The sequence below is a fragment of the Sebastes fasciatus genome, chromosome 16, assembly GCF_043250625.1.
Source record: "Sebastes fasciatus isolate fSebFas1 chromosome 16, fSebFas1.pri, whole genome shotgun sequence".
Taxonomy (NCBI): Eukaryota; Metazoa; Chordata; class Actinopteri; order Perciformes; family Sebastidae; genus Sebastes; species Sebastes fasciatus.
The window spans coordinates 9,940,642-10,011,689 of record NC_133810.1 but is presented as its reverse complement, the minus strand read 5'-3'; the positions used below and the strand labels follow the sequence as shown (position 1 = coordinate 10,011,689).

General features: G+C 39.6%; 10 protein-coding genes across 11 annotated transcripts; 8 read left to right on the top strand and 2 right to left on the bottom strand.

The window, feature by feature from the left end:
- Positions 1-3,493: 3,493 nt before the first annotated feature.
- Positions 3,494-5,161, top strand: LOC141752577 (tripartite motif-containing protein 16-like). Its single transcript, XM_074610609.1, has one exon. The coding sequence runs from the start codon at positions 3,494-3,496 to the stop codon at positions 5,159-5,161; it is 1,668 nt and encodes a 555-aa protein (XP_074466710.1).
- A 3,945-nt stretch (positions 5,162-9,106) lies between these two features.
- Positions 9,107-10,847, top strand: LOC141752959 (tripartite motif-containing protein 16-like). Its single transcript, XM_074611246.1, has one exon. It carries the CDS (start codon positions 9,107-9,109, stop codon positions 10,769-10,771), a length of 1,665 nt encoding a protein of 554 aa, XP_074467347.1. The 3' UTR covers positions 10,772-10,847.
- Positions 10,848-14,686: 3,839 nt separating this feature from the next.
- LOC141752952 (tripartite motif-containing protein 16-like) lies at positions 14,687-42,262 on the top strand. Its single transcript, XM_074611238.1, has 2 exons — positions 14,687-16,023; positions 41,462-42,262. The coding sequence occupies exons 1-2, from the start codon at positions 14,710-14,712 to the stop codon at positions 41,810-41,812; spliced, it is 1,665 nt and encodes a 554-aa protein (XP_074467339.1). The 5' UTR covers positions 14,687-14,709; the 3' UTR covers positions 41,813-42,262.
- Positions 20,335-22,472, top strand: LOC141752958 (E3 ubiquitin/ISG15 ligase TRIM25-like). The gene has a single exon (XM_074611245.1). It carries the CDS (start codon positions 20,357-20,359, stop codon positions 22,019-22,021), a length of 1,665 nt encoding a protein of 554 aa, XP_074467346.1. The 5' UTR covers positions 20,335-20,356; the 3' UTR covers positions 22,022-22,472.
- Positions 24,911-28,177, bottom strand: LOC141752504 (uncharacterized). Its single transcript, XM_074610502.1, has 2 exons — positions 27,243-28,177; positions 24,911-27,125 (listed from the first exon to the last, which is right to left on the bottom strand). The coding sequence occupies exons 1-2, from the start codon at positions 28,175-28,177 to the stop codon at positions 24,911-24,913; spliced, it is 3,150 nt and encodes a 1,049-aa protein (XP_074466603.1).
- LOC141752955 (tripartite motif-containing protein 16-like) lies at positions 30,785-42,262 on the top strand. 2 transcript variants are annotated; one of them, XM_074611241.1, is made up of 2 exons: positions 30,785-32,149; positions 41,493-42,262. In XM_074611241.1, the coding sequence occupies exons 1-2, from the start codon at positions 30,806-30,808 to the stop codon at positions 41,526-41,528; spliced, it is 1,380 nt and encodes a 459-aa protein (XP_074467342.1). In that variant the 5' UTR covers positions 30,785-30,805; the 3' UTR covers positions 41,529-42,262. The 2 variants fall into 2 exon arrangements, with proteins under 2 accessions (XP_074467342.1, XP_074467341.1); XM_074611240.1 differs by lacking the exon at positions 41,493-42,262 and having other exon boundaries at positions 30,806-32,538.
- A 2,438-nt stretch (positions 42,263-44,700) lies between these two features.
- LOC141752575 (uncharacterized) lies at positions 44,701-47,967 on the bottom strand. The gene is made up of 2 exons (XM_074610607.1): positions 47,033-47,967; positions 44,701-46,915 (listed from the first exon to the last, which is right to left on the bottom strand). Exons 1-2 carry the CDS (start codon positions 47,965-47,967, stop codon positions 44,701-44,703), a joined length of 3,150 nt encoding a protein of 1,049 aa, XP_074466708.1.
- A 2,628-nt stretch (positions 47,968-50,595) lies between these two features.
- LOC141752957 (tripartite motif-containing protein 16-like) lies at positions 50,596-52,260 on the top strand. The gene has a single exon (XM_074611244.1). The coding sequence runs from the start codon at positions 50,596-50,598 to the stop codon at positions 52,258-52,260; it is 1,665 nt and encodes a 554-aa protein (XP_074467345.1).
- Positions 52,261-56,209: 3,949 nt separating this feature from the next.
- Positions 56,210-57,874, top strand: LOC141752960 (tripartite motif-containing protein 16-like). Its single transcript, XM_074611247.1, has one exon. The coding sequence runs from the start codon at positions 56,210-56,212 to the stop codon at positions 57,872-57,874; it is 1,665 nt and encodes a 554-aa protein (XP_074467348.1).
- A 7,505-nt stretch (positions 57,875-65,379) lies between these two features.
- LOC141752956 (tripartite motif-containing protein 16-like) lies at positions 65,380-67,047 on the top strand. The gene has a single exon (XM_074611242.1). It carries the CDS (start codon positions 65,380-65,382, stop codon positions 67,045-67,047), a length of 1,668 nt encoding a protein of 555 aa, XP_074467343.1.
- The last annotated feature ends 4,001 nt before the right edge of the window (positions 67,048-71,048 follow it).

The window sequence follows — 71,048 nt, the reverse complement described above, 5'->3', positions numbered from 1 at the left end:
GGTAAAAAGAAATATTAAAAATTAAAAAGACAGCACTGGCATTCATTACAAACATTACATAAAGGAAATGCAGACAGGCACACATATCTAAAATTAAATTTCGACTAGTCAAAATGACGTTGTAGATATCTCTACCTGGAGTTACAGATAGTCAGAATCAGTGGCGGCCGGCCAATAGAGGGCCACGGGGCCTGGCCCCACCCACCTTGAGCCACCAAAAAAAAAAAAAAAAAATTATAAAATTATTAATTATAAAAATTCTAAAAATTCTAAAAATTGTCAATATGTGTGTTTTTGACCTATGGAATATACCCGTAATATTTGTAAAATAGGATAACTGCGCCAAATATCTGCTTTCCTCCTTGAACTCTCTGCTAGTGCACCTCTCAGCTGCTCTGCTGCACGTGCACTTTCTGGGGCCAAATGGATTTGGCCCAAGGAAGGCGGGTCTAATAAGCAGTACAGCCAATCACTGATTAAAGATATATGATTACAAGCATGAATGACATACAATTCATCCAATCAGCGCCGTAAAAAAGACTTCCGGGAGGGCCAAACTGATTTGGCCCATGGTGTGCGCGCGCACGTTCACGTGTGTCTCTCTCTGTTCTCGTCAGGGCTCATGTCAGTTCTCGCGGGATCAAGACCTTCCTGAGAAACACCATGACACAGGATCGCCTTAATGCTCTGGCTATGCTCTCCATGGAGAAGAAACTTGTCAGGAACATGCCTGACTTCAATAAGAAGGTCATTGAGAGGTTTGCCACTCAGAAGGACAGAAGAGCAAAGTTCCTTTATAAATGATCTGTCGTATGTTATATTAACATACTGAATTGTATGAATAAGATGTCCTTATGTCAGTGTTGGAATAAATGATAAAAATGTAACTGCAAAGTAGTAATGCGTTTTTGATACCTTTTTTTGCATTGAATCGTACTAGGATGTTTGTTGAAATTGATTGGCCCTACCCAAAAAAAAATCCACCAGCCGCCACTGATTAGCTATCTTCTTTGATGTGGAAAAAGCATATGATATGCTCTGGAAAGAAGGGTTAGTCATTAAATTTAATTCATTGGGAATTGGTGGTAGAGCATATAATTGGGTGAAGGACTTTTTATTTGACAGGAAAATACAGGTAAGAGTAGATGCAGAATATTCAAATGTATATACAGTAGATAATGGAACTCCACAAGGTAGTGTATGTAGTCCGTTATTATTCAATATAATGATCAATGATATATTTTCTCAGGTTGAGCAAAATATAGGAAAGTCTATGTACGCGGATGACGGAGCTCTTTGGATAAGAGGCCGCAATGTATCATTTGTTAATAAGAAAATGCAAGCTGCAATAGCTGAGGTGGAGAAATGGGCAAACAAATGGGGATTCAAGTTATCAGTAGCAAAAACACAAGTTATTTGTTTCTTAAAACGGCGTAAAATCGCACCCATTTCCCTAAAACTGTATGATCAACCTCTGGAGCAAGTCAAAGCTGTTTGATTTCTGGGGATTTGGTTTGATGAAAAGCTCACATGGAACATTCATTTAGATAAAATCAGGAGCAAATGTAAAAAAGTCATCAATATACTGCGTTGTTTGACAGGACAGGAGTGGGGAGCAAGTAGAGCATCTTTACAACATATATACTGGGCTCTCATGAGATCTGTCCTTGACTATGGGTGTGTAGCTTACATGTCAGCAGCAGAATCAAACCTCAAGAAATTAGATGTACTGCAAGCTCAGGCTTTGAGAATCATTAGTGGATCATTCAGAACATCTCCGGTATCAGCAATGCAAGTGGAAGTGGGAGAAATGCCCCTACGGATTAGAAGAATAAAATTAATGCTGGCATACTGGGTTAATCTTCAGGGGCATTATGAAACTCACCCTACCAAAAGTGTTTTGATAGACTGCTGGGAACATAATGAAACAAACTTCATAAGCTTTGGGTGGGTAGGTGATGCAAAGGCAGAAAACATAGGGTTATGTCAATTCCAATATTGCTCTACAGTTTCAGTTTCCTCCATTCCTCCCTGGTTATTCCCATTACCAAATGTTGACCTCAATATACAGCAGGAATTGAAGGAGAAGTCAAAGAAAATTCCAGCATGGCGCATAGTCCAGAATTATTTGGATCAGCACTTCTCAGACTCCGTGTTCTTATTTACAGACGGTTCCAAAGATCCTGAGACAGGGTGTGCAGGTGCAGCAGTTTATATCCCGGTGAGTGAGACATACATCAAGAAACGAGTATCAAATTACGTGTCAGTATATACTACAGAAATATTGGCAATATTATTGGCCCTGCAGTGGATAGAGGAGAGGGAAATAAAAAACACCGTTATTGCATCTGACAGTTTTTCAGCACTCACAAGCATAGGATCTGGTAGATCATCAGTCAGAACGGATTTAATTAATGAAATATTTCTCATTATGTATAGGATGGAAATAAAAGGCACAGGTACACGATTCATATGGGTTCCTGCTCATGTTGGTGTGGAAGGAAATGAGCAGGTAGACATTCTGGCCAAACAAACACTAAGAATTAAGAATATAGAATTACAAATTCCATGAAGTAAAGCTGAGGCTAAACCATTCATCAAGAACTATGCACAAAAAGTATGGCAGGAGTATTGGGATGATCAGGAAACTGGAAGGCATATGTACAATATACAGAAACATGTTGGAGCAGGGAGAAAGGTGGGCTGGAAAAGAAGGGAAGAAAATATCATCACTCGACTAAGAATCGGACATACAGGTCTTAATCAAACATTATATATCGAATAGGCAAACACCCAACTGGGAAATGTACACACTGTAACCAGCCAGAAACTGTTGAACACGTACTGATACACTGCAGTAATTACACTATCCAGAGGAATCACCTTTTTCAGACATTAAGGAATGCAAAACATCACGACTTTTCAGTGTCAGGTCTATTGGGGAATAAAGCAGATAATATATACAGTGAAATTATTCAGTTTTTGAGAAAAACTGATTTAGTTAAAAGAATCTAGAGTTTTCATTATCATTTTTTTATTTATTTAATTTTTTGTTTTTAGTTCTATTTTGTTTCTGCACAATCTTCTGTTCCACACTCCAGTCCAGATGGTGACGGTAATGCACCTCTAAGATGGTTTGCCAACCGCCAATAAACACCAAAGAAGAAGAAGAAGAAGAAGAAGAAGAACAGCAACTCTCAAACCGCTCCACTTCCTGAAATGAAGCACAACTTTTACAAACCCCACCTAGACTTTATTTACTGGCAAGGCGAGGCTCCTCCCGCTCAAAGTCTATTCAGCTCAGACTTGTCGTTCCCTCCCCTTTCACATATCTGCCCGTTTACAGATGGGTGCAAACACCATGTGATCAAATGTAAGAGCTGGAACGCTCATACACTGCAGATCAGTGGACAAACATTGAGGAAATGAGCACAGCATTTATCTGGAAACAGAGAGTGAAACTTACAGACATTCACTGTCGTCTAGAGGAGAAATGGCGCAGCAAGTGATTCTGGATCGAGACAAACTGAGCTGTTCAATCTGTCTGGATCTTCTAAAGGATCCGGTGACTATTCCCTGTGGGCACAGCTACTGCATGAGCTGTATTAAAGACTACTGGGGTGAGGAGCATGAGACGAAGACACACAGCTGCCCTCAGTGCAGGCAGAGCTTCACACCGAGGCCTGTCCTGGTGAAAAATACCATATTAGCAGAGTTAGTGGAGGAACTGAAGAAAGCAGGACTTCAAGCTGCTTCACCTGATCATTCCTCTGCTGGACCTGGAGACGTGGCCTGTGATTACTGCTCTGGGATGAAGGTAAAAGCCCTCAAGTCCTGTCTGGTGTGTATAGCCTCTTACTGTGAGCAGCACCTCCAGCCTCACTACAATGTAGCTCCATTAAAGAAACACAAGCTGGTTGAGGCCACTTTAAAGCTCCAGGAGAACATCTGCTCTCAGCATGACGAGGTGATGAAGATTTTCTGCCGCACTGATCAGAAGTGCATCTGCTATCTCTGCTCCATGGATGATCATAAAGGTCATGACACAGTCTCCGCTGCAGCAGAGAGGGTTGAGAAGCAGAAGGAAGTCGGGGCGAGTCGGCAAGAAATCCAACAGAGAGTCCAGGACAGAGAGAAAGACGTGAAGGTGCTTCAGCAGAGGGTGGAGGCTATCAATCTTTCTGCAGATGAAACTGTGAGAGACAGTGAGAAGATCTTCACTGAGCTGATCCGTCTCATTGAGAAAAGAAGCTCTGAGATGAAGCAGCAGATCAGATCCCAGCAGACAACTCAAGTGAGTCGAGCTAAAGAGCTTGAGGAGAAGCTGCAGCAGGAGATCACTGAGCTGCGGAGGAAAGACACTGAGCTGGAGACGCTCTCACACACAGAGGATCACCTCCATTTCCTAAACAACTACCCCTCGCTGTCACGTCTGAGCGAAACTAAAGACGTTCCCAGCATTGATATCTGTCCTCTGCGCTCCTTTGAGGATGTGACAGCGGCGGTGTCAGAGGTCAGAGATAAACTGCAGGCTGTTCTGAGTGAGGAGTGGGGAAAGATCTCTCTGGCAGTGACTGAAGTGGATGTTTTACAAGCAGAGCCCAGAACCAGAGCTGAGTTTATGAAATATTCTTCTCAAATCACACTGGATCCAAATACAGCATACAACCGTTTGTCATTGAGTGACAGGGACAGAAAAGCAAAAGTAATGAACGGAAAACAGTTATATTTGGATCACCAAGACAGATTTAGAGAAAGGAGCCAGGTCCTGAGTAGAGAGGGTCTGACTGGACGCTGTTACTGGGAGGTGAAATGGAGCGGGAGAGTTTATATAGCAGTTGCATACAAGGATATTAGAAGAACAGGCACCATGATTGAATGTGGATTTGGATGTAATGACAAATCTTGGTCATTAGAATGTAACAGTAGTAGTTATACATTCAGACACAACAATATTTGTACTTCCGTCTCAGGCCCTCAGTCCTCCAGAATAGGAGTTTACCTGGATCACAGGGCAGGTACTCTGTCTTACTACAGCGTCTCTGAAACCATGACTCTCCTCCACAGGGTCCAGACCACGTTCACTCAGCCTCTCTATCCTGGATTTTGGATTCCAAATTGTGATGTTGGAGACACTCCTGAGCTGTGTGAGCTCAAGTAGACAAGAGTTTAATGAGTGATTCATCTCTGTACAGTAAATGTTGAGATGTGTCTGCACTGCAGAGATCAAACATAGTGGGTGGGACTTTTTTCTTCTATTTTAATTCAATGAAATGATGAAACCCTTTTTTTATTTGCTACGTAGAGATTGTTTGTTGAAATTTGATTCTTATGTTATATTTACTTAACATTTTCCTTATATACTGTGCATGGAAAATATTGCATATGCAAAATGAATGTAATACAAAGTTAAAAAAGACTGTCTGTACTGATATTGCAAAATCACATCACCTTTTTTTTGTAAATGTACCCAAAAAGTACAGGAAAAACTGGTCTAATGTTGAACGTATCCTTCTGAAAAATAGCTAATCATCTTTTTAAGAGTGAATTCAAGTGTCTTTACATGGTTAAAAAAAATATATAAAAAGTTAATTTTCAAATTCCTACAAATTAATAGCCTAAATAAATAAATTGTTGACTTTGCATATGCAAAATGTCTGACTAAAAATCTGTTTTTGTCCTACTTAAAGTTGAATTTGGTTATTATATGATGGGCTTAATTATGTAAAAACTACAAAATGAATTAAACAGTCATGTATGTAAAGATGTGTAAATGTATTTGGGTTTGTATTTTTGAGCATCTGCCAAATGAATGTAATATAATTTCTTTTAAAAATATTTTTAGTTGTACTAAATCTTCACATCTTCATAATTTGTATGATGTAATGTTTACTTTCTGCATACTGTGTTGCTGTTAAAATAGCAACTTTTATTTTGATGTACCCAAAAAGTACGAGTACCAGAAAACTGGGATCATTTTAAATATAACCTTTTGAAAAATAGTTTAGTAATCTTCTTTTTTAAGAAATAATTCAAATGTACTTTCATGATAACAATTATTTGGATACATTAATGAAAATCAATGTTGTAAATCCTACAAATAAATAAATAAATTGTTGACTAATCTATATTCTATATTCTTCATTTCACTGTCCGAGTATCAAAAAAAAGTGTCCTTTTCCTACTTAATTTCTTTCTAATCAATCAGTTTTCAAGATATTTTGGTAACAGACAAACACACAGGGAGATTAATGAAGGCTGTATAATAACTTTCACTTTCTGGTGGATTTCACCAGAAACAACACAATTTTGGAATGATTTTAAATTTGTAAAATGTTGGGGTCTTTTTTTTGCAAATGAAAATCATGTTCAAGACAATATTTCAGCAGAATGTTTTACTTTCAGATTTATTACACAACTTTTGAACATTCCACAACAATCATGCAGGAATAAAATGGGAATTATAGAAAGCTTTACAGGCTTCGCCAATCACACTTTAGGAATAACTGGGCTTCACGTCGTCTCAAAAACACTCAAAATGTGAGGTAATATCTTTTTTAATTCATCATCTACCGACAACAGACCATGTGTTGATTTAATGCTGATGATGGTGAGAGAAGAAAATCACTCAAAAAACAATAATGAAAAAAAAGGAAATGTAACAGAAACTATCAATTGAAGATTATCTCTTATTTCTAATAACAACTCTACTTTTCTTTGCCAAAAGCTGACGGTTACCTCCCAGTTGAAAATCGCTGAGTGAGTCTAAAGGAAGATGCACTGAAAAGGTCTAGCCCTCTAAATCACAACTCATATCTCAAATGTGTTGAGTGATTCAAATGAAGTGAAATTAAAAGGTAATAGTCTGAATATCAGGCTAGAAGAGGTCAACCAGTCATGTACATTCAGTTACCAGTTAATAAAAGGTACATCTAGCTAAAACTAATGCAGTCTAACACAAAAGCCCTGTAATAAATCCTGTCTTCATGAAGGTTATTGTGTTCAGTTTGTGTTGTTTAAGATGTGTTGTTATGATCTAAGTAATGTTGAATTAGCTCTAGCTAGGTCCTGTCCAATAAACACTCCTAAACTAACTTATTGTTCATCCTTACAAGTATGTTTTAATTCAGTGTTGATGTTATTTACCATGAGTGCATCAATCAACTAAAACCCTGTATCACAACATTATAACAACGAGCTAGCTTTGTGACATAAAATGCAGTTAGCAGATGTTACACCTCGGGATTCTGCTTCCGGGCCATTAAGTAAGACAGCTTCCGGTGTGTCTGTTTTTTTTCATACTTTATTTTTTTTGGAAAGTTCAATATAATAGTTACATAAACATGTTCATGTTTCATTACAGAAAATTCAGCAAATATATTTTACGGTATAAAAAATAATATAAAAATAAAATACATTATACAACAAATACAATGTAAGGAAAGGAAAAGATAAATAAAAACAACAACAACAAATTGGAATAAATGTCTAAACAATCTAATAGATTTTGCCAATTTAGAATTTTTAATCATAGTCAAATATGTTTTAAAATCAGTATCTTTAAAAGTATAAAAGAGGGATATTCTTTTAAGCCATATCATTTTATCGATATAATGTTTTGCTAAGATATTAATCTAATTCATTTTGTAAATGTCACCTCCCGAAAAAGATTGTTAAAAGTGAGTAATATCTCAATCTTTGTTAGAATGATATTTTTTTCAAAATGTTTATGAGAAATTATTCTGTAAATCAAACCAAAAAGAAGTAGCATGAAAACAATCTACAAACACATGTTCAATAGTTTCCCCTTCACAATTGCAAAAAGTGCATCTATTGTTAAACCGGTGTGTCTTTTAATTTAAGAGGAAATGCAGAAATTCACGCCTATGTGCTGCATATTGCTCTGTAATAAAACTGGACAGAAAAAATAACTTACAATATGATTGTCTTGTCTTTATACAGAATGAGGGAGAAGGGAAATCCAGATAACAAATCATTTCATTTTTCATTTCTTTTCCATACTATTTTTACAGGCTAGGCCTACCAGGCAGGTAGAGTTAGAGAGTTTTTTCTTTCAGGGGTTGCTAGTGTTGGTGTGTCTCTGTTGGTGTCAAGTGTGGATGCCAGCAAATGCCACTTCTGGTACATTTCATTTTAACCCCCTCTCTCTCTTTATTTATGTTATTTTACCTTTATTCTACTAAGAACTCCCATTGAGATAAAAAAACAAGAGAGACCTGGCCGGCCATATAAAATTACAACACATTAAAATACAATATATTCAACATTATATACAAAAAATCACAAGAAAACTGACGAACAGCTGTTTAACATGCTGGTAACCACATATCACCACGTTCAATATGATGCCCTTAAATTCATCAATGGATATGATCTCATTTTAGATCTTTTTGTAGATGTCCAAGGTGCATAGTGAGAGAATCTCTCTCTATGTGTATGAAAGGTGCTATATGAGTACAGTTCACTTAAAATTGGATTTGGTTTTTATATAAATGGGCTTAATTGTATAAAAAACTACAAAATGAATAAAAGAGTCATGTATATAAAAATACATAAATGGATTTGAATTTTTGTGCATCTGCCAAATGAATGTAACACAAAGTTTAAAAAAAATAGGTCATTTTAGAATCTCTGTGAACATAATTTGTATAATTTAATGTTTACTTATTAGTATTCATCATAGTAGTAGTGGTAGTAATATATTACATTGCAAGTCTTCCATTTAATTCTGTAGTTCTGAATCTGAAAGACAGACTATAACTGAGGGCTAAAGACACACAGAAACTCTCAAACCGCTCCTCTTCCTGAAATGAAGCACAACTTTCACAAACCCCCCACCCAGACTTTCTTTACTGGCAAGGCAAGGCTCTTCCCGCTCAAAGTCTATTCAGTTCAGACTTGTCGTTCCCTCCCCTTTCACAGATCTGCCCGTTTACAGATGGGTGAAAACACCATGTGATCAAATGTAAGAGCTGGAACGCTCATACACTGCAGATCAGTGGACAAACATTGAGGAAATGAGCACAGCATTTATCTGGTAACAGAGAGTGAAACGTACAGACATTCACTGTCGTCTAGAGGAGAAATGGCGCAGCAAGTGATTCTGGATCGAGACAAACTGAGCTGTTCAATCTGTCTGGATCTTCTAAGGGATCCGGTGACTATTCCCTGTGGGCACAGCTACTGCATGAGCTGTATTAAAGACTACTGGGGTGAGGAGCATGAGAAGAAGACACACAGCTGCCCTCAGTGCAGGCAGAGCTTCACACCGAGGCCTGTCCTGGTGAAAAATACCATGATGGCAGAGTTAGTGGAGGAACTGAAGAAAGCAGGACCTCAAGCATCTTCACCTGATCATTCCTCTGCTGGACCTGGAGACGTGACCTGTGATTTCTGCTCTGGGATGAAGGTGAAAGCCCTCAAGTCCTGTCTGGTGTGTATGGCCTCTTACTGTGAGCAGCACCTCCAGCCTCACTACAATATAGCTCCATTAAAGAAACACAAGCTGGTTGAGGCCACTTTAAAGCTCCAGGAGAACATCTGCTCTCAGCATGACGAGGTGATGAAGATTTTCTGCCGCACTGATCAGAAGTGCATCTGCTATCTCTGCTCCATGGATGATCATAAAGGTCATGACACAGTCTCCGCTGCAGCAGAGAGGGCTGAGAAGCAAAAGGAGCTCGGGGCGAGTCGGCAAGAAATCCAACAGAGAGTCCAGGACAGAGAGAAAGACGTGAAGGTGCTTCAGCAGAGGGTGGAGGCTATCAATCTTTCTGCTGATGAAGCTATGAGAGACAGTGAGAAGATCTTCACTGAGCTGATCCGTCTCATTGAGAAAAGAAGCTCCGAAGTGAAGCAGCAGATCAGATCCCAGCAGACAACTCAAGTGAGTCGAGCTAAAGAGCTTGAGGAGAAGCTGCAGCAGGAGATCACTGAGCTGCGGAGGAAAGACACTGAGCTGGAGACGCTCTCACACACAGAGGATCACCTCCATTTCCTAAACAACTACCCCTCGCTGTCACGTCTGTGCGAATCTAAAGACGTTCCCAGCGTTGATATCTGTCCTCTGTACTCCTTTGAGGATGTGACAGCGGCGGTGTCAGAGGTCAGAGATAAACTGCAGGCTGTTCTGAGTGAGGAGTGGGGAAAGATCTCTCTGGCAGTGACTGAAGTGGATGTTTTACAAGCAGAGCCCAGAACCAGAGCTGAGTTTATGAAATATTCTTCTCAAATCACACTGGATCCAAATACAGCATACAAACGTTTGTCATTGAGTGACAGGGACAGAAAAGCAACATTAATGAAAGGAGAACAGTTATATTTGGATCACCAAGACAGATTTAGAGAAAGGTACCAGGTCCTGAGTAGAGAGGGTCTGACTGGACGCTGTTACTGGGAGGTGAAATGGAGCGGGATCGTTTGTATAGCAGTTGCATACAAGGATATTAGAAGAACAGGCACCAATAATGAATGTGGATTTGGATATAATGACAAATCTTGGTCATTAGACTGTAACAGTAGTAGTTATATATTCAGACACAACAATATTTGTACTTCCGTCTCAGGCCCTCAGTCCTCCAGAATAGGAGTTTACCTGGATCACAGGGCAGGTACTCTGTCTTACTACAGCGTCTCTGAAACCATGACTCTCCTCCACAGAGACCAGACCACGTTCACTCAGCCTCTCTATGCTGGATTTTGGTTTCGATATGATGTTGGAGACACTGCTAAGCTGTGTGAGCTCAAGTAGACAAGAGTTTAATGAGTGATTCATCTCTGTACAGTAAATGTTGAGATGTGTCTGCACTGCAGAGATCAAACATAGCGGGTGGAACTTTCTTCTTCTATTTTCATTCAATGAAATGATGAAAACTTTTTTTATTTGCTACATAGATTGTTTGTTGAAATTTGATTCTTATGTTATTTTTACTAAACATTTTCCTTATACTGTATACTGTGCAAAATGAATGTAATATAGATTTAAAAAGAGTCATGTTTACTTTTTAGTACTCTACATACTGCTGTCTGTACTGATATTGTAAAATCCCATCACCTTTTTTTGTAAATGTACCCAAAAAGTAGAGGAAAAACTGGTCTAATTTTGAACGTATCCTTCTGAAAAATAGCTAATCATCTTCTTAAGAGTGAATTCAAGTGTCTTTACATGGTTAAAAAAATATATAAAAAGTTAATGTTCAAAATCCTACAAATAAATAGCCTAAATAAATAAATTGTTGACTTTGCATATGCAAAATGTCTGACTAAAAATCTGTTTTTGTCGTACTTAAAATTGAATTTGGTTATATTATTAATGGGCTTAATTATGTAAAAACTACAAAATTAATAAAACAGTCATGTATGTAAAAATGTATAAATGTATTTGGGTTTGGATTTTTGAGCATCTGTCAAATGAATGTAAAATAATTTCTTTTAAAAATATTTTGTAGTTGTACTAAATCTTCATATCTTCATAATTTGTATAATGTAATGTTTACTTTCTGCATACTGTGCTGCTGTTAAAATAGCAACTTTTATTTTAATGTACCCAAAAATTACGAGTACCAGAAAACTGGGATCATTTTAAATGTAACCTTTTGAAAAATAGTTTAGTAATCTTTTTTTTTAAGAAAGAATTCAAATTTACTTTCATGATAACAATTATTTGGATACATTAAATGAAAATCAATGTTGTAAATCCTAAAAAAATAAATAAATTGTTGACTTATCTATATTCTATATTCTTCATTTCACTGTCCGAATATCAAAAAAAAATCTGTCCTTTTCCTACTTCATTTCTTTCTAATCAATCAGTTTTCAAGATATTTTGGTAACACACAGGGTGATTAATGAAGGCCATAAAATAACGTCCACTTTCTGGTGGATTTCACCAGAAACAACACAATTTTGGAATGATTTTAAATTTGTAAAATGTTGGGGTCTTTTTTTTTGCAAATGAAAATCATGTTCAAGACAATATTTCAGCAGAATGTTTTACTTTCAGATTTATTACACAACTTTTGAACATTCCACAACAATCATGCAGGAATAAAATGGGAATTATAGAAAGCTTTACAGGCTTCGCCAGTCACACTTTAGGAATAATTGGGCTTCACGTCGTCTCAAAAACACTCAAAATGTGAGGTAATATCTTTTTTAAATCATCATCTACCGACAACAGACCATGTGTTGATTTAATGCTGATGATGGTGAGAGAAGAAAATCACTCAAAAAGACAATAATGAAAAAAAAGGAAATATAACAGAAACTATCAATTGAAGATTATCTCTTATTTCTAATAACAACTCTACTTTTCTTTGCCAAAAGCTGACGGTTACCTCCCAGTTGAAAATTGCTAAAGGAAGATGCACTGAAAAGGTCTAGACCTCTAAATCACAACTCATATCTCAAATGTGTTGAGTGATTCAAATGAAGTGAAATGAAAAGGTAATAGTCTGAATATCAGGCTAGAAGAGGTCAACCAGTCATGTACATTCAGTTACCAGTTAATAAAAGATGCATCTAGCTAAAACTAATGCAGTCTAACACAAAAGCCCTGTAATAAATCCTGTCTTCATGAAGGTCATTGTGTTCAGTTTGTGTTGTTTAAGATATGTTGTTATGATCTAAGTAATGTTGAATTAGCTCTAGCTAGGTCCTGTCCAATAAACACTCCTAAACTAACTTATTGTTCATCCTTACAAGTATGTTTTAATTCAGTGTTGATGTTATTTACCATGAGTGCATCAATCAATTAAACCCTGTATCACAACATTATAACAACGAGCTAGCTTTGTGACATAAAATGCAGTTAGCAGATGTTACACCTCGGGATTCTGCTTCCGGGCCATTAAGTAAAACAGCTTCCGGTGTGTCTGTTTTTTTCCATACTTTATTTTTTTTGGAAAGTTCAATATAATAGTTACATAAACATGTTCATGTTTCATTACAGAAAATTCAGCAAATATATTTTACAGTATAAAAAATAATATAAAAATAAAATACATTATACAACAAATACAATGTAAGGAAAGGAAAAGATAAATAAAAACAACAACAACAAATTGGAATAAATGTCTAAACAATCTAATAGATTTTGCCAATTTAGAATTTTCAATCATAGTCAAATATGTTTTAAAATCAGTATCTTTAAAAGTATAAAAGAGGGATATTCTTTTAAGCCATATCATTTTATGGATATAATGTTTTGCTAAGATATTAATCTAATTAATTGTAAATTTCATCTTCCGAAAAAAAGATTGTTAAAAGTGAGTAATATCTCAATCTTTGTTAGAATGATATTTTTTTCAAAATGTTTTGAGAAGTTATTCTGTAAATCAAACCAAAAAGAAGTAGCATGAAAACAATCTACAATCACATGTTCAATAGTTTCCCCTTCACAATTGCAAAAAGTGCATCTATTGTTAAACCGGTGTGTCTTTTAATTTAAGAGGAAATGCAGAAATTCATGCCTATGTGCTGCATATTGCTCTGTAATAAAACTGGACAGAAAAAATAACTTACAATATGATTGTCTTGTCTTTATACAGAATGAGGGAGAAGGGAAATCCAGATATAACAAATCATTTAATTTTTCATTTCTTGTCCATATTATTTTTACAGGCTAGTCCTACCAGGCAGGTAGAGTTAGAGAGTTTTTTCTTTCAGGGGTTGCTAGTGTTGGTGTGTCTCTGTTGGTGTCAAGTGTGGATGCCAGCAAATGCCACTTCTGGTACATTTCATTTTAACCCCCTCTCTCTCTTTATTTATGTTATTTTACCTTTATTCTACTAAGAACTCCCATTGAGATAAAAAACAAGAGAGACCTGGCCGGCCATATACAATTACAACACATTAAATACAACATATTCAACATTATATACAAAAATTCACCATAAAACTGAAGAACAGCTGTTTAACACGCTGGTAACCACATATCACCACATTCAATATGATGCCCTTAAATTCATCAATGGATATGATCTCATTTTAGATCTTTTTGTAGATGTCCAAGGTGCATAGTGGGAGAATATCGCTCTATGTGTATGCAAGGTGCTATATGAGTACAGTTCACTTAAAATTGGATTTCGTTATTATATAAATGAGCTTAATTGTATAAAAAACTACAAAATGAATAAAAGAGTCATGTAGGTAAAAATACATTAATGGATTTGGATTTTTGTGCATCTGTCAAATGAATATAAAACAAAGTTTAACAAAATAGGTAATTTTAGTATCTCCATGAACATAATTTGTATAATTTAATGTTTACTTATTAGTACTCATCATAGTAGTAGTGGTAGTAATATATTACATTGCAAGTCTTCCATTTAATTCTGTAGTTCTGAATCTGAAAGACAGACTATAACTGAGGGCTAAAGACACACATCAACGCTCAAACCGCTCCTCTTCCTGGAATGAAGCACAACTTTCACAAACCCCACCCAGACTTTATTTACTGGCAAGGCGAGGCTCCTCCCGCTCAAAGTCTATTCATCTCAGACTTGTCGTTCCCTCCCCTTTCACAGATCTGCCCGTTTACAGATGGGTGCAAACACCATGTGATCAAATGTAAGAGCTGCAACGCTCATACACTGCAGATCAGTGGACAAACATTGAGGAAATGAGCACAGCATTTATCTGGTAACAGAGAGTAAAACTTACAGACATTCACTGTCGTCTAGAGGAGAAATGGCGCAGCAAGTGATTCTGGATAGAGACAAACTGAGCTGTTCAATCTGTCTGGATCTTCTAAAGGATCCGGTGACTATTCCCTGTGGGCACAGCTACTGCATGAGCTGTATTAAAGACTACTGGGGTGAGGAGCATGAGACAAAGACACACAGCTGCCCTCAGTGCAGGCAGAGCTTCACACCGAGGCCTGTCCTGGTGAAAAATACCATATTAGCAGAGTTTGTGGAGGAACTGAAGAAAGCAGGACTTCAAGCTGCTTCACCTGATCATTCCTCTGCTGGACCTGGAGACGTGACCTGTGATTACTGCTCTGGGATGAAGGTGAAAGCCCTCAAGTCCTGTCTGGTGTGTATGGCCTCTTACTGTGAGCAGCACCTCCAGCCTCACTACAATGTAGCTCCATTAAAGAAACACAAGCTGGTTGAGGCCACTTTAAAGCTCCAGGAGAACATCTGCTCTCAGCATGACGAGGTGATGAAGATTTTCTGCCGCACCGATCAGAAGTGCATCTGCTATCTCTGCTCCATGGATGATCATAAAGGTCATGACACAGTCTCCGCTGCAGCAGAGAGGGCTGAGAAGCAGAAGGAGCTCGGGGCGAGTCGGCAGGAAATCCAACAGAGAGTCCAGGACAGAGAGAAAGACGTGAAGGTGCTTCAGCAGAGGCTGGAGGCTATCAATCTTTCTGCTGATGAAGCTGTGAGGGACAGTGAGAAGATCTTCACTGAGCTGATCCGTCTCATTGAGAAAAGAAGCTCCGAAGTGAAGCAGCAGATCAGATCCCAGCAGACAACTCAAGTGAGTCGAGCTAAAGAGCTTGAGGAGAAGCTGCAGCAGGAGATCACTGAGCTGCGGAGGAAAGACACTGAGCTGGAGACGCTCTCACACACAGAGGATCACCTCCATTTCCTAAACAACTACCCCTCACTGTCACGTCTGAGCGAATCTAAAGACGTTCCCAGCATTGATATCTGTCCTCTGTACTCCTTTGAGGATGTGACAGCGGCGGTGTCAGAGGCCAGAGATAAACTGCAGGCTGTTCTGAGTGAAGAGTGGGGAAAGATCTCTCTGGCAGTGACTGAAGTGGATGTTTTACAAGCAGAGCCCAGAACCAGAGCTGAGTTTATGAAATATTCTTGTCAAATCACACTGGATCCAAATACAGCACACACCTATTTGTCATTGAGTGACAGGGACAGAAAAGCAAAGGTAATGAAAGGAAAACAGTTATATTTGGATCACCAAGACAGATTTGGTAAATGGTGGCAGGTCCTGAGTAGAGAGGGTCTGACTGGACGCTGTTACTGGGAGGTGAAATGGAGCGCGATCGTTCGTATAGCAGTTGCATACAAAGATATCAGAAGAACAGGCACCTTGAATGAATGTGGATTTGGATGGAATGACAAATCTTGGTCATTAGACTGTAACAGTAGTAGTTATAAATTCAGACACAACAATATTTATACTTCCATCTCAGGCCCTCAGTCCTCCAGAATAGGAGTTTACCTGGATCACAGGGCAGGTACTCTGTCTTACTACAGCGTCTCTGAAACCATGACTCTCCTATTCAGAATCCAGACCACGTTCACTCAGCCTCTCTATCCTGGACTTTGGCTTACAGGTAGTGGTGGAGTCTCTGCTGAGTTGTGTGAGCTCAAGTAGACAAGAGTTTAATGAGTGATTCATCTCTGTACAGTAAATGTTGAGGTGTGTCTGCACTGCAGAGATCAAACATAGTGGGTCGGACTTTTTTCTTCTATTTTAATTCAGTGAAATGATGAAAACTTTTTTTTATTTGCTACATAGAGATTATTTGTCGAAATTTGATTCTGATGTTATATTTACTAAACATTTCCCTTATATACTGTGCATGGAAAATATTGCATATGCAAAATGAATGTAATATAGATTTAAAAAAAGAGTCATGTTTACTTTTTATTACTCTACATACTGCTGTCTGTACTGATATTGTAAAATATCATCACCTTTTTTTTGTAAATGTACCCAAAAAGTACAGGAAAAACTGGTCTAATTTTTAACATATCCTTCTGAAAAATAGCTAATCATCTTTTTAAGAGTGAATTCAAGTGTCTTTACATGGTTATAAAAATATATAAAAAGTTAATGTAGAAAAATCCTAGAAATAAATAGCCTAAATAAATAAATTGTTGACTTTGCATATGCAAAATATCTGACTAAAAATCAGTTTTTGTTCTACTTAAAATTGAATTTGGTTATTATATTAATGGGCTTAATTATGTAAAAACTACAAAATTAATAAAACAGTCATGTATGTAAAAATGTATAAACTTATTTGGGTTTGGATTTTTGAGCATCTGCCAAATGAATGTAATATGATTTATTTTTTAAATAATTTTAGTTGTACTAAATCTTCATATCTTCATAATTTGTATAATGTAATGTTTACTTTCTGCATACTGTGCTGCTGTTAAAATAGCAACTTTTATTTTAATGTACCCAGAAAAGTACGAGTACCAGAAAGCTGGGATCATTTTAAATTTAACCTTTTGAAAAATAGTTTAGTAATCTTTTTTTTTAAGAAAGAATTCAAATGTACTTTCATGATAACGATTATTTGGATACATTAATGAAAATCAATGTTGTAAATCCTACAAATAAATAAATAAATTGTTGACTAATCTATATTCTATATTCTTCATTTCACTGTCCGAGTATCAAAATAAAAGTGTCCTTTTCCTACTTAATTTCTTTCTAATCAATCAGTTTTCAAGATATTTTGGTAACAGACAAACACACTGGGAGATTAATGAAGGCAATAAAATAACGTCCACTTTCTGGTGGATTTCACCAGAAACAACACAATTTTGGAATGATTTTAAATTTGTAAAATGTTGGGGTCTTTTTTTTGCAAATGAAAATCATGTTCAAGACAATATTTCAGCAGAATGTTTTACTTTCAGATTTATTACACAACTTTTGAACATTCCACAACAATCATGCAGGAATAAAATGGGAATTATAGAAAGCTTTACAGGCTTCGCCAATCACACTTTAGGAATAACTGGGCTGCACATCGTCTCAAAAACACTCAAAATGTGAGGTAATATCTTTTTTAAATCATCATCTACCGACAACAGACCATGTGTTGATTTAATGCTGATGATGGTGAGAGAAGAAAATCACTCAAAAAACAATAATGAAAAAAAAGGAAATATAACAGAAACTATCAATTGAAGATTATCTCTTATTTCTAATGGCAACTCTACTTTCCTTTTCCAAAAGCTGACGGTTACCTCCCAGTTGAAAATTTGCTGAGTGAGTCTAAAGGAAGATGCACTGAAAAGGTCTAGAGCTCTAAATCACAACTCATATCTCAAATGTGTTGAGTGATTCAAATGAAGTGAAATTAAAAGGTAATAGTCTGAATATCAGGCTAGAAGAGGTCAACCAGTCATGTACATTCAGTTACCAGTTAATAAAAGATGCATCTAGCTAAAACTAATGCAGTCTAACACAAAAGCCCTGTAATAAATCCTGTCTTCATGAAGGTCATTGTGTTCAGTTTGTGTTGTTTAAGATATGTTGTTATGATCTAAGTAATGTTGAATTAGCTCTAGCTAGGTCCTGTCCAATAAACACTCCTAAACTAACTTATTGTTCATCCTTATAAGTATGTTTTAATTCAGTGTTGATGTTATTTACCATGAGTGCATCAATCAATTAAACCCTGTATCACAACATTATAACAACGAGCTAGCTTTGTGACATAAAATGCAGTTAGCAGATGTTACACCTCGGGATTCTGCTTCCGGGCCATTAAGTAAAACAGCTTCCGGTGTGTCTGTTTTTTTCCATACTTTATTTTTTTTGGAAAGTTCAATATAATAGTTACATAAACATGTTCATGTTTCATTACAGAAAATTCAGCAAATATATTTTACAGTATAAAAAATAATATAAAAATAAAATACATTATACAACAAATACAATGTAAGGAAAGGAAAAGATAAATAAAAACAACAACAACAAATTGGAATAAATGTCTAAACAATCTAATAGATTTTGCCAATTTAGAATTTTCAATCATAGTCAAATATGTTTTAAAATCAGTATCTTTAAAAGTATAAAAGAGGGATATTCTTTTAAGCCATATCATTTTATGGATATAATGTTTTGCTAAGATATTAATCTAATTAATTGTAAATTTCATCTTCCGAAAAAAAGATTGTTAAAAGTGAGTAATATCTCAATCTTTGTTAGAATGATATTTTTTTCAAAATGTTTTGAGAAGTTATTCTGTAAATCAAACCAAAAAGAAGTAGCATGAAAACAATCTACAATCACATGTTCAATAGTTTCCCCTTCACAATTGCAAAAAGTGCATCTATTGTTAAACCGGTGTGTCTTTTAATTTAAGAGGAAATGCAGAAATTCATGCCTATGTGCTGCATATTGCTCTGTAATAAAACTGGACAGAAAAAATAACTTACAATATGATTGTCTTGTCTTTATACAGAATGAGGGAGAAGGGAAATCCAGATATAACAAATCATTTAATTTTTCATTTCTTGTCCATATTATTTTTACAGGCTAGTCCTACCAGGCAGGTAGAGTTAGAGAGTTTTTTCTTTCAGGGGTTGCTAGTGTTGGTGTGTCTCTGTTGGTGTCAAGTGTGGATGCCAGCAAATGCCACTTCTGGTACATTTCATTTTAACCCCCTCTCTCTCTTTATTTATGTTATTTTACCTTTATTCTACTAAGAACTCCCATTGAGATAAAAAAACAAGAAAGACCTGGCCGGCCATATAAAATTACAACACATTAAAATACAACATATTCAACATTATATACAAAAATTCACAATAAAACTGCCGAACAGCTGTTTAACACGCTGGCAGCCACATATCACCACATTCAATACAATGCCCTTAAATTCATCAATGGATATGATCTAATTTTAGATCTTTTTGTAGATGTCATAGTAGCATAGTGGGAGAATATCTCTCTATGTGTATGCAAGGTGCTATATGAGTACAGTTCACTTACAATTGGATTTGGTTTTTATATAAATGGGCTTAATTGTATAAAAAACTACAAAATGAATAAAAGAGTCATGTAGGTAAAAATACATAAATGGATTTGGATTTTTGTGCATCTGCCAAATGAATGTAACACAAAGTTTAAAACAAAATAGGTCATTTTAGTATCTCCATGAACATAAGTGGTATAATTTAATGTTTACTTATTAGTATTCATCATAGTAGTAGTGGTAGTAATATATTACATTGCAAGTCTTCCACTTTAATTCTGTAGTTCTGTATCTGAAAGACAGACTATAACTGAGGACTAAAGACACACAGCAACTCTCAAACCGCTCCACTTCCTGAAATGAAGCACAACTTTCACAAACCCCACCCAGACTTTATTTACTGGCAAGGCGAGGCTCCTCCCGCTCAAAGTCTATTCATCTCAGACTTGTCGTTCCCTCCCCTTTCACAGATCTGCCCATTTACAGATGGGTGAAAACACCATGTGATCAAATGTAAGAGCTGAAACGCTCATACACTGCAGATCAGTGGACAAACATTGAGGAAATGAGCACAGCATTTATCTGGAAACAGAGAGTGAAACTTACAGACATTCACTGTCGTCTAGAGGAGAAATGGCGCAGCAAGTGATTCTGGATCGAGACAAACTGAGCTGTTCAATCTGTCTGGATCTTCTAAAGGATCCGGTGACTATTCCATGTGGGCACAGCTACTGCATGAGCTGTATTAAAGACTACTGGGGTGAGGAGCATGAGACGAAGACACACAGCTGCCCTCAGTGCAGGCAGAGCTTCACACCGAGGCCTGTCCTGGTGAAAAGTACCATATTAGCAGAGTTGGTGGAGGAACTGAAGAAAGCAAGACCTCAAGCTGCTTCACCTGATCATTCCTCTGCTGGACCTGGAGACGTGACCTGTGATTTCTGCTCTGGGATGAAGGTGAAAGCCCTCAAGTCCTGTCTGGTGTGTATGGCCTCTTACTGTGAGCAGCACCTCCAGCCTCACTACAATGCAGCTCCATTAAAGAAACACAAGCTGGTTGAGGCCACTTTAAAGCTCCAGGAGAACATCTGCTCTCAGCATGACGAGGTGATGAAGATTTTCTGCCGCACTGATCAGAAGTGCATCTGCTATCTCTGCTCCATGGATGATCATAAAGGTCATGACACAGTCTCCGCTGCAGCAGAGAGGGCTGAGAAGCAGACGGAGCTCGGGGCGAGTCGGCAAGAAATCCAACAGAGAGTCCAGGACAGAGAGAAAGACGTGAAGGTGCTTCAGCAGAGGGTGGAGGTTATCAATCTTTCTGCTGATGAAGCTGTGAGAGACAGTGAGAAGATCTTCACTGAACTGATCCGTCTCATTAAGAAAAGAAGCTCCGAAGTGAAGCAGCAGATCAGATCCCAGCAGACAACTCAAGTGAGTCGAGCTAAAGAGCTTGAGGAGAAGCTGCAGCAGGAGATCACTGAGCTGCGGAGGAAAGACACTGAGCTGGAGACGCTCTCACACACAGAGGATCACCTCCATTTCCTAAACAACTACCCCTCGCTGTCACGTCTGAGCGAATCTAAAGACGTTCCCAGCATTGATATCTGTCCTCTGTACTCCTTTGAGGATGTGACAGCGTCGGTGTCAGAGGTCAGAGATAAACTGCAGGCTGTTCTGAGTGAGGAGTGGGGAAAGATCTCTCTGGCAGTGACTGAAGTGGATGTTTTACAAGCAGAGCCCAGAACCAGAGCTGAGTTTATGAAATATTCTTCTCAAATCATACTGGATCCAAATACAGCAAACAACCGTTTGTCATTGAGTGACAGGGACAGAAAAGCAACAGTAATGGAAGGAAAACAGTTATATTTGGATCACCAAGACAGATTTGGTGAAAGGAGCCAGGTCCTGAGTAGAGAGGGTCTGACTGGACGCTGTTACTGGGAGGTGCAATGGAGCGGGAGAATTTTTATAGCAGTTGCATACAAGGATATTAAAAGAACAAGCACCTTTAATGAATGTCTATTTGGATATAATGACAAATCTTGGTCATTACAATGTGACAGTAGTAGGTATAAATTCAGACACAACAATATTTCTACTTCTGTCTCAGGCCCTCAGTCCTCCAGAATAGGAGTTTACCTGGATCACAGGGCAGGTACTCTGTCTTACTACAGCATCTCTGAAACCATGACTCTCCTCCACAGAGTCCAGACCACGTTCACTCAGCCTCTCTATCCTGGATTTTGGCTTCTAAGTGGTGCTGGAGTCTCTGCTGAGTTGTGTGAACTCAAGTAGACAAGAGTTTAATGAGTGATTCATCTCTGTACAGTAAATGTTGAGGTGTGTCTGCACTGCAGAGATCAAACATAGTGGGTGGGACTTTTCTATTCTATGAAATGATTTTATTTGCTACATAGAGATTGTTTGTTGAAATTTGATTCTTATGTTATATTTACTAAACATTTCCTTATATACTGTGGATGGAAAATATTGCATATGCAAAATGAATGTAATATAGATTTTAAAAGAGTAATGTTTAGTTTTTAGTACTCTACATACTGCTGTCTGTAATGATATTGCAAAATCACATCACCTTTTTTTGTAAATGTAATTTTTTCAGAAAAATTGTTAATCATCTTTTTGACAGTGAATTCAAGTGTCTTTACATGGTTAAATTTTTTTTATTAAAAGTTAATGTTCAAAATCCGACAAATAAATACCATAAATAAATAAATTGTTGACTTGTAAAACTCTATATTCTTCCTTTCACAAAAATCTGTTGTTTTCCAACTTAATTTCTGTCCAACTAATCCGTTTTTTTCAAGATATTTTGGTAACAGACAAACACACGGGGAGATTAATGAAGACAAATAAGCCCCAAAACTTTGGCTTTTTTTGCAACAGAAAACATATCAAGACAATATTTCAGCAGAATGTGTTAAATGAAAAATAAATACTTCCTTTTTTTTAATATATAGGGATTAAACAATCTTGTTTGTTGAAGTTTGATGTTATATTTTGGCTACTAAACATTTTCACTATATTCTGTGTTTGGAAAATATTGCATATGCAAAATGTCTGACGAAAAATCAGTTTTTTTTCTACATAAAATTTAATTTGGTTATTATATAAATGGGCTTGATTATGTAAAAAAAAACTACAAAATTAATAAAAAGTCATGTATGTAAAAATGTGTAAATGTATTTTGGTTTGGATTTTTGAGCATCTGCCAAATGAATATAATGTAATTTATTTTTAAAATAATCTTAGTTGTACTAAATCTTCATATCTTCATAATTTGTATAATGTAATGTTTATAAAAGGAGGATATTTTTTTAAGCCATATCATTTTATGGATATAATATTTTGCTAAGATATGAATCAAATTCATTTTGTAAATTTCTTCTGCTGAAACACTGGGATTGTTAAAAGTGAATAATACCTCAATCTTTGTTAGAATGATATTTTTTTCCAAATGTTTTGAGAATGTTATGTTCTGGTGAAACAAAACGTGGACCCAAAAGCAGCACACACTAGTCAAGGTTTAAAGTTGTAACAATGAGAATTTATTCATAAATAATACATTTAAATGGTGGACAGGGCAAGGTTTCTCAGAGTCCAACGTGGCTGGGATTAAAGACTGAAAGTCTTCAAGGAAGCGAGGAGCATGGGGAATGGGGTTCCAGTGTTCCTCCCGATGGTGTTTCCAGTCCACTGTGATCCGAGGAGAAGCAATGATGTTGGAGAGTGAGCAGGTAGGTATCGCAGGAAGTGGAGGCAGCTGGCAGGTAAGTATACCGTAAGTTATGTCCATAACTATGGATCTATGAGACCGAAGGATGACCGTCACCACGGTCTTCACCTTGAATGAAGCCATTCTTCTTCCTATCTGCGAGACCATAATATCAACAAAGTCATGTGACTGACCTTAAGAGGCTGGCCGTAGGTTATAAAGCAACCGGAAAACCATGCCTCTTCCTCCTGCCTGGAACGCCTCAGCCCGTTCTGAGCGACAAGAGATGGTGACGGTCATCCTTCGGTCTCATAGATCCATAGTTATGGACATAACTTACGATCTATTTCGACCTCACTCTGACCGTCACCACGGTCTTCACCTTGGATGACTAATATCAACATTGTCGCGAGGAACGGAAGATTCCACCGCCTCACCAACATGCTCGGCGGCCGACATAAGAACTGTGGAGCCAATTGCCGTAGACGTCACATTGACTCTATAAAACCTTGCAAACGTGCATGGAGTACTCCATGATGCTGCTGCACAAATGTCCCCAACAGCAACTCCCTTTAGAGCTGCCCATGAAGTGGCCACACTGCGTGTGGAGTGGGCCACCAGACCTTCTGGGACTGGGAAATCTTGGTTAGAGTAAGCCTGAGAAATTGTCTCCACCAACCAGTGGGACAGACGCTGCTTAGACAGGGGGTGACCAAACTTCTTGCCCCCATAACAAACGAACAGCTGAGTGTGTGCCTGCCTCAGCGTCCAAGTACGATCAACATAGGCCTTCAGTGCCCTTACTGGACACAATGTATGAAGAGCCGCTCCCTCTTGGCAAGATGGATCAGGTTGGAATGTTTCCATTTCAATAGCCTGATTCACTGTCTGAGGGCTTACCACTTTAGGGAGGAAGAACGGGTTCGGCCACAGGGACACCCCTGCATATTCTGCTCTCCACCTCAAGCACTCGCTGCTCACAGACAGTGCGTGTAGCTCGCTCACCCTCTTGGCAGAGCAAATGGCCAAAAGGAATGCAGTCTTGTGTGACAGAAACTTAAAATCTGACTGTTCCAGTGGTTCGTATGGGGCTGTAGCCAAGGACCTCAACACCAAAGGTAGGTCCCATGATGGAGCCCGTAAACTCCTGCCTGGGCGCAGACGGTTAGCACCTTTCAGAAACTGGGACACTATGGGGTGCTTCCCTACCGAAAGACCCCCCAGTGTGTCATGGAAAGTAGAAATAGCCGCAGTGTAGCCCCTCAGGGTGCTAGCTGCCCTACCTGCATCCAGCAGCGACTGGAGGAAGTCAAGTACCAAAGCCACCGGGCAGGTGACGGGATCTGCCCCTTTATGGTGGCACCACGATGAGAACAACTTCCACCTTTGCTTGTAATTGTAGCGTGTGGAGGGTGCTCTAGCATTATCTATGGTCTCCTGAACAGCGTCACTCAGGTCATGAGAGACGGACTGAGAAGGGGCCAAGCCCACAGCTGCATAACAGCTGGCTTGGGATACCAAATTTTTCTTCCCGCCTGGGACAGAAGGTCCGCCCTGAGTGGCAAGGGCCAAGGTCGGCCGTGAACCAGGCGAAGGAGGGCCGGAAACCAATGTTTCCCCGGCCACCGTGGGGCTACCAACAGAACCTTGTAGTGCCCCCGGTTGATTCTGTCCAACACATGAGGAATCAATGGTAGTGGGGGAAAAGCGTACAGTAACCCCTTCGGCCACTCGTGAGACAGAGCATCCAGGCCCAGAGGACCGCCTGGAGGCCTCAGGGAAAACCACAGCTGGCAATGGGCTGTCTCCTTGGATGCGAACAGATCTACCTGAGCCATGCCAAATTGAGTCGACAAACTCGCCACCACCTCTGGGTGTAGTCTCCATTCCCCCGGGAGAGGCCCCGATCTGGAGAGGAGGTCTGCAGCCCGATTCAGCACCCCTGGTACATAGACAGCCTTTAGCGAGGCCAGACGTGGAAAAGCCCAAGGCAGAAGCCTCTGTGCAACCTTGAGGCAACGCAGAGACTTCGTGCCTCCTTGATGATTGACATGGTAAACTGCGGCAGAGCTGTCCGACTTCACCAGGACATGCCTGCCGCGTATGAATGGGAGAAAGGCCCTGAGAGCCAGATGCACAGCCCTCAGCTCGAGCACATTGATGTGTTCGGTGTCCCATGGAGGTTTCCAAACACCTCTTGCCATTCTGCCCTCCCAGACTGCTCCCCAGCCTGTCATGGAGGCATCTGTGGACACCAAAGTCCTCCTTGAAGGTAGATTGCCCAAGGGTACACCTTGTGTGAGCAACTTGTGGTCCCTCCATGGGCTCAGAGCTCTCTGACATGACTGAGTCACTCTGAGCTTCACATGCCTGTCCCTCCGTGGATGGAGGTTGAACGCATTCAGCCACCGCTGTAGGGGCCGAGCCCTGAGCAGGCCCAGCGGAATCCCCAACACTGCTGCTGATATCAACCCCAGCAGTCTCTGAAAGTGAACCAACTGTAGGCGTTTGCCCAGTCGGAAGATACGCAAGACCGTTAGGATTCTCGCAACCCTCTGAGGGGTAAGAGACGCCTTCATCATAAGTGAGTTCAGGCAAAGTCCCAAGAATACTGTTTCCTGCCTCGGTTCGAGGTTGCTTTTCTTTAAGTTCACCCTGAAACCAAGGGATTGGACATGAGCTAAGACCCTCTCGGTATGCTGCATGACCTGTTCGCGAGATGAAGCGCAGACCAGCCAGTCGTCCAGGTATGGCAGGATCTTTAAGCCTGCCCTCTGGAGTGGTGACAGAGCGGCTGCTACCACTCGGGTGAAAACTCTCGGAGAAAGGGAGAGACCAAACGGAAGGACCTTGAACTCGTAAGCTTGCCCTTGAAATGCGAACCGTAGAAACTGCCAATGTGCCCGACAAATGGGGACGTGGAAGTACGCGTCTTTTAGATCGATAGTGGTGAACCATTCCCCTTGCTCTATCGACTCTAGAATGTGCCATGTGTGCAGCATTCTGAACGGCAAAACCTTTATGTAAGTATTTAGGCGCCGGAGGTCCAGGATGGGACGTATCCCACCATCCTTTTTGGGAACAAGGAAATATGTTGAATAAAAGCCAGCTTGCTGTTCGCTGGGCCTTACCTTCGCAATTACTTTCTTCTGAAGGAGGATTGCAATCTCCTCGGACAGAACTTTTGCCTGGACTGGGTCCTTGACCAACGTTATCTGGACCCTGGAAAAAGGTGGGGGCCGCCGCCGAAATTGAATTCTGTAACCCCTTGCAACAGTAGCCACTACCCAGGGGTCTGAGACTTCCTTCTCCCAGCTGTCCAGGCGTAGCTGGGAGTGAACCTTGGCGGCTGCCCCACCCCTCCTATGCAGAGGCCCCCTGGGTCCCTGGACCCTTGGGGGGGCGTCTCCTTTGAGGGGCCCCTCTTGCTGTAGGCCGGGGCTGAAACCCTTGATGCTGCCGTCGCAGTCTTCCTGCAGCATCACCCGAACCTTGTGCACCTGAGCCCTGGCGCCTGCCACGCATCCAGGGCTCTGGATGACCCCAGGCAGCCTGGAATTGGTGCTGCTGGCCCGTTGGTCTCTGCCTCGTCGCTGCAGGCCGACTGAATGTGCGCTGCACGCTCTCTCGAGTACGCAGAGACTGTTCAGCTTTCTCCAAGACACTCTGGGAGTCAGAGTGAAAGACTCTACCTGGTACCACCGGCATGTTGGTAAGCTCCTTCCTGATGTTCTCGGGGAGGGTTGTCTGAGCTAGCCAGATCTGTCGGCCATCATGGCTGACGACATAGCGGAACCGATGTCACGAGTAAGCTGAGAGTGTGTGGACAGGGCCGCATCTATCAGGTTTCTGGTGTCCTGATCACCCGCACTAGCGCTCCTTCTGAGCGCTGCTAACAAGAGAGCGAGTGCATTTCCTGCACGCGCTGCGCCGGCGGCTGCATTATAGGACCTACAAACCAAGTGGTCTGTCTTCTTGCACTCCTTACGAGGACAGTGTGGTGACCTTAACATCTGACAATAATCCTCGGCTGCAGGAATAGTCACTGAGGGGCGAGACTGCGAGATGCCAGCCCAGACTCCCTCCGATGAGCTAGGGGCTTCAATTGGAATTGAAAGGCCCATAATCTTAGCCGCACTCAAAACCTTTGAAAACACATCACTGGGAACAGAATCGCCAGTACCATCGTCTACGGACGCAGACTCACCTGTGTGAGATAGGCTAAGGCAATGTGACTCTTCAGCAATCTCTGGGTGACCCTCGTCCAAGAGAGAACCCTGAGCATAAAGTGATATAGCATCAGGGTGATCTGTCTGATGTTCTTCATATGCCGGCAAGTCCCTAGGGGAGATCCCCTCCGAACAAGCCGCAGTCAGTGGAGCTGCTCTCTGAGCTTCCATTCTACTCACCCTGTCTGCCAGACCACGAATGGCGGCCAGGATTTGACACTGAGTATCCTCCTGCCCCCCTGCCCCATCTACAGGTGGGGCTGGACTCTGCAGTGGCGGAGAGTTAGTCTCTGTGGCACGTTTTTTTCCCTGCCCCTGGGACTGTCCCTGTTTTACGCTTGCGGGAGCGGTTTTCCGTGCGACGCTCTCGTTCCCTACTAGGGGGAGCAGCTGCCGCAGTGTGTTGGGAATGCCCCTCAAGCCTAGCCCTTCGGGCCCTTTCCTCCAGAGGCAGATCAATGGCTGCTGGACATGGGCAATCAACGTCATCCATTAAATGCGCCATGCCCAAACAAGACGGACACTCACGGTGACCGTCGCGAATGTCCATGGCTGCCCCACAGAACCGACAAGTCTGGGGAGCCATAATAGTACCAGGCAGCTGTCAGTGGTAAACTCAGCTGTACTAGAGGTATCTCAAATTAACCCCTCCTGCTGCGAACAGTAGTCAATGGGGATATATGCACTCACTGGCTCAAAGGTATAAACAAAAATACTGCTCATAAGAACTAAAAATCACCCCTTTCCTGTACGCGGACGTACAAGGGGGAACAATTAACCAAACCCACCTACTGCGCACAGAGGTTTAAGGGGAAATGAAAACGCCCTTTTAAACCCAAGGGGAATGCAAGGCAAAATCCTTGGCTAAATAAAATATGCCGAAGGTGAATTCGAACCCCGGCCTACCGCGGTAAGAGCGTCCGCTCTACCGGGTGAGCTATAACACTCAGTGGGCCAGTTATCGGCGCTCCACTATTTAAATAAAGAACACCACTCGTGTACGCACGTGTACGAAGAGTGAAACAGAAAACTTAACTTGCGAAACAGCTGAAAGCAGTAACTCTGCAACTGCTTCCGAGAGGAGAATAAGCAAAGCTACTCACCCAAACGCCAACTTACGCAAAAACGCCAAACAGGCTATGGGGTAATCAGCCGCAGGTGATATCATTTATCTTACCTGCAACAAACAGAGAGTTACATACAGAACTCCCGGGAAAAACCACAGAAATCCTCAGGGACACAAGGCACCTGCACACTAAAGTGACGGATTATTGGCTTCCCGACATACTTACCGGTCTCCGATGAGGCGAGAAAGGCAAAGAGGAAGAGGCATGGTTTTCCGGTTGCTTTATAACCTACGGCCAGCCTCTTAAGGTCAGTCACATGACTTTGTTGATATTATGGTCTCGCAGATAGGAAGAAGAATGGCTTCATTCAAGGTGAAGACCGTGGTGACGGTCAGAGTGAGGTCGAAATAGATCACACACTGTGGCGACGATAACGATCTGGCGATGAACCGCAGGAAGACCAGGGTTGATATACTGCAGAGTGTGTCTTGATTGATGATTAGTGTCAGCTGCTCCAGCAACCACCGCCCAGGAGAGGGAGGAGGAGATGGCCACACCTCCTTCCAGACAGACAGACCAGACTGACAGGGTAAAACACACAGGAGACAAAAGGACAGGGAAACAGAGGAAACACAGGGAAACTACTCAACTGCCCAGGTGATAACATGACAGAGAAGTTATTCTGTAAATCAAACCAAAAAGAAGTAGCATGAAAACAATCTACAATCACATGTTCAACAGTTTCCCCTTCACAATTGCAAAAAGTGCATCTATTGTTAAACCGGTGTGTCTTTTAATTTAAGAGGAAATGCAGAAATTCACGCCTATGTGCTGCATATTGCTCTGTAATAAAACTGGACAGAAAAAAATAACTTAAAATATGATTGTCTTGTCTTTATACAGAATGAGGGAGAAGGGAAATCCAGATATAACAAATCATTTAATTTAATTTTTCATTTCTTGTCCATACTATTTTTACAGGCTAGGCCTACCAGGCAGGTAGAGTTAGAGAGTTTTTTCTTTCAGGGGTTGCTAGTGTTGGTGTGTCTCTGTTGGTGTCAAGTGTGGATGCCAGCAAATGCCACTTCTGGTACATTTCATTTTAACCCCCTCTCTCTCTTTATTTATGTTATTTTACCTTTATTCTACTAAGAACTCCCATTGAGATAAAAAAAATGAGAGACCTGGCCGGCCATATAAAATTACAACACATTAAAATACAACATATTCAACATTATATACAAAAATTCACAATAAAACTGAAGAACAGCTGTTTAACACGCTGGCAGCCACATATCACCACATTCAATACAATGCCCTTAAATTCATCAATGGATATGATCTCATTTTAGATCTTTTTGTAGATGTCCAAGGTGCATAGTGGGAGAATATCTCTCTATGTGTATGCAAGGTGCTATATGAGTACAGTTCACTTACAATTGGATTTGGTTTTTATATAAATGGGCTTAATTGTATAAAAAACTACAAAATGAATAAAAGAGTCATGTAGGTAAAAATACATAAATGGATTTGGATTTTTGTGCATCTGTCAAATGAATATAAAACAAAGTTTAAGAAAATAGGTCATTTTAGTATCTCCATGAACATAAGTGGTATAATTTAATGTTAACTTATTAGTACTCATCATAGTGGTAGTGGTAGTAATATATTACATTGCAAGTCTTCCATTTAATTCTGTAGTTCTGACTCTGAAAGACAGACTATAACTGAGGACTAAAGACACACAGCAACGCTCAAACCGCTCCTATTCCTGGAATGAAGCACACCTTTTACAAACCCCACCCAGACTTTATTTACCGGTTAGACAAGACTCCTCCCGCTCAAAGTCTATTCATCTCAGACTTGTCGTTCCCTCCCCTTTCACAGATCTGCCCATTTACAGATGGGTGCAAACACCATGTGATCAAATGTAAGAGCTGGAACGCTCATACACTGCAGATCAGTGGACGAACATTGAGGAAATGAGCACAGCATTTATCTGGAAACAGAGAGTGAAACTTACAGACACTCACTGTCGTCTAGAGGAGAAATGGCGCAGCAAGTGATTCTGGATCGAGACAAACTGAGCTGTTCAATCTGTCTGGATCTTCTAAAGGATCCGGTGGCTATTCCCTGTGGGCACAGCTACTGCATGAGCTGTATTAAAGACTACTGGGGTGAGGAGCATGAGACGGAGACACACAGCTGCCCTCAGTGCAGTCAGAGCTTCACACCGAGGCCTGTCCTGGTGAAAAATACCATGTTAGCAGAGGTTGTGGAGGAACTGAAGAAAGCAGGACCTCAAGCTGCTTCACCTGATCATTCCTCTGCTGGACCTGGAGACGTGACCTGTGATTACTGCTCTGGGATGAAGGTGAAAGCCCTCAAGTCCTGTCTGGTGTGTATGGCCTCTTACTGTGAGCAGCACCTCCAGCCTCACTACAATGTAGCTCCATTAAAGAAACACAAGCTGGTTGAGGCCACTTTAAAGCTCCAGGAGAACATCTGCTCTCAGCATGACGAGGTGATGAAGATTTTCTGCCGCACCGATCAGAAGTGCATCTGCTATCTCTGCTCCATGGATGATCATAAAGGTCATGACACAGTCTCCGCTGCAGCAGAGAGGGCTGAGAAGCAGACGGAGCTCGGGGCGAGTCGGCAAGAAATCCAACAGAGAGTCCAGGACAGAGAGAAAGACGTGAAGGAGCTTCAGCAGAGGGTGGAGGCTGTCAATCTTTCTGCTGATGAAGCTGTGAGAGACAGTGAGAAGATCTTCACTGAGCTGATCCGTCTCATTAAGAAAAGAAGCTCCGAAGTGAAGCAGCAGATCAGATCCCAGCAGACAACTCAAGTGAGTCGAGCTAAAGAGCTTGAGGAGAAGCTGCAGCAGGAGATCACTGAGCTGCGGAGGAAAGACACTGAGCTGGAGACGCTCTCACACACAGAGGATCACCTCCATTTCCTAAACAACTACCCCTCGCTGTCACGTCTGAGCGAATCTAAAGACGTTCCCAGCATTGATATCTGTCCTCTGTACTCCTTTGAGGATGTGACAGCGGCGGTGTCAGAGGCCAGAGATAAACTGCAGGCTGTTCTGAGTGAGGAGTGGGGAAAGATCTCTCTGGCAGTGACTGAAGTGGATGTTTTACAAGCAGAGCCCAGAACCAGAGCTGAGTTTATGAAAAATTCTTGTCAAATCACACTGGATCCAAATACAGCACACAACAATTTGTCATTGAGTGACATGGACAGAAAAGCAACATTAATGGAAGGAAACCAGTTATATTTGGATCACCAAGACAGATTTGATGAAAGGTGGCAGGTCCTGAGTAGAGAGGGTCTGACTGGACGCTGTTACTGGGAGGTGAAATGGAGCGGGAGAGTTTATATAGCAGTTGCATACAAGGATATTAGCAGAAAGGGCACCAAAGAAAAATGTGGATTTGGAAATAATGACAAATCTTGGTTATTAGAATATTACAGTAGTAGTTATACATTCAGACACAACGATATTTCTACTTCCGTCTCAGGCCCTCAGTCCTCCAGAATAGGAGTTTACCTGGATCACAGGGCAGGTACTCTGTCTTACTACAGCGTCTCTGGAACCATGACTCTCCTCCACAGAGTCCAGACCACGTTCACTCAGCCTCTCTATGCTGGATTTTGGCTTCCAAGTTATAGTGGTGGAGACACTGCTGAGTTGTGTGAACTCAAGTAGACAAGAGTTTAATGAGTGATTCATCTCTGTACAGTAAATGTTGAGATGTGTCTGCACTGCAGAGATCAAACATAGTGGGTGGGACTTTTTTCTTCTATTTTAATTCAATGAAATGATGAAAACTTTTTTTTATTTGCTACATAGAGATTATTTGTTGAAATTTGATTCTGATGTTATTTTTACTAAACATTTTCCTTATACTGTATACTGTGCAAAATGAATGTAATATAGATTTTTAAAAAAGAGTCATGTTTACTTTTTAGTACTCTACATACTGCTGTCTGTACTGATATTGTAAAATCACATCACCTTTTTTTGTAAATGTACCCAAAAAGTACAGGAAAAACTGGTCTAATGTTGAACGTATCCTTCTGAAAAATAGCTAATCATCTTTTTAAGAGTGAATTCAAGTGTCTTTACATGGTTAAAAAAATATATAAAAAGTTAATGTTAAAAATTCTAAAAATAAATAGCCTAAATAAATAAATTGTTGACTTTGCATATGCAAAATGTCTGACTAAAAATCTGTTTTTGTTCTACTTAAAATTGATTTTGGTTATTATATTAATGGGCTTAATTATGTAAAAACTACAAAATTAATAAAACAGTCATGTATGTAATAATGTATAAATGTATTTGGGTTTGGATTTTTGAGCATCTGTCAAATGAATGTAATATGATTTATTTTTAAAATAATTTGAGTTGTACTAAATCTTCACATCTTCATAATTTGTATAATGTAATGTTTACTTTCTGCATACTGTGTTGCTGTTAAAATAGCAACTTTTATTTTAATGTACCCAGAAAAGTATGAGTACCAGAAAACTGGGATCATTTTAAATGTAACCTTTTGAAAAAAAGTTTAGTAATTTTTTTCTTTTAAGAAAGAATTCAAATGTACTTTCATGATAACAATTATTTGGATACATTAATGAAAATCAATGTTGTAAATCATACAAATAAATAAATAAATTGTTGACTTATCTATATTCTTCATTTCACTGTCCGAGTATAAAAAAAAACATTGTCCTTTTCCTACTTAATTTCTTTCTAATCAATCAGTTTTCAAGATATTTTGGTAACAGACAAACACACAGGGAGATTAATGAAGGCAATAAAATAACGTCCACTTTCTGGTGGATTTCACCAGAAACAACATAATTTTGGAATGATTTTAAATTTGTAAAATGTTGGGGTCTTTTTTTTGCAAATGAAAATCATGTTCAAGACAATATTTCAGCAGAATGTTTTACTTTCAGATTTATTACACAACTTTTGAACATTCCACAACAATCATGCAGGAATAAAATGGGACTTATAGAAAGCTTTACAGGCTTCACCAATCACACTTTAGGAATAACTGGGCTGCACGTCGTCTCAAAAACACTCAAAATGTGAGGTAATATCTTTTTTAAATCATCATCTACCGACAACAGACCATGTGTTGATTTAATGCTGATGATGGTGAGAGAAGAAAATCACTCAAAAAACAATAATGAAAAAAAAGGAAATATAACAGAAACTATCAATTGAAGATTATCTCTTATTTCTAATAACAACTCTACTTTTCTTTGACAAAAGCTGACGGTTACCTCCCAGTTGAAAATCGCTGAGTGAGTCTAAAGGAAGATGCACTGAAAAGGTTTAACCCTCTAAATCACAACTCATATCTCAAATGTGTTGAGTGATTCAAATGAAGTGAAATTAAAAGGTAATAGTCTGAATATCAGGCTAGAAGAGGTCAACCAGTCATGTACATTCAGTTACCAGTTAATAAAAGGTGCATCTAGCTAAAACTAATGCAGTCTAACACAAAAGCCCTGTAATAAATCCTATCTTCATGAAGGTTATTGTGTTCAGTTTGTGTTGTTTAAGATGTGTTGTTATGATCTAAGTAATGTTGAATTAGCTCTAGCTAGGTCCTGTCCAATAAACACTCCTAAACTAACTTATTGTTCATCCTTACAAGTATGTTTTAATTCAGTGTTGATGTTATTTACCATGAGTGCATCAATCAACTAAAACCCTGTATCACAACATTATAACAACGAGCTAGCTTTGTGACATAAAATGCAGTTAGCAGATGTTACACCTCGGGATTCTGCTTCCGGGCCATTAAGTAAGACAGCTTCCGGTGTGTCTGTTTTTTTTCATACTTTATTTTTTTTGGAAAGTTCAATATAATAGTTACATAAACATGTTCATGTTTCATTACAGAAAATTCAGCAAATATATTTTACGGTATAAAAAATAATATAAAAATAAAATACATTATACAACAAATACAATGTAAGGAAAGGAAAATATAAATAAAAACAACAACAACAAATTGGAATAAATGTCTAAACAATCTAATAGATTTTGGCAATTTAGAATTTTTAATCATAGTCAAATATGTTTTAAAATCAGTATCTTTAAAAGTATAAAAGAGGGATATTCTTTTAAGCCATATCATTTTATGGATATAATGTTTTGGTAAGATATTAATCTAATTCATTTTGTAAATTTCATCTGCCGAAAAACTGGGATTGTTAAAAGTGAGTAATATCTCAATCTTTGTTTATTATGATATTTTTTTCAAAATGTTTATGAGAAATTATTCTGTAAATCAAACAAAAAAGAATTAGCATGAAAACAATCTACAATCACATGTTCAACAGTTTTCCCTTCACAATTGCAAAAAGTGCATCTATTGTTAAACCGGTGTGTCTTTTAATTTACGAGGAAATGCAGAAATTCACGCCTATGTGCTGCATATTGCTCTGTAATAAAACTGGACAGAAAAAATAACTTAAGATATGATTGTCTTGTCTTTATACAGAATGGAGAAGGGAAATCCAGATATAACAAATCATTTCATTTCATTTTTCATTTCTTTTCCATACTATTTTTACAGGCTAGGCCTACCAGGCAGGTAGAGTTAGAGTTTTTTCTTTCAGGGGTTGCTAGTGTTGGTGCATTTTGAATCTTTTTGTAGATGTCCAAGGTGCATAGTGGGATAATATCTCTCTATGTGTATGCAAGGTGCTATATGAGTACAGTTCACTTAGAATTGGATTTGTTTTTTATATAAATGGGCTTAATTATGTAAAAACTACAAAATTAATATAACAGTCATGTATGTAAAAATGCATGAATGTATTTGGATTTTTGTGCATCTGCCAAATGAATGTAACACGAAGTTTAAAAAAATAGGTCATTTTAGTATCTCCATGAACATAAGTGGTATAATTTAATGTTTACTTATTAGTACTCATCATAGTAGTAGTGGTAGTAATATATTACATTGCAAGTTTTCCAATTTAATTCTGTAGTTCTGTATCTGAAAGACAGACTATAACTGAGGACTAAAGACACACAGCAACTCTCAAACTTCTCCTCTCCCTTAAATGAAGCACAACTTTTACAAACCCCACCTAGACTTTATTTACCGGTTATACAAGGCTCCTACCGCTCAAAGTCTATTCATCTCAGACTTGTCGCTACGCTATATGAGTAACCTAACGTTACTCATACAGGTTACTGTATGAGTAACGCTACTGTATGAGTAACGTTACTGTATGAGTAACGCTACTGTATGAGTAACGTTACTGTATGAGTAACACTACTGTATGAGTAACGTTACTGTATGAGTAACACTACTGTATGAGTAACGCTACTGTATGAGTAACGTTACTGTATGAGTAACACTACTGTATGAGTAACGCTACTGTATGAGTAACGTTACTGTATGAGTAACACTACTGTATGAGTAACGCTACTGTATGAGTAACGTTACTGTATGAGTAACGCTACTCATATAGGTTACTGTATCGAGTACTACTGACTGATGTGTCGTTATATAGCGGCAATTCTATGGGAATTACCGTCCGTTCTTTCTCTTAGTAAACGTATGGGTCTATAAAGCCCTTTGAGATGACAGACTGTGATTCAAGGATCCAGCTACAGTAGCTACATAAACATAAACATGGACTTGAATTAGCCGCAGCAAGCCTCGGGCTACGGTTAGCAGAAGGCTAACGTACATTCAACCTGGCTACTCATCGCCTGCTTTCACGGTAAAGCTACCTACAAACAAATCAGTACAAAACATTTAGATATTACAGGAAAACGAAGTTAGTAGCTTACCTGTCCAGGAGAAGAACTGCTAGCTCAGAGTCCAACGTGAGGCCGATGCTGTCCCGGAGATCTCTCCACCGCTGAAACGCTTCGCCGATATTGACACGTGTTTTATTCCGCTTATTGTCGGACTCTCTTTTGGACTGTCTTTTTGAAAGTCTGTCTTTCTTTTTTTGGGTTGTTTTGAGGTGTAGGCAGTAGTGATGTTACGTGCTGTGCCGAGGCTTCGGAGCGTGTGTCGAGTAATCCAGGAAGTTTCCTGCGATGCGTGTATCGAGGCTTGTATCGTTTTAGACCAATGACGTCATTGATGACATCCGAAGCCTCGCTGCCCGGCCGTACCGCCCACTGGTTCATGAAGTGTTTCAGATCTTCACTGGTTCAACCAATGCCGCTTTCCAGAAGTGACACAGAACACTAATATTAACCCTCCTGCAATTATTATATTATATTACACTACACTACAATGCAATTATTAATTTAGGATTGGTTTGCACACATAAGATGAATTACTCACAAAACAATTACAGTTTATTATACATGTATCTTATATACTCATAATATACTTACTAAATAGACATTTTATTAAATATGATATATATATATATATATATATATATATATATATATATATATATATACATATATATATATATATATATATATATATATATATATATATATATATATAAATTGATTATATGGTAATAGATTTTTTTTCATTGTTTATAGTCATTCCCAAAAGCCTTTACTGGCGCAAAATACAGTATATCACAGATCTGTGTTCCCAGTAGACCACAACCAGCACTGATCCCAGTAGAGCACTTACACACCAAAAACTGACAAACTGACAATAACCTGATATTTTCAGGTGGATTTTCATTTAATTCTCACTGTGCAATATCATTTTCCACTTGTGCAATTTTGTTAATAGTCTGTTTATTGCCAATACTGTATAGACTCCTATTTTTATACTTCCAATCTTTATACTTGGTTCATATTTTGTTACACTTTCTTTAGCTCTTTTTTACTGTGTTAGCTGATGCATCTTGTTTCTTGCACTATCCCCTTTGCTGCTGTACACTGCAAATGTCCCCACTGCGGGACTAATAAAGGAATATCGTATCTTATCTTATCACATGGTTAAGATCATATTTGTCTGTTTTACACTCTTTGACCACCAGGTGGTTTCGTGAGCACATGAAGCCTCGAGCAATGAACCCTTTTCCGAACCAATTTGCTGGAAAGCTTCAAAGCTTCATGAGGCTTCATCTCGCCATCACTAGTAGGCAGTTGCTGCCAATGCTGGAATAGCAAGCTTTTCAGTAGGTTGTTCCGCCATTGACCGAGGCTTTCACTATCTGCAGAGACCAGACGTGAACGCGCATCTCCTTTTGTGGAACAGCCAATAGGAACGCTCTCTCTGAAATGCCCTGTGATTGGTCAAAGTCTGCCGTCACGGGCAAGATGTTCTAAAGCCTGTAAACAGAGCCACGAGGAGAAGCAGAGGTGTAGCCTTCTCTCAGATCACTTGAATTACATTATGCTGAAAGGTTATTATGGAATTTTTGCCAAATTATGCCAAAATATTGTTGCCTACTGCCACTTCAAGACAATATTTCAGCAGAATGTGTTAAACGAAAAATAAATACTTTCTTTTTTTTATATATAGGGATTAAACAATCTTGTTTGTTGAAGTTTGATGTTATATTAGGGCTACTAAACATTTTCACTATATATTGTGCATGGAAAATATTGCAAATGCAAAATGCCTGACGAAAAATCTGTTTTTTTTCTACTAAAAATTGAATTTGGTTATTATATGAATGGGCTTGGTTATGTAAAAAAAAACTACAAAATTAATAAAACAGTCATGTATGTAAAAATGTATAAATGTATTTGGGTTTGGATTTTTGAGCATCTGCCAAATGAATGTAATATAATTTATTTTTAAAGTCATTTTAGTTGTACTAAATCTTCATATCTTCATAGTTTGTATAATGTAATGTTTATAAAAGGAGGATATTCTTTTAAGCCATTTCATTTTATGGATATAATGTTTTGCTAAGATATTAATCTAATTAATTGTAAATTTCATCTTCCGAAAAAGATTGTTAATAGTGAGTAATATCTCAATCTTTGTTAGTATGATATTTTTTCAAAATGTTTTGAGAAGTTATTCTGTAAATCAAACCAAAAAGAAGTAGCATGAAAACAATCTACAATCACATGTTCAACAGTTTTCCCTACACAATTGCAAAAAGTGCATCTATTGTTAAACCTGTGTGTCTTTTAATTTACAAGGAAATGCAGAAATTCACGCCTATGTGCTGCATATTGCTCTGTAATAAAACTGGATAGAAAAAAATAATTTAAAATATGATTGTCTTGCATATCTTTATACAGAATGAGGGAGAAGGGAAATCCAGATATAACAAAACATTTCATTTCATTTTTCATTTCTTTCCATACTATTTTTACAGGCTAGGCCTACCAGGCAGGTAGAGTTAGAGAGTTTTTTCTTTCAGGGGTTGCTAGTGTTGGTGTGTCTCTGTTGGTGTCAAGTGTGGATGCCAGCAAATGCCACTTCTGGTACATTTCATTTTAACCCCCTCTCTCTCTTTATTTGTGTTATTTTACCTTTATTCTACTAAGAACTCCCATTGAGATTAAAAAACAAGAGAGACCTGGCCGGCCATATAAAATTACAACACATTAAAATACAACATATTAAACATTATATACAAAAACTCACAATAAAACTGACGAACAGCTTCTTAAAACGCTGGTAACCACATATCACCACATTCAATATAATGCCCTTAAATTCATCAATGGATATGATCTCATTTTAGATCTTTTTGTAGATGTCCAAGGTGCATAGTGGGAGAATATCTCTCTATGTGTATGCAAGGTGCTGTATGAGTACAGTTCACTTGAAATTGGATTTGGTTTTTATATAAATGGGCTTAATTGTATAAAAAACTACAAAATGAATAAAAGGGTCATGTATATAAAAATACATAAATGTATTTCGATATTTGTGCATCTGCCAAATGAATGTAACACAAAGTTTAAAAAAATAGGTCATTTTAGTATCTCCATGAACATAAGTGGTATAATTTAATGTTTACCTATAGTGTACTCATCATAGTAGTAGTGGTAGTAATATATTACATTGGAAGTCTTCCAGTTTAAATCTGTAGTTCTGAATCTGAAAGACAGACTATAACTGAGGACTAAAGACACACAGCAACGCTCAAACCGCTCCTCTTCCTGGAATGAAGCACAACTTTTACAAACCCCACCTATACTTTATTTACCGGTTAGACAAGGCTTCTCAAAGTCTATTCATCTCAGACTTGTCGTTCCCTCCCCTTTCACAGATCTGCCCATTTACAGATGGGTGAAAACACCATGTGATCAAATGTAAGAGCTGGAACGCTCATACACTGCAGATCAGTGGACAAACATTGAGGAAATGAGCACAGCATTTATCTGGTAACAGAGAGTGAAACTTACAGACATTCACTGTCGTCTAGGGGAGAAATGGCGCAGCAAGTGATTCTGGATCGAGACAAACTGAGCTGTTCAATCTGTCTGGATCTTCTAAGGGATCCGGTGACTATTCCCTGTGGGCACAGCTACTGCATGAGCTGTATTAAAGACTACTGGGGTGAGGAGCATGAGAAGAAGACACACAGCTGCCCTCAGTGCAGGCAGAGCTTCACACCGAGGCCTGTCCTGGTGAAAAATACCATGTTAGCAGAGTTAGTGGAGGAACTGAAGAAAGCAGGACTTCAAGTTGCTTCACCTGATCATTCCTCTGCTGGACCTGGAGACGTGTCCTGTGATTACTGCTCTGGGATGAAGGTGAAAGCCCTCAAGTCCTGTCTGGTGTGTATGGCCTCTTACTGTGAGCAGCACCTCCAGCCTCACTACAATATAGCTCCATTAAAGAAACACAAGCTGGTTGAGGCCACTTTAAAGCTCCAGGAGAACATCTGCTCTCAGCATGACGAGGTGATGAAGATTTTCTGCCGCACTGATCAGAAGTGCATCTGCTATCTCTGCTCCATGGATGACCATAAAGGTCATGACAAAGTCTCCGCTGCAGCAGAGAGGGCTGAGAAGCAGAAGGAGCTCGGGGCGAGTCGGCAAGAAATCCAACAGAGAGTCCAGGACAGAGAGAAAGACGTGAAGGTGCTTCAGCAGAGGGTGAAGGCTATCAATCTTTCTGCTAATAAAGCTGTGAGAAACAGTGAGAAGATCTTCACTGAGCTGATCCGTCTCATTGAGAAAAGAAGCTCCGAAGTGAAGCAGCAGATCAGGTCCCAGCAGACAACTCAAGTGAGTCGAGCTAAAGAGCTTGAGGAGAAGCTGCAGCAGGAGATCACTGAGCTGCGGAGGAAAGACACTGAGCTGGAGACGCTCTCACACACAGAAGATCACCTCCATTTCCTAAACAACTACCCCTCGCTGTCACGTCTGAGCGAATCTAAAGACGTTCCCAGCATTGATATCTGTCCTCTGCTCTCCTTTGAGGATGTGACAGCGGCGGTGTCAGAGGCCAGAGATAAACTGCAGGCTGTTCTGAGTGAGGAGTGGGGAAAGATCTCTCTGGCAGTGACTGGAGTGGATGTTTTACCGCCTCAAGCAGAGCCCAGAACCAGAGCTGAGTTTATGAAATATTCTTGTCAAATCACACTGGATCCAAATACAGCACACAACCGTTTGTCATTGAGTGACAGGGACAGAAAAGCAACATTAATGAAAGGAAAACAGTTATATTTGGATCACCAAGACAGATTTGGTGAAAGGCAGCAGGTCCTGAGTAGAGAGGGTCTGACTGGACGCTGTTACTGGGAGGTGAAATGGAGCGGGGACGTTTGTATAGCAGTTGCATACAAGGATATTAGAAGAACAGGCACCGTGAATGAATATGGATTTGGATTTAATGACAAATCTTGGTCATTAGAATGTGACAGTAGTAGTTATACATTCAGACACAACGATATTTGTACTTCCGTCTCAGGCCCTCAGTCCTCCAGAATAGGAGTTTACCTGGATCACAGAGCAGGTACTCTGTCTTACTACAGCGTCTCTGAAACCATGACTCTCCTCCACAGAGTCCAGACCACGTTCACTCAGCCTCTCTATGCTGGATTTTGGCTTCTAAGTGGTGCTGGAGTCTCTGCTGAGTTGTGTGAACTCAAGTAGACAAGAGTTTAATGAGTGATTCATCTCTGTACAGTAAATGTTGAGGTGTGTCTGCACTGCAGAGATCAAACATAGTGGGTGGGACTTTTCTATTCTATGAAATGATTTTATTTGCTACATAGAGATTGTTTGTTGAAATTTGATTCTTATGTTATATTTACTAAACATTTCCTTATATACTGTGGATGGAAAATATTGCATATGCAAAATGAATGTAATATAGATTTTAAAAGAGTAATGTTTAGTTTTTAGTACTCTACATACTGCTGTCTGTAATGATATTGCAAAATCACATCACCTTTTTTTGTAAATGTAATTTTTTCAGAAAAATTGTTAATCATCTTTTTGACAGTGAATTCAAGTGTCTTTACATGGTTAAATTTTTTTTATTAAAAGTTAATGTTCAAAATCCGACAAATAAATACCATAAATAAATAAATTGTTGACTTGTAAAACTCTATATTCTTCCTTTCACAAAAATCTGTTGTTTTCCAACTTAATTTCTGTCCAACTAATCCGTTTTTTTCAAGATATTTTGGTAACAGACAAACACACGGGGAGATTAATGAAGACAAATAAGCCCCAAAACTTTGGCTTTTTTTGCAACAGAAAACATATCAAGACAATATTTCAGCAGAATGTGTTAAATGAAAAATAAATACTTTCTTTTTTATATAGATAGGGATTAAACAATCTTGTTTGTTGAAGTTTGATGTTATATTTTGGCTACTAAACATTTTCACTATATTCTGTGTTTGGAAAATATTGCATATGCAAAATGTCTGACGAAAAATCTGTTTTTTTTCTACATAAAATTGAATTTGGTTATTATATAAATGGGCTTGATTATGTAAAAAAAAACTACAAAATTAATAAAAAGTCATGTATGTAAAAATGTGTAAATGTATTTTGGTTTGGATTTTTGAGCATCTGCCAAATGAATATAATGTAATTTATTTTTAAAATAATCTTAGTTGTACTAAATCTTCATATCTTCATAATTTGTATAATGTAATGTTTATAAAAGGAGGATATTTTTTTAAGCCATATCATTTTATGGATATAATATTTTGCTAAGATATGAATCAAATTCATTTTGTAAATTTCTTCTGCTGAAACACTGGGATTGTTAAAAGTGAATAATACCTCAATCTTTGTTAGAATGATATTTTTTTCCAAATGTTTTGAGAATGTTATGTTCTGGTGAAACAAAACGTGGACCCAAAAGCAGCACACACTAGTCGAGGTTTAAAGTTGTAACAATGAGAATTTATTAATAAATAATACATTTAAATGGTGGACAGGGCAAGGTTTCTCAGAGTCCAACGTGGCTGGGATTAAAGACTGAAAGTCTTCAAGGAAGCGAGGAGCATGGGGAATGGGGTTCCAGTGTTCCTCCCGATGGTGTTTCCAGTCCACTGTGATCCGAGGAGAAGCAATGATGTTGGAGAGTGAGCAGGTAGGTATCGCAGGAAGTGGAGGCAGCTGGCAGGTAAGTATACCGTAAGTTATGTCCATAACTATGGATCTATGAGACCGAAGGATGACCGTCACCACGGTCTTCACCTTGAATGAAGCCATTCTTCTTCCTATCTGCGAGACCATAATATCAACAAAGTCATGTGACTGACCTTAAGAGGCTGGCCGTAGGTTATAAAGCAACCGGAAAACCATGCCTCTTCCTCCTGCCTGGAACGCCTCAGCCCGTTCTGAGCGACAAGAGATGGTGACGGTCATCCTTCGGTCTCATAGATCCATAGTTATGGACATAACTTACGATCTATTTCGACCTCACTCTGACCGTCACCACGGTCTTCACCTTGGATGACTAATATCAACATTGTCGCGAGGAACGGAAGATTCCACCGCCTCACCAACATGCTCGGCGGCCGACATAAGAACTGTGGAGCCAATTGCCGTAGACGTCACATTGACTCTATAAAACCTTGCAAACGTGCATGGAGTACTCCATGATGCTGCTGCACAAATGTCCCCAACAGCAACTCCCTTTAGAGCTGCCCATGAAGTGGCCACACTGCGTGTGGAGTGGGCCACCAGACCTTCTGGGACTGGGAAATCTTGGTTAGAGTAAGCCTGAGAAATTGTCTCCACCAACCAGTGGGACAGACGCTGCTTAGACAGGGGGTGACCAAACTTCTTGCCCCCATAACAAACGAACAGCTGAGTGTGTGCCTGCCTCAGCGTCCGAGTACGATCAACATAGGCCTTCAGTGCCCTTACTGGACACAATGTATGAAGAGCCGCTCCCTCTTGGCAAGATGGATCAGGTTGGAATGTTTCCATTTCAATAGCCTGATTCACTGTCTGAGGGCTTACCACTTTAGGGAGGAAGAACGGGTTCGGCCACAGGGACACCCCTGCATATTCTGCTCTCCACCTCAAGCACTCGCTGCTCACAGACAGTGCGTGTAGCTCGCTCACCCTCTTGGCAGAGCAAATGGCCAAAAGGAATGCAGTCTTGTGTGACAGAAACTTAAAATCTGACTGTTCCAGTGGTTCGTATGGGGCTGTAGCCAAGGACCTCAACACCAAAGGTAGGTCCCATGATGGAGCCCGTAAACTCCTGCCTGGGCGCAGACGGTTAGCACCTTTCAGAAACTGGGACACTATGGGGTGCTTCCCTACCGAAAGACCCCCCAGTGTGTCATGGAAAGTAGAAATAGCCGCAGTGTAGCCCCTCAGGGTGCTAGCTGCCCTACCTGCATCCAGCAGCGACTGGAGGAAGTCAAGTACCAAAGCCACCGGGCAGGTGACGGGATCTGCCCCTTTATGGTGGCACCACGATGAGAACAACTTCCACCTTTGCTTGTAATTGTAGCGTGTGGAGGGTGCTCTAGCATTATCTATGGTCTCCTGAACAGCGTCACTCAGGTCATGAGAGACGGACTGAGAAGGGGCCAAGCCCACAGCTGCATAACAGCTGGCTTGGGATACCAAATTTTTCTTCCCGCCTGGGACAGAAGGTCCGCCCTGAGTGGCAAGGGCCAAGGTCGGCCGTGAACCAGGCGAAGGAGGGCCGGAAACCAATGTTTCCCCGGCCACCGTGGGGCTACCAACAGAACCTTGTAGTGCCCCCGGTTGATTCTGTCCAACACATGAGGAATCAATGGTAGTGGGGGAAAAGCGTACAGTAACCCCTTCGGCCACTCGTGAGACAGAGCATCCAGGCCCAGAGGACCGCCTGGAGGCCTCAGGGAAAACCACAGCTGGCAATGGGCTGTCTCCTTGGATGCGAACAGATCTACCTGAGCCATGCCAAATTGAGTCGACAAACTCGCCACCACCTCTGGGTGTAGTCTCCATTCCCCCGGGAGAGGCCCCGATCTGGAGAGGAGGTCTGCAGCCCGATTCAGCACCCCTGGTACATAGACAGCCTTTAGCGAGGCCAGACGTGGAAAAGCCCAAGGCAGAAGCCTCTGTGCAACCTTGAGGCAACGCAGAGACTTCGTGCCTCCTTGATGATTGACATGGTAAACTGCGGCAGAGCTGTCCGACTTCACCAGGACATGCCTGCCGCGTATGAATGGGAGAAAGGCCCTGAGAGCCAGATGCACAGCCCTCAGCTCGAGCACATTGATGTGTTCGGTGTCCCATGGAGGTTTCCAAACACCTCTTGCCATTCTGCCCTCCCAGACTGCTCCCCAGCCTGTCATGGAGGCATCTGTGGACACCAAAGTCCTCCTTGAAGGTAGATTGCCCAAGGGTACACCTTGTGTGAGCAACTTGTGGTCCCTCCATGGGCTCAGAGCTCTCTGACATGACTGAGTCACTCTGAGCTTCACATGCCTGTCCCTCCGTGGATGGAGGTTGAACGCATTCAGCCACCGCTGTAGGGGCCGAGCCCTGAGCAGGCCCAGCGGAATCCCCAACACTGCTGCTGATATCAACCCCAGCAGTCTCTGAAAGTGAACCAACTGTAGGCGTTTGCCCAGTCGGAAGATACGCAAGACCGTTAGGATTCTCGCAACCCTCTGAGGGGTAAGAGACGCCTTCATCATAAGTGAGTTCAGGCAAAGTCCCAAGAATACTGTTTCCTGCCTCGGTTCGAGGTTGCTTTTCTTTAAGTTCACCCTGAAACCAAGGGATTGGACATGAGCTAAGACCCTCTCGGTATGCTGCATGACCTGTTCGCGAGATGAAGCGCAGACCAGCCAGTCGTCCAGGTATGGCAGGATCTTTAAGCCTGCCCTCTGGAGTGGTGACAGAGCGGCTGCTACCACTCGGGTGAAAACTCTCGGAGAAAGGGAGAGACCAAACGGAAGGACCTTGAACTCGTAAGCTTGCCCTTGAAATGCGAACCGTAGAAACTGCCAATGTGCCCGACAAATGGGGACGTGGAAGTACGCGTCTTTTAGATCGATAGTGGTGAACCATTCCCCTTGCTCTATCGACTCTAGAATGTGCCATGTGTGCAGCATTCTGAACGGCAAAACCTTTATGTAAGTATTTAGGCGCCGGAGGTCCAGGATGGGACGTATCCCACCATCCTTTTTGGGAACAAGGAAATATGTTGAATAAAAGCCAGCTTGCTGTTCGCTGGGCCTTACCTTCGCAATTACTTTCTTCTGAAGGAGGATTGCAATCTCCTCGGACAGAACTTTTGCCTGGACTGGGTCCTTGACCAACGTTATCTGGACCCTGGAAAAAGGTGGGGGCCGCCGCCGAAATTGAATTCTGTAACCCCTTGCAACAGTAGCCACTACCCAGGGGTCTGAGACTTCCTTCTCCCAGCTGTCCAGGCGTAGCTGGGAGTGAACCTTGGCGGCTGCCCCACCCCTCCTATGCAGAGGCCCCCTGGGTCCCTGGACCCTTGGGGGGGCGTCTCCTTTGAGGGGCCCCTCTTGCTGTAGGCCGGGGCTGAAACCCTTGATGCTGCCGTCGCAGTCTTCCTGCAGCATCACCCGAACCTTGTGCACCTGAGCCCTGGCGCCTGCCACGCATCCAGGGCTCTGGATGACCCCAGGCAGCCTGGAATTGGTGCTGCTGGCCCGTTGGTCTCTGCCTCGTCGCTGCAGGCCGACTGAATGTGCGCTGCACGCTCTCTCGAGTACGCAGAGACTGTTCAGCTTTCTCCAAGACACTCTGGGAGTCAGAGTGAAAGACTCTACCTGGTACCACCGGCATGTTGGTAAGCTCCTTCCTGATGTTCTCGGGGAGGGTTGTCTGAGCTAGCCAGATCTGTCGGCCATCATGGCTGACGACATAGCGGAACCGATGTCACGAGTAAGCTGAGAGTGTGTGGACAGGGCCGCATCTATCAGGTTTCTGGTGTCCTGATCACCCGCACTAGCGCTCCTTCTGAGCGCTGCTAACAAGAGAGCGAGTGCATTTCCTGCACGCGCTGCGCCGGCGGCTGCATTATAGGACCTACAAACCAAGTGGTCTGTCTTCTTGCACTCCTTACGAGGACAGTGTGGTGACCTTAACATCTGACAATAATCCTCGGCTGCAGGAATAGTCACTGAGGGGCGAGACTGCGAGATGCCAGCCCAGACTCCCTCCGATGAGCTAGGGGCTTCAATTGGAATTGAAAGGCCCATAATCTTAGCCGCACTCAAAACCTTTGAAAACACATCACTGGGAACAGAATCGCCAGTACCATCGTCTACGGACGCAGACTCACCTGTGTGAGATAGGCTAAGGCAATGTGACTCTTCAGCAATCTCTGGGTGACCCTCGTCCAAGAGAGAACCCTGAGCATAAAGTGATATAGCATCAGGGTGATCTGTCTGATGTTCTTCATATGCCGGCAAGTCCCTAGGGGAGATCCCCTCCGAACAAGCCGCAGTCAGTGGAGCTGCTCTCTGAGCTTCCATTCTACTCACCCTGTCTGCCAGACCACGAATGGCGGCCAGGATTTGACACTGAGTATCCTCCTGCCCCCCTGCCCCATCTACAGGTGGGGCTGGACTCTGCAGTGGCGGAGAGTTAGTCTCTGTGGCACGTTTTTTTCCCTGCCCCTGGGACTGTCCCTGTTTTACGCTTGCGGGAGCGGTTTTCCGTGCGACGCTCTCGTTCCCTACTAGGGGGAGCAGCTGCCGCAGTGTGTTGGGAATGCCCCTCAAGCCTAGCCCTTCGGGCCCTTTCCTCCAGAGGCAGATCAATGGCTGCTGGACATGGGCAATCAACGTCATCCATTAAATGCGCCATGCCCAAACAAGACGGACACTCACGGTGACCATCGCGAATGTCCATGGCTGCCCCACAGAACCGACAAGTCTGGGGAGCCATAATAGTACCAGGCAGCTGTCAGTGGTAAACTCAGCTGTACTAGAGGTATCTCAAATTAACCCCTCCTGCTGCGAACAGTAGTCAATGGGGATATATGCACTCACTGGCTCAAAGGTATAAACAAAAATACTGCTCATAAGAACTAAAAATCACCCCTTTCCTGTACGCGGACGTACAAGGGGGAACAATTAACCAAACCCACCTACTGCGCACAGAGGTTTAAGGGGAAATGAAAACGCCCTTTTAAACCCAAGGGGAATGCAAGGCAAAATCCTTGGCTAAATAAAATATGCCGAAGGTGAATTCGAACCCCGGCCTACCGCGGTAAGAGCGTCCGCTCTACCGGGTGAGCTATAACACTCAGTGGGCCAGTTATCGGCGCTCCACTATTTAAATAAAGAACACCACTCGTGTACGCACGTGTACGAAGAGTGAAACAGAAAACTTAACTTGCGAAACAGCTGAAAGCAGTAACTCTGCAACTGCTTCCGAGAGGAGAATAAGCAAAGCTACTCACCCAAACGCCAACTTACGCAAAAACGCCAAACAGGCTATGGGGTAATCAGCCGCAGGTGATATCATTTATCTTACCTGCAACAAACAAAGAGTTACATACAGAACTCCCGGGAAAAACCACAGAAATCCTCAGGGACACAAGGCACCTGCACACTAAAGTGACGGATTATTGGCTTCCCGACATACTTACCGGTCTCCGATGAGGCGAGAAAGGCAAAGAGGAAGAGGCATGGTTTTCCGGTTGCTTTATAACCTACGGCCAGCCTCTTAAGGTCAGTCACATGACTTTGTTGATATTATGGTCTCGCAGATAGGAAGAAGAATGGCTTCATTCAAGGTGAAGACCGTGGTGACGGTCAGAGTGAGGTCGAAATAGATCACACACTGTGGCGACGATAACGATCTGGCGATGAACCGCAGGAAGACCAGGGTTGATATACTGCAGAGTGTGTCTTGATTGATGATTAGTGTCAGCTGCTCCAGCAACCACCGCCCAGGAGAGGGAGGAGGAGATGGCCACACCTCCTTCCAGACAGACAGACCAGACTGACAGGGTAAAACACACAGGAGACAAAAGGACAGGGAAACAGAGGAAACACAGGGAAACTACTCAACTGCCCAGGTGATAACATGACAGAGAAGTTATTCTGTAAATCAAACCAAAAAGAAGTAGCATGAAAACAATCTACAATCACATGTTCAACAGTTTCCCCTTCACAATTGCAAAAAGTGCATCTATTGTTAAACCGGTGTGTCTTTTAATTTAAGAGGAAATGCAGAAATTCACGCCTATGTGCTGCATATTGCTCTGTAATAAAACTGGACAGAAAAAAATAACTTAAAATATGATTGTCTTGTCTTTATACAGAATGAGGGAGAAGGGAAATCCAGATATAACAAAACATTTAATTTAATTTTTCATTTCTTGTCCATACTATTTTTACAGGCTAGGCCTACCAGGCAGGTAGAGTTAGAGAGTTTTTTCTTTCAGGGGTTGCTAGTGTTGGTGTGTCTCTGTTGGTGTCAAGTGTGGATGCCAGCAAATGCCACTTCTGGTACATTTCATTTTAACCCCCTCTCTCTCTTTATTTATGTTATTTTACCTTTATTCTACTAAGAACTCCCATTGAGATAAAACAAATGAGAGACCTGGCCGGCCATATACAATTACAACACATTAAAATACAACATATTCAACATTATATACAAAAATTCACAATAAAACTGAAGAACAGCTGTTTAACACGCTGGCAGCCACATATCACCACATTCAATACAATGCCCTTAAATTCATCAATGGATATGATCTCATTTTAGATCTTTTTGTAGATGTCCAAGGTGCATAGTGGGAGAATATCTCTCTATGTGTATGCAAGGTGCTATATGAGTACAGTTCACTTACAATTGGATTTGGTTTTTATATAAATGGGCTTAATTGTATAAAAAACTACAAAATGAATAAAAGAGTCATGTAGGTAAAAATACATAAATGGATTTGGATTTTTGTGCATCTGTCAAATGAATATAAAACAAAGTTTAAGAAAATAGGTCATTTTAGTATCTCCATGAACATAAGTGGTATAATTTAATGTTAACTTATTAGTACTCATCATAGTAGTAGTGGTAGTAATATATTACATTGCAAGTCTTCCATTTAATTCTGTAGTTCTGACTCTGAAAGACAGACTATAACTGAGGACTAAAGACACACAGCAACGCTCAAACCGCTCCTATTCCTGGAATGAAGCACACCTTTTACAAACCCCACCCAGACTTTATTTACCGGTTAGACAAGACTCCTCCCGCTCAAAGTCTATTCATCTCAGACTTGTCGTTCCCTCCCCTTTCACAGATCTGCCCATTTACAGATGGGTGCAAACACCATGTGATCAAATGTAAGAGCTGGAACGCTCATACACTGCAGATCAGTGGACGAACATTGAGGAAATGAGCACAGCATTTATCTGGAAACAGAGAGTGAAACTTACAGACATTCACTGTCGTCTAGAGGAGAAATGGCGCAGCAAGTGATTCTGGATCGAGACAAACTGAGCTGTTCAATCTGTCTGGATCTTCTAAAGGATCCGGTGGCTATTCCCTGTGGGCACAGCTACTGCATGAGCTGTATTAAAGACTACTGGGGTGAGGAGCATGAGACGGAGACACACAGCTGCCCTCAGTGCAGGCAGAGCTTCACACCGAGGCCTGTCCTGGTGAAAAATACCATGTTAGCAGAGGTTGTGGAGGAACTGAAGAAAGCAGGACCTCAAGCTGCTTCACCTGATCATTCCTCTGCTGGACCTGGAGACGTGACCTGTGATTACTGCTCTGGGATGAAGGTGAAAGCCCTCAAGTCCTGTCTGGTGTGTATGGCCTCTTACTGTGAGCAGCACCTCCAGCCTCACTACAATGTAGCTCCATTAAAGAAACACAAGCTGGTTGAGGCCACTTTAAAGCTCCAGGAGAACATCTGCTCTCAGCATGACGAGGTGATGAAGATTTTCTGCCGCACCGATCAGAAGTGCATCTGCTATCTCTGCTCCATGGATGATCATAAAGGTCATGACACAGTCTCCGCTGCAGCAGAGAGGGCTGAGAAGCAGAAGGAGCTCGGGGCGAGTCGGCAAGAAATCCAACAGAGAGTCCAGGACAGAGAGAAAGACGTGAAGGTGCTTCAGCAGAGGGTGGAGGCTGTCAATCTTTCTGCTGATGAAGCTGTGAGAGACAGTGAGAAGATCTTCACTGAGCTGATCCGTCTCATTAAGAAAAGAAGCTCCGAAGTGAAGCAGCAGATCAGATCCCAGCAGACAACTCAAGTGAGTCGAGCTAAAGAGCTTGAGGAGAAGCTGCAGCAGGAGATCACTGAGCTGCGGAGGAAAGACACTGAGCTGGAGACGCTCTCACACACAGAGGATCACCTCCATTTCCTAAACAACTACCCCTCGCTGTCACGTCTGAGCGAATCTAAAGACGTTCCCAGCATTGATATCTGTCCTCTGTACTCCTTTGAGGATGTGACAGCGGCGGTGTCAGAGGTCAGAGATAAACTGCAGGCTGTTCTGAGTGAGGAGTGGGGAAAGATCTCTCTGGCAGTGACTGAAGTGGATGTTTTACAAGCAGAGCCCAGAACCAGAGCTGAGTTTATGAAAAATTCTTGTCAAATCACACTGGATCCAAATACAGCACACAACAATTTGTCATTGAGTGACAGGGACAGAAAAGCAACATTAATGGAAGGAAACCAGTTATATTTGGATCACCAAGACAGATTTGATGAAAGGTGGCAGGTCCTGAGTAGAGAGGGTCTGACTGGACGCTGTTACTGGGAGGTGAAATGGAGCGGGATCGTTCGTATAGCAGTTGCATACAAAGATATCAGAAGAACAGGCACAAGAGAAGAATGTGGATTTGGATATAATGACAAATCTTGGTTATTAGAATGTAACAGTAGTAGTTATATATTCAGACACAACAATATTTCTACTTCCGTCTCAGGCCCTCAGTCCTCCAGAATAGGAGTTTACCTGGATCACAGGGCAGGTACTCTGTCTTACTACAGCGTCTCTGGAACCATGACTCTCCTCCACAGAGTCCAGACCACGTTCACTCAGCCTCTCTATGCTGGATTTTGGTTTCGATATGATGTTGGAGACACTGCTAAGCTGTGTGAGCTCAAGTAGACAAGAGTTTAATGAGTGATTCATCTCTGTACAGTAAATGTTGAGATGTGTCTGCACTGCAGAGATCAAACATAGCGGGTGGAACTTTCTTCTTCTATTTTCATTCAATGAAATGATGAAAACTTTTTTTATTTGCTGCATAGATTGTTTGTTGAAATTTGATTCTTATGTTATTTTTACTAAACATTTTCCTTATACTGTATACTGTGCAAAATGAATGTAATATAGATTTAAAAAGAGTCATGTTTACTTTTTAGTACTCTACATACTGCTGTCTGTACTGATATTGTAAAATCCCATCACCTTTTTTTGTAAATGTACCCAAAAAGTAGAGGAAAAACTGGTCTAATTTTGAACGTATCCTTCTGAAAAATAGCTAATCATCTTTTTAAGAGTGAATTCAAGTGTCTTTACATGGTTAAAAAAATATATAAAAAGTTAATGTTCAAAATCCTACAAATAAATAGCCTAAATAAATAAATTGTTGACTTTGCATATGCAAAATGTCTGACTAAAAATCTGTTTTTGTCGTACTTAAAATTGAATTTGGTTATATTATTAATGGGCTTAATTATGTAAAAACTACAAAATTAATAAAACAGTCATGTATGTAAAAATGTATAAATGTATTTGGGTTTGGATTTTTGAGCATCTGTCAAATGAATGTAAAATAATTTCTTTTAAAAATATTTTGTAGTTGTACTAAATCTTCATATCTTCATAATTTGTATAATGTAATGTTTACTTTCTGCATACTGTGCTGCTGTTAAAATAGCAACTTTTATTTTAATGTACCCAAAAATTACGAGTACCAGAAAACTGGGATCATTTTAAATGTAACCTTTTGAAAAATAGTTTAGTAATCTTTTTTTTTAAGAAAGAATTCAAATTTACTTTCATGATAACAATTATTTGGATACATTAAATGAAAATCAATGTTGTAAATCCTAAAAAAATAAATAAATTGTTGACTTATCTATATTCTATATTCTTCATTTCACTGTCCGAGTATCAAAAAAAAATCTGTCCTTTTCCTACTTCATTTCTTTCTAATCAATCAGTTTTCAAGATATTTTGGTAACACACAGGGTGATTAATGAAGGCCATAAAATAACTTTCACTTTCTGGTGGATTTCACCAGAAACAACACAATTTTGGAATGATTTTAAATTTGTAAAATGTTTGGGTCTTTTTTTTGTAAATGAAAATCATGTTCAAGACAATATTTCAGCAGAATGTTTTACTTTCAGATTTATTACACAACTTTTGAACATTCCACAACAATCATGCAGGAATAAAATGGGAATTATAGAAAGCTTTACAGGCTTCACCAATCACACTTTAGGAATAACTGGGCTTCACGTCGTCTCAAAAACACTCAAAATGTGAGGTAATATCTTTTTTAAATCATCATCTACCGACAACAGACCATGTGTTGATTTAATGCTGATGATGGTGAGAGAAGAAAATCACTCAAAAAGACAATAATGAAAAAAAAGGAAATATAACAGAAACTATCAATTGAAGATTATCTCTTATTTCTAATAACAACTCTACTTTTCTTTGCCAAAAGCTGACGGTTACCTCCCAGTTGAAAATTGCTGAGTGAGTCTAAAGGAAGATGCACTGAAAAGGTCTAGACCTCTAAATCACAACTCATATGTCAAATGTGTTGAGTGATTCAAATGAAGTGAAATGAAAAGGTAATAGTCTGAATATCAGGCTAGAAGAGGTCAACCAGTCATGTACATTCAGTTACCAGTTAATAAAAGATGCATCTAGCTAAAACTAATGCAGTCTAACACAAAAGCCCTGTAATAAATCCTGTCTTCATGAAGGTCATTGTGTTCAGTTTGTGTTGTTTAAGATATGTTGTTATGATCTAAGTAATGTTGAATTAGCTCTAGCTAGGTCCTGTCCAATAAACACTCCTAAACTAACTTATTGTTCATCCTTACAAGTATGTTTTAATTCAGTGTTGATGTTATTTACCATGAGTGCATCAATCAACTAAAACCCTGTATCACAACATTATAACAACGAGCTAGCTTTGTGACATAAAATGCAGTTAGCAGATGTTACACCTCGGGATTCTGCTTCCGGGCCATTAAGTAAGACAGCTTCCGGTGTGTCTGTTTTTTTCATACTTTATTTTTTTGAAAGTTTAATATAATAGTTACATAAACATGTTCATGTTTCATTACAGAAAATTCAGCAAATATATTTTACGGTATAAAAAATAATATAAAAATGAAATACATTATACAACAAATACAATGTAAGTAAAGGAAAAGATAAATAAAAACAACAACAACAAATTGGAATAAATGTCTAAACAATCTAATAGTTGTTGGCAATTTACAATTTTCAATCATTGTCAAATATGTTTTAAAATCAGTATCTTTAAAAGTATAAAAGAGGGATATTCTTTTAAGCCATATCATTTTATGGATATAATGTTTTGCTAAGATATTAATCTAATTCATTGTAAATTGCATCTTCCGAAAAAGATTGTTAAAAGTGAGTAATATCTCAATCTTTGTTAGAATGATATTTTTTTCAAAATGTTTATGAGAAGTTATTCTGTAAATCAAACAAAAAAGAAGTAGCATGAAAACAATCTACAATCACATGTTCAACAGTTTTCCCTTCACAGTTGCAAAAAGTGCATCTATTGTTAAACCGGTGTGTCTTTTAATTTAAGAGGAAATGCAGAAATTCACGCCTATGTGCTGCATATTGCTCTGTAATAAAACTGGACAGAAAAAATAACTTAAAATATGATTGTCTTGTCTTTATACAGAATGAGGGAGAAGGGAAATCCAGATATAACAAATTATTTCATTTCATTTTTCATTTCTTTCCAAACTATTTTTACAGGCTAGGCCTACCAGGCAGGTAGAGTTAGAGAGTTTTTTCTTTCAGGGGTTGCTAGTGTTGGTGTGTCTCTGTTGGTGTCAAGTGTGGATGCCAGCAAATGCCACTTCTGGTACATTTCATTTTAACCCCCTCTCTCTCTTTATTTATGTTATTTTACCTTTATTCTACTAAGAACTCCCATTGAGATAAAAAAACAAGAGAGACCTGGCCGGCCATATAAAATTACAACACATTAAAATACAACATATTAAACATTATATACAAAAATTCACAATAAAACTGCCGAACAGCTGTTTAACACGCTGGCAGCCACATATCACCACATTCAATACAATGCCCCTAAATTCATCAATGGATATGATCTCATTTTAGATCTTTTTGTAGATGTCATAGGTGCATAGTGGGAGAATATCTCTCTATGTGTATGCAAGGTGCTATATGAGTACAGTTCACTTACAATTGGATTTGGTTTTTATATAAATGGGCTTAATTGTATAAAAAACTACAAAATGAATAAAAGAGTCATGTATGTAAAAATACATAAATGGATTTGGATTTTTTTGCATCTGCCAAATGAATGTAACACAAAGTTTAAAAAATAGGTAATTTTAGTATCTCCATGAACATAATTTGTATAATTTAATGTTTAATTATTAGTACTCATCATAGTAGTAGTGGTAGTAATATATTACATTGCAAGTCTTCCATTTAATTCTGTAGTTCTGTATCTGAAAGACAGACTATAACTGAGGGCTAAAGACACACAGCAACTCTCAAACCGCTCCTCTTCCTGAAATGAAGCACAACTTCCACAAATTCCACCCAGACTTTATTTACTGGCAAGGCGAGGCTCCTCCCGCTCAAAGTCTATTCATCTCAGACTTGTCGTTCCCTCCCCTTTCACAGATCTGCCCGTTTACAGATGGGTGCAAACACCATGTGATCAAATGTAAGAGCTGCAACGCTCATACACTGCAGATCAGTGGATAAACATTGAGGAAATGAGCACAGCATTTATCTGGTAACAGAGAGTGAAACTTACAGACATTCACTGTCGTCTAGAGGAGAAATGGCGCAACAAGTGATTCTTGATCGAGACAAACTGAGCTGTTCAATCTGTCTGGATCTTCTAAAGGATCCGGTGACTATTCCCTGTGGGCACAGCTACTGCATGAGCTGTATTAAAGACTACTGGGGTGAGGAGCATGAGACGAAGACACACAGCTGCCCTCAGTGCAGGCAGAGCTTCACACCGAGGCCTGTCCTGGTGAAAAATACCATGATGGCAGAGTTAGTGGAGGAACTGAAGAAAGCAGGACCTCAAGCATCTTCACCTGATCATTCCTCTGCTGGACCTGGAGACGTGACCTGTGATTTCTGCTCTGGGATGAAGGTGAAAGCCCTCAAGTCCTGTCTGGTGTGTATGGCCTCTTACTGTGAGCAGCACCTCCAGCCTCACTACAATGTAGCTCCATTAAAGAAACACAAGCTGGTTGAGGCCACTTTAAAGCTCCAGGAGAACATCTGCTCTCAGCATGACGAGGTGATGAAGATTTTCTGCCGCACCGATCAGAAGTGCATCTGCTATCTCTGCTCCATGGATGATCATAAAGGTCATGACACAGTCTCCGCTGCAGCAGAGAGGGCTGAGAAGCAGAAGGAGCTCGGGGCGAGTCGGCAAGAAGTCCAACAGAGAGTCCAGGACAGAGAGAAAGACGTGAAGGAGCTTCAGCAGAGGGTGGAGGCTATCAATCTTTCTGCTGATGAAGCTGTGAGGGACGTTGAGAAGATCTTCACTGAGCTGATCCGTCTCATTGAGAAAAGAAGCTCCGAAGTGAAGCAGAAGATCAGATCCCAGCAGAAAACTCAAGTGAGTCGAGCTAAAGAGCTTGAGGAGAAGCTGCAGCAGGAGATCACTGAGCTGCGGAGGAAAGACACTGAGCTGGAGACGCTCTCACACACAGAGGATCACCTCCATTTCCTAAACAACTACCCCTCGCTGTCACGTCTGAGCGAATCTAAAGACGTTCCCAGCATTGATATCTCTCCTCTGTGCTCCTTTGAGGATGTGACAGCGGCGGTGTCAGAGGTCAGAGATAAACTGCAGGCTGTTCTGAGTGAGGAGTGGGGAAAGATCTCTCTGGCAGTGACTGAAGTGGATGTTTTACAAGCAGAGCCCAGAACCAGAGCTGAGTTTATGAAATATTCTTGTCAAATCACACTGGATCCAAATACAGCACACAACCGTTTGTCATTGAGTGACAGGGACAGAAAAGCAACATTAATGAAAGGAAAACAGTTATATTTGGATCACCAAGACAGATTTGGTGAAAGGCAGCAGGTCCTGAGTAGAGAGGGTCTGACTGGACGCTGTTACTGGGAGGTGAAATGGAGCGGGGGAGTTTGTATAGCAGTTGCATACAAGGATATTAGAAGAACAGGCACAAGAGAAGAATGTGGATTTGGATTTAATGACAAATCTTGGTCATTACGCTGTGACAGTAGTAGTTATATATTCAGACACAACAATATTTCTACTTCCGTTTCAGGCCCTCAGTCCTCCAGAATAGGAGTTTACCTGGATCACAGGGCAGGTACTCTGTCTTACTACAGCGTCTCTGAAACCATGACTCTCCTCCATAGAGTCCAGACCACGTTCACTCAGCCTCTCTATGCTGGATTTTGGCTTCCAGGTGGTGTTGGAGACACTGCTGAGCTCTGTGAACTCAAATAGACAGGAGTTTAATGAGTGATTCATCTCTGTACAGTAAATGTTGAGGTGTGTCTGCACTGCAGAGATCAAACATAGTGGGTGGGACTTTTTTCTTCTATTTTAATTCAATGAAATGATGAAAAGTTTTTTTTATTTGCTACATAGAGATTGTTTGTTGAAATTTGATTCTTATGTTATATTTACTAAACATTTTCTTTATACTGTATACTGTGCAAAATGAATGTAATATAGATTTAAAAAGGGAGTAATGTTTACTTGTTAGTACTCTACATACTGCTGTCTGTACTGATATTGTAAAATCACATCACCTTTTTTTGGTAAATGTATCCAAAAAGTACAGGAAAAACTGGTCTAATTTTTAACGTATCCTTCTGAAAAATTGCTAATCATCTTTTTAAGAGGGAATTCAAGTGTCTTTACATGGTTAAAAAAATATATAAAAAGTTAATGTTCAAAATCCTACAAATAAATAGCCTAAATAAATAAATTGTTGACTTTGCATATGCAAAATGTCTGACTAAAAATCTGTTTTTGTTCTACTTAAAATTGAATTTGGTTATATGAATGGGCTTAATTATGTAAAAACTACAAAATTAATAAAACAGTCATGTATGTAAAAATGTATAAATGTATTTGGGTTTGTATTTTTGAGCATCTGTCAAATGAATGTAATACAATTTCTTTTAAAAATATTTTTAGTTGTACTAAATCTTCACATCTTCATAATTTATATAATGTAATGTTTACTTTCTGCATACTGTGCTGCTGTTAAAATAGCAAATTTTATTTTAATGTACCCAGAAAAGTACGAGTACCAGAAAACTGGCATCATTTTAAATGTAACCTTTTGAAAAATAGTTTAGTAATCTTTTTTTTTTAAGAAAGAATTCAAATGTACTTTCATGATAACAATTATTTGGATACATTAATGAAAATCAATGTTGTAAATCCTACAAATAAATAAACAAATTGTTGACTAATCTATATTCTATATTCTTCATTTCACTGTCCGAGTATCAAAAAAAATAAAAGTGTCCTTTTCCTACTTCATTTCTTTCTAATCAATCAGTTTTCAAGATATTTTGGTAACAGACAAACACAGGGAGATTAATGAAGGCAATAAAATAACTTCCACTTTCTGGTGGATTTCACCAGAAACAACACAATTTTTTAATGATTTTAAATTTGTAAAATGTTGGGGTCTTTTTATTTGTAAATGAAAATCATGTTCAAGACAATATTTCAGCAGAATGTTTTACTTTCAGATTTATTACACAACTTTTGAACATTCCACAACAATCATGCAGGAATAAAATGGGAATTATAGAAAGCTTTACAGGCTTCGCCAATCACACTTTAGGAATAACTGGGCTGCACGTCGTCTCAAAAACACTCAAAATGTGAGGTAATATCTTTTTTAAATCATCATCTACCGACAACAGACCATGTGTTTATTTAATGCTGATGATGGTGAGAGAAGAAAATCACTCAAAAAACAATAATGAAAAAAAGGAAATATAACAGAAACTATCAATTGAAGATTATCTCTTATTTCTAATAACAACTCTACTTTTCTTTGCCAAAAGCTGACGGTTACCTCCCAGTTGAAAATTGCTGTGAGTCTAAAGGAAGATGCACTGAAAAGGTCTAGACCTCTAAATCACAACTCATATCTCAAATGTGTTGAGTGATTCAAATGAAGTGAAATTAAAAGGTAATAGTCTGAATATCAGGCTAGAAGAGGTCAACCAGTCATGTACATTCAGTTACCGGTTAATAAAAGGTACATCTAGCTAAAACTAATGCAGTCTAACACAAAAGCCCTGTAATAAATCCTGTCTTCATGAAGGTTATTGTGTTCAGTTTGTGTTGTTTAAGATGTGTTGTTATGATCTAAGTAATGTTGAATTAGCTCTAGCTAGGTCCTGTCCAATAAACACTCCTAAACTAACTTATTGTAATGCAGTCAGCAGCATGATATCATGATATAACAGTCAGCAGCATGATATCATGATATAACAGTCAGCAGCATGATATCATGATATAACAGTCAGCAGCATGATATCATGATATAACAGTCAGCAGCATGATATCATGATATAACAGTGAGCAGCATGATATCATGATATAACAGTCAGCAGCATGATATCATGATATAACAGCTAGCAGCATGATATCACGATATAACAGTCAGCAGCATGATATCATGATATAACAGTTAACAGCATGATATCATGATATAACAGTTAACAGCATGATATCATGATATAACAGTGAGCAGCATGATATCATGATATAACAGTCAGCAGCATGATATCATGATATAACAACTAGCAGCATGATATCACGATATAACAGTCAGCAGCATGATATCATGATATAACAGTCAGCAGCATGATATCATGACATAACAGTTAGCAGCATGGTATCATGATATAACAGTCAGCAGCATGATATCATGATATAACAGCTAGCAGCATGATATCATGATATAACAGCTAGCAGCATGATATCATGATATAACAGTCAGCAGCATGATATCATGATATAACAGCTAGCAGCATCATCATTCCTCTTCATCCCCTATGGGACATAAGGCTTCAATGAGCTCTCTCCATTGTATTCGGTCCTTGGCAGCATGTTGGGCCTCTCCCCATGACAGGTTCATCTTGTCCAGCTCCTGTGTCACAGTTCTGCGCCAGGTGGATTTGGGCCTCCCGGGTTTTCTTTTGCCTGGTGGTGTCCATCTTAAGGCGACTCTCGGGATCCGGTCCTGCTCCATTCTCAGCACATGGCCTAGCCATCTCAGACGTCTGTGTGTAATTTCCTTGATGATGCTACTGCTACCGTTTTTTTTGTACAGTTGGTGGTTGGAGATTTTGTTTGGCCAAAAGATCTGGCATATTCGTCGGAGGCATCCATTGTGAAAAACTTCCACTCTCCTCATATCACTTTTGATCACTCGCCAACTCTCTGAGCCATATAGCAGAACAGACTTGACATTGCTGTTGTACAAAAGCATCTTAGTTTTAAGGCTGTATTGCTTGGACCTCCAGATGGAACGGAGTTGGGAGAAGGCACCCTGAGCCTTTCCCAGCCTTGTTGTAATGTCTTTCTGCACTGCACTATCTTTACTGATGAGGCTGCCCAGGTATGTGAACTCTACCACAAACTCAAGTGGTGCCCCATTTACAAGAATGGGTGCTGCAGGGGTGGAGTTTACACACATCACTTGAGTTTTGGAGATGTTGATGTTTAGTCCAACCTGTCTGGCAAAGTTGTTGAGCCTGTCAGTTTTGGCCTGCATGTTCGAGTGGTTGGTTGTAAGGAGAGCGATATCGTCTGCAAAGTCAAGATCTTCCAGCTGAGAGAACAGGGTCCACTGGATGCCTCTGGGTTTGTCTGCTGTGGTGTTTGTTGTGATCCAGTCTATGGTAACAAGGAAGAGGATGGGAGAGATGATGCACCCCTGTCTCACTCCGGACTGTACGGAAAACCTTTCAGAGATGGTATTGCCCATGATGACACTGCACTCAAAATGTTCATAGAATGTTTTTATGATTTGGATGATTTTTGGTGGAATTCCATAGGAGTGTAGTATCTTCCAGAGAGTGTTTCGGTGAACACTGTCGAAGGCCTTCCTGAAGTCTACAAAGTTGATATAAAGGGGTGTGTTCCATTCCAAGCACTGCTCAAGAATGTTTCGCAGAGCGAAGATCTGGTCCGCACATCCTCTTCCCTTCCTGAAACCCGCTTGCTCCTGTCTAAGCCTGGTGTCAATGGCTGGCTCCATCCTGTTAAGAAGGATTCTACAGAACACCTTGCTGGGAATTGATAGAAGGGTGATTCCTCGCCAGTTGTCGCAGTTTTTGGTATCGCCTTTCTTGGGAATTTTGACGATGAGACCTTTGGACCAATCTTCAGGGATGGTGTCACTATTCCAGATGTTTTGGAAGAGGTCCGTCAGAACTCGTGTTGATGTGGGAATGTCTGCCTTCAGCATTTCAGCATGGATAGCGTCTATGCCACATGCCTTGCCACCCTTTAGGGTTAGGATGGCAGTTTTAACCTCTGCAAAGTCAGGGGGGCTGATGTTAATGTCCAGGATATTGTCTGTTGTTGTGATGTTAGCTAGTTGTTCTGGCTCAGGGAGGTTGAGCACTTCCTGGAAGTGTTGGACCCATCTTGCTGCTTGCTCGCGCTCTGATGTACAGATGTTGCCATTCTTGTCCCTAACATGGGTAGTTTGGCTTGTAAATTTTCCACAGAGTCTCTTTGTGATCTTGTACACTGCGCCCAGATTTCCATAGGCTGCTGCCTTCTCGGCTACATTTGCCAGGTTTTCAACAAAGACTCTCTTGTCTCTCCTTGCACTCCTCTTTACCTCTCTGTCCTTATTTTTATAGGATGACTTGGCTTTTTCGAGGAGTCTTTGGGACTTGGTGTTCAGTACCTTTGCCTTCAGCTGTTTCCTCTCTTCAATTGTTTGCCAGGTGTTAGCTGATATCCATTCTTTGGCCCCTTTCTGCTTGAAGCCCAGTACTTTTTGTGCCGTTTCTGAATATATGGCCTTAATGGCATGCCATTTACTGTTTATGGTGGTGGTGGATTCTCCTTCCAAAACAGAGGCAGCATCTAGTGTGCTGAAGCGGTTTCTGAGTTCCAACACAAACTCCTTGTTGTTCTTAGGATACTGGAGTTTTGCAATGTCCACTTTCTTCTGTCGCTGACCTTGTGGGACCGACTTTTTCAATTTCAGCTTGATGGTGGCAGCGATAAGGTAGTGGTTGCTATAGGCATCTGCACCCCGGTATGCTCTAACATCTTGTAGTGACCTACACCACTTACCATTAATGATAATGTGGTCTATTTGGTTGATAGTCCTACCATCAGGTGACTTCCATGTGAGCTTGTGGATGATGTCATGATATAACAGTCAGCAGCATGATATCATGATATAACAGTTAACAGCATGATATCATGATATAACAGTTAACAGCATGATATCATGATATAACAGTCAGCAGCATGATATCGTGATATAACAGTCAGCAGCATGATGTCATGATATAACAGTCAGCAGCATGATATCATGATATAACAGTCAGCAGTGTTTAGCATTAACTCTCAGTCTCTTACTTTGTGCGGTCACAGCAGAAAACCTCAAACAATCTGAATGATATAACGCAAATAATAAAGTAAGTTTAATAAAAATCCCTGTCATATTGTTTGTTATTTATTTAGCTATGTGCACCTATGAACGGTTATCACGACATGTTGATGGTTGATACGATGTGAGCTGCTGTTTTTAGGCTCATAGGAAAGAATTTTTCGAGCTCCGGCGGAGGAAAATAAATGTTACACCTCGGGATTCTGCTTCCGGGCCATTAAGTAAGACAGATAAATAAAAACAACAACAACAAATTGGAATAAATGTCTAAACAATCTAATAGTTTTTGCCAATTTAAAAAATTTATTTTTTGAAAGTTCAATATAATAGTTACATAAACATGTTCATGTTTCATTACAAAAAATTCAGCAAATATATTTTACAGTATAGATAAATAATATAAAATAAAATACATTATAAAAAAATGAAATGTAAGGAAAGGAAAAGATAAATAAAAACAACAACAAATTGGAATACATGTCTAAACAATCTAATAGTTTTTGCCAATTTAAAACTTTTTATTTTTTGAAAGTTCAATATAATAGTTACATAAACATGTTCATGTTTCATTGCAAAAAATTCAGCAAATATATTTTACAGTATAAAAAATAATTTACAAAAAAAATACATTATACAACATATACAATATAAGGAAAGGAAAAGATGAATAAAAACAACAAATTGGAACAAATTTAAAATGTCTAAACAATCTAATAGTTTTTGAATTTAGAATTTTCAATCATAGTCAAATATGTTTTAAAATCAGAATCTTTAAAAGTATAAAAGAGGGATATTATTTTAAGCCATATCATTTTATGGATATAATGTTTTGCTAAGATATTAATCTAATTCATTGTAAATTTCATCTTCCGAAAAAGATTGTTAAAAGTGAGTAATATCTCAATATTTGTTTATTATGATATTTTTTTCTAAATGTTTATGAGAAATTATTCTGTAAATCAAACAAAAAAGAAGTAGCATGAAAACAATCTACAATCACATGTTCAACAGTTTTCCCTTCACAATTGCAAAAAGTGCATCTATTGTTAAACCGGTGTGTCTTTTAATTTACGAGGAAATGCAGAAATTCACGCCTATGTGCTGCATATTGCTCTGAAATAAAACTGGGCAGAAAAAAATAACTTAAAATATGATTGTCTTGTCTTTATACAGAATGAGGGAGAAGGGAAATCCAGATATAACAAATCATTTAATTTAATTTTTCATTTCTTTCCATACTATTTTTACAGGCTAGGCCTACCAGGCAGGTAGAGTTAGAGAGTTTTCTTTCAAGGGTTGCTAGTGTTGGTGTGTCTCTGTTGGTGTCAAGTGTGGATGCCAGCAAATGCCACTTCTGGTACATTTCATTTGAACCCCCTCTCTCTCTTTAATTACTTTATTTAACCTTTATTTTACCAGGAACTCCCACTGAGATCAAAAATCTCTTTAACAAGAAAGACCTGGCCGGCCATATAAAATTACAACACATTAAAATACAACATATTCAACATTATATACAAAAAATCACAAGAAAACTGAAGAACAGCTGTTTAACATGCTGGCAGCCACATATCACCACATTCAATACAATGCCCTTAAATTCATCAATGGATATGATCTCATTTGAGATCTTTTTGTAGATGTCCAAGGTGCATAGTGGGAGAATATCTCTCTATGTGTATGCAAGGTGCTATATGAGTACAGTTCAATTAAAACTGATTTGTTTTTATATAAATGGGCTTAATTATATAAAAAACTAAAAAATTAATAACACGTAATAAAAGAGTAATGTATGTAAAAATACATAAATGGATTGGGATTTTTGTGCATCTGTCAAATGAATATAAAACAAAGTTTAAGAAAATAGATCATTTTAGTATCTCCATGAACATAGTTTGTCTAATTTAATGTTTACTTATTAGTACTCATCATAGTAGTAGTGGTAGTAATATATTACAATGGAAGTCTTCCAGTTTAATTCTGTAGTTCTGTATCTAAAAGACAGACTATAACTGAGGACTAAAGACACACAGCAACTCTCAAACCGCTCCTCTTCCTGGAATGAAGCACAACTTTCACAAACCCCACCCAGACTTTATTTACTGGCAAGGCATGGCTCCTCCCGCTCAAAGTCTATTCATCTCAGACTTGTCATTCCCTCCCCTTTCACAGATCTGCCCATTTACAGATGGGTGAAAACACCATGTGATCAAATGTAAGAGATGGAACGCTCATACACTGCAGATCAGTGGACAAACATTGAGGAAATGAGCACAGCATTTATCTGGAAACAGAGAGTGAAACGTACAGACATTCACTGTCGTCTAGAGGAGAGATGGCGCAGCAAGTGATTCTGGATCGAGACAAACTGAGCTGTTCAATCTGTCTGGATCTTCTAAAGGATCCGGTGACTATTCCCTGTGGGCACAGCTACTGCATGAGCTGTATTAAAGACTGCTGGGGTGAGGAGCATGAGACGAAGACACACAGCTGCCCTCAGTGCAGGCAGAGCTTCACACCGAGGCCTGTCCTGGTGAAAAATACCATATTAGCAGAGTTAGTGGAGGAACTGAAGAAAGCAGGACTTCAAGCTGCTTCACCTGATCATTCCTCTGCTGGACCTGGAGACGTGACCTGTGATTACTGCTCTGGGATGAAGGTGAAAGCCCTCAAGTCCTGTCTGGTGTGTATGGCCTCTTACTGTGAGCAGCACCTCCAGCCTCACTTCAATGTAGCTCCATTAAAGAAACACACGCTGGTTGAGGCCACTTTAAAGCTCCAGGAGAACATCTGCTCTCAGCATGACGAGGTGATGAAGATTTTCTGCCGCACTGATCAGAAGTGCATCTGCTATCTCTGCTCCATGGATGATCATAAAGGTCATGACAAAGTCTCCGCTGCAGCAGAGAGGACTGAGAGGCAGAAGGAGCTCGGGGCGAGTCGGCAAGAAATCCAACAGAGAGTCCAGGACAGAGAGAAAGACGTGAAGGTGCTTCAGCAGAGGGTGGAGGCTATCAATCTTTCTGCTGATGAAGCTGTGAGAGACAGTGAGAAGATCTTCACTGAGCTGATCCATCTCATTGAGAAAAGAAGCTCCGAAGTGAAGCAGCAGATCAGATCCCAGCAGACAACTCAAGTGAGTCGAGCTAAAGAGCTTGAGGAGAAGCTGCAGCAGGAGATCACTGAGCTGCGGAGGAAAGACACTGAGCTGGAGACGCTCTCACACACAGAGGATCACCTCCATTTCCTAAACAACTACCCCTCGCTGTCACGTCTGAGCGAATCTAAAGACGTTCCCAGCATTGATATCTGTCTTCTGCCATCCTTTGAGGATGTGACAGCGGCGGTGTCAGAGGTCAGAGATAAACTGCAGGCTGTTCTGAGTGAGGAGTGGGGAAAGATCTCTCTGGCAGTGACTGAAGTGGATGTTTTACAAGCAGAGCCCAGAACCAGAGCTGAGTTTATGAAATATTCTTGTCAAATCACACTGGATCCAAATACAGCAAACAACGATTTGTCATTGAGTGACAGGGACAGAAAAGCAACATTAATGGAAGGAGAACAGTTATATTTGGATCACCAAGACAGATTTGATGAATGGGAGCAGGTCCTGAGTAGAGAGGGTCTGACTGGACGCTGTTACTGGGAGGTGAAATGGAGCGGGAGAGTTTGTATAGCAGTTGCATACAAGGATATTAAAAGAACAGGCACCAGAAATGAATGTCTATTTGGATTTAATGACAAATCTTGGTCATTAGACTGTTTCAGTAGTAGTTATACATTCAGACACATCAATATTTCTACTTCCGTCTCAGGCCCTCAGTCCTCCAGAATAGGAGTTTACCTGGATCACAGGGCAGGTACTCTGTCTTACTACAGCGTCTCTGAAACCATGACTCTCCTCCACAGAGTCCAGACCACGTTCACTCAGCCTCTCTATGCTGGATTTTGGCTTCCAAATATTATTGTCGGAGGCACTGCTGAGTTGTGTGAGCTCAAGTAGACAGGAGTTTACTGAGTGATTCATCTCTGTACAGTAAATGTTGAGATGTGTCTGCACTGCAGAGATCAAACATAGTGGGTGGGACTTTTGTATTGTATTTTAATTCAATGAAATGATTTTATTTGCTACATAGAGATTGTTTGTTGAAATTTGATTCTTATGTTATATTTACTTAACATTTTCCTTATATACTGTGCATGGAAAATATTGCATATGCAAAATTAATGTAATATAATGGTAAACATTTTTTAATGTTTACTTTTTAGTACTCTACATACTGCTGTCTGTACTGATATTGCAAAATCACATCATCTATTTTTTAAAATGTACCCAAAAAGTACAGGAAAAACTGGTCTAATTTTTAACGTATCCTTCTGAAAAATAGCTAATCATCTTTTTAAGAGTGAATTCAAGTGTCTTTACATGGTTAAACAAATATATAAAAAATTAATGTTCAAAATCCTACAAATAAATAGCCTAAATAAATAAATTGTTGACTTTGCATGTGCAAAATGTCAGACTAAAAATCTGTTTTTGTTCTACTTAAAATTGAATTTGGTTATTATATTAATGGGCTTAATTATGTAAAAACTACAAAATTAATAAAACAGTCATGTATGTAATAATGTATAAATGTATTTGGGTTTGTATTTTTGAGCATCTGCCAAATGAATGTAATATGATTTATTTTTAAAATATTTGTAGTTGTACTAAATCTTCACATCTTCATAATTTGTATAATGTAATGTTTATTTTCTGCATACTGTGCTGCTGTTAAAATAGCAACTTTTATTTTAATGTACCCAGAAAAGTACGAGTACCAGAAAACTGAGACCATTTTAAATGTAACCTTTTGAAAAATAGTTTAGTAATCATTTTTTTTTAAGAAAGAATTCAAATGTACTTTCATGATAACAATTATTTGGATACATTAATTAAAATCAATGTTGTAAATCCTACAAATAAATAAATAAATTGTTGACTAATCTATATTCTATATTCTTCATTTCACTGTCCGAGTATCAAAAGAAAATTCTGTCCTTTTCCTACTTCATTTCTTTCTAATCAATCAGTTTTCAAGATATTTTGGTAACAGACAAACACACAGGGAGGTTAATGAAGGCAGTAAAATAACTTTCCCTTTCTGGTGGATTTCACCAGAAACAACACAATTTTGGAATGATTTTAAATTTGTAAAATGTTGGGGTCTTTTTTTTGCAAATGAAAATCATGTTCAAGACAATATTTCAGCAGAATGTTTTACTTTCAGATTTATTACACAACTTTTGAACATTCCACAACAATCATGCAGGAATAAAATGGGAATTATAGAAAGCTTTACAGGCTTCGCCAATCACACTTTAGGAATAACTGGGCTTCACGTCGTCTCAAAAACACTCAAAATGTGAGGTAATATCTTTTTTAAATCATCATCTACCGACAACAGACCATGTGTTGATTTAATGCTGATGATGGTGAGAGAAGAAAATCACTCAAAAAACAATAATGAAAAAAAAGGAAATATAACAGAAACTATCAATTGAAGATTATCTCTTATTTCTAATAACAACTCTACTTTTCTTTGCCAAAAGCTGACGGTTACCTCCCAGTTGAAAATTGCTGAGTGAGTCTAAAGGAAAATGCACTGAAAAGGTTTAACCCTCTAAATCACAACTCATATCTCAAATGTGTTGAGTGATTCAAATGAAGTGAAATTAAAAGGTAATAGTCTGAATATCAGGCTAGAAGAGGTCAACCAGTCATGTACATTCAGTTAACAGTTAATAAAAGGTGCATCTAGCTAAAACTAATGCAGTCTAATACAAAAGCCCTGTAATAAAGCCTATCTTCATGAAGGTTATTGTGTTCAGTTTGTGTTGTTTAAGATATGTTGTTGTGATCTAAGTAATGTTGAATTAGCTCTAGCTAGGTCCTGTCCAATAAACACTCCTAAACTAACTTATTGTTCATCCTTACAAGTATGTTTTAATTCAGTGTTGATGTTATTTACCATGAGTGCATCAATCAACTAAAACCCTGTATCACAACATTATAACAACGAGCTAGCTTTGTGACATAAAATGCAGTTAGCAGATGTTACACCTCGGGATTCTGCTTCCGGGCCATTAAGTAAGACAGCTTCCGGTGTGTCTGTTTTTTTCCATACTTTATTTTTTTTGGAAAGTTCAATATAATAGTTACATAAACATGTTCATGTTTCATTACAGAAAATTCAGCAAATATATTTTACAGTATAAAAAATAATATAAAAATAAAATACATTATACAACAAATACAATGTAAGGAAAGGAAAAGATAAATAAAAACAACAACAACAAATTGGAATAAATGTCTAAACAATCTAATAGATTTTGCCAATTTAGAATTTTCAATCATAGTCAAATATGTTTTAAAATCAGTATCTTTAAAAATATAAAAGAGGGATATTCTTTTAAGCCATATCATTTTATGGATATAATGTTTTGCTAAGATATTAATCTAATTAATTGTAAATTTCATCTTCCGAAAAAAAGATTGTTAAAAGTGAGTAATATCTCAATCTTTGTTAGAATGATATTTTTTTCAAAATGTTTATGAGAAGTTATTCTGTAAATCAAACAAAAAAGAAGTAGCATGAAAACAATCCACAATCACATGTTCAATAGTTTCCCCTTCACAATTGCAAAAAGTGCATCTATTGTTAAACCGGTGTGTCTTTTAATTTAAGAGGAAATGCAGAAATTCACGCCTATGTGCTGCATATTGCTCTGTAATAAAACTGGACAGAAAAAATAACTTACAATATGATTGTCTTGTCTTTATACAGAATGAGGGAGAAGGGAAATCCAGATATAACAAATCATTTCATTTTTCATTTCTTGTCCATATTATTTTTACAGGCTAGTCCTACCAGGCAGGTAGAGTTAGAGAGTTTTTTCTTTCAGGGGTTGCTAGTGTTGGTGTGTCTCTGTTGGTGTCAAGTGTGGATGCCAGCAAATGCCACTTCTGGTACATTTCATTTTAACCCCCTCTCTCTCTTTATTTATGTTATTTTACCTTTATTCTACTAAGAACTCCCATTAAGATATAAAAAAAACAAGAGAGACCTGGCCGGCCATATACAATTACAACACATTAAAATACAACATATTAAACATTATATACAAAAATTCACAATAAGACAGAAGAACAGCTGTTTAACACGCTGGTAACCACATATCACCACATTCAATACAATGCCCTTAAATTCATCAATGGATATGATCTCATTTTAGATCTTTTTGTAGATGTCCAAGGTGCATAGTGGGAGAATCTCTCTCTATGTGTATGCAAGGTGCTATATGAGTACAGTTCACTTAAAATTGGATTTGGTTTATATATAAATGGGCTTAATTATATAAAAAACTAAAAAATTAATAAAAGAGTCATGTATGTAAAAATACATAAATGGATTTAGATTTTTGTGCATCTGCCAAATGAATGTAACACAAAGTTTAAGAAAATAGGTCATTTTAGTATCTCCATGAACATAATTTGTCTAATTTAATGTTTACTTATTAGTACTCATCATAGTAGTAGTGGTAGTAATATATTACATTGCAAGTCTTCCATTTAATTCTGTAGTTCTGTATCTGAAAGACAGACTATAACTGAGGACTAAAGACACACAGCAACTCTCGAGGATCGTCGGTCGGGAGAGAGACAGCTCGGAAGGCGGTTGGCAACACTGGGCTGTGACTGGACAGGAGATGGCAGAGGGAAGTGACGGATCAGAAAGCGAGTTAGGCGAGATGGAATTAGGTGGCGGGAGCTACAGAGAGTGGGATATTGCTCGGAAAAAGAAACGTAAAAAGAATCCAAATAATAAATCGGATGATAGGGATTCTGTTGGCAGAGAAGCTGTAACAGAGAGGAGGAGAGATGATTATAAGGTAATCATTAAACTGGCGCAAGAAGGGGCTTCTTTTGGAGAGTGGAATCCAATACAACTTACCAGATCA

Excerpts from the sequence above, each read along its gene's own strand:
- LOC141752577 (XM_074610609.1), top strand. The coding sequence starts at position 3,494 with ATGGCGCAGCAAGTGATTCTGGATCGAGACAAACTGAGCTGTTCAATC.
- LOC141752959 (XM_074611246.1), top strand. The coding sequence starts at position 9,107 with ATGGCGCAGCAAGTGATTCTGGATCGAGACAAACTGAGCTGTTCAATC.
- LOC141752952 (XM_074611238.1), top strand. The coding sequence starts at position 14,710 with ATGGCGCAGCAAGTGATTCTGGATAGAGACAAACTGAGCTGTTCAATC. Across the intron at positions 16,024-41,461 it reads CTGGACGCTGTTACTGGGAG|GTGAAATGGAGCGGGGACGT; the intron begins GTGAAATGGAGC and ends TGTTACTGGGAG.
- LOC141752958 (XM_074611245.1), top strand. The coding sequence starts at position 20,357 with ATGGCGCAGCAAGTGATTCTGGATCGAGACAAACTGAGCTGTTCAATC.
- LOC141752504 (XM_074610502.1), bottom strand. The coding sequence starts at position 28,177 with ATGACGTTGATTGCCCATGTCCAGCAGCCATTGATCTGCCTCTGGAGG. Across the intron at positions 27,126-27,242 it reads GACATCGGTTCCGCTATGTC|AGTGTCTTGGAGAAAGCTGA; the intron begins GTCAGCCATGAT and ends TCTGACTCCCAG.
- LOC141752955 (XM_074611240.1), top strand. The coding sequence starts at position 30,806 with ATGGCGCAGCAAGTGATTCTGGATCGAGACAAACTGAGCTGTTCAATC.
- LOC141752575 (XM_074610607.1), bottom strand. The coding sequence starts at position 47,967 with ATGACGTTGATTGCCCATGTCCAGCAGCCATTGATCTGCCTCTGGAGG. Across the intron at positions 46,916-47,032 it reads GACATCGGTTCCGCTATGTC|AGTGTCTTGGAGAAAGCTGA; the intron begins GTCAGCCATGAT and ends TCTGACTCCCAG.
- LOC141752957 (XM_074611244.1), top strand. The coding sequence starts at position 50,596 with ATGGCGCAGCAAGTGATTCTGGATCGAGACAAACTGAGCTGTTCAATC.
- LOC141752960 (XM_074611247.1), top strand. The coding sequence starts at position 56,210 with ATGGCGCAACAAGTGATTCTTGATCGAGACAAACTGAGCTGTTCAATC.
- LOC141752956 (XM_074611242.1), top strand. The coding sequence starts at position 65,380 with ATGGCGCAGCAAGTGATTCTGGATCGAGACAAACTGAGCTGTTCAATC.